The sequence below is a fragment of the Ananas comosus genome, linkage group 19 (genome assembly GCF_001540865.1).
Source record: "Ananas comosus cultivar F153 linkage group 19, ASM154086v1, whole genome shotgun sequence".
NCBI classification, from domain to species: Eukaryota; Viridiplantae; Streptophyta; class Magnoliopsida; order Poales; family Bromeliaceae; genus Ananas; species Ananas comosus.
Genome location: NC_033639.1, coordinates 448,532 through 500,415, shown reverse-complemented (window position 1 = coordinate 500,415; position 51,884 = coordinate 448,532). Strand labels below are relative to the sequence as shown.

The following is a 51,884-nucleotide window of genomic DNA, read 5'->3' as shown; positions in this document are numbered from 1 at the left end:
AACAGTAGTTTAGGAGAAATTTTCAAATGGAAACTTCTGCTTTGATATCTACAAGTTCGTTATTATATATTCACGAAACATCAAGAATCAAATTGTGAAGAGTTATTCTATTTTTCACTTTTATTCTTAGCCTTGCTTGGTTTGTGGAGGAACTATTCCTACCTTCTATGTTCCTTTCATGTCTCAGTGTCCACCACTAATCTTAAAGCGAAACACTTATTATAAACAATTTTACATCACCATTGCATTAAATATCTGAAAATAATCGTTGTTCTATAAAAATTTAAGTTGGTGGAGAACAATATTTTTATATTTTTATATTCAACACTTCCCTTTGCATATGAGTTTGAAAATTTTTGATAAATTCGTGATAAGTAAACTTGAATTAAATAGGAGAAAATCAATTATATGACGAGCCTGACATGACTTGAATTCAGAACCTCTTTCTCCGATTCTATGTTAAATATATGAAAGACATCTGTTGTGTTTCAAAAACTTAATAATTGTTTTTATATATGTAACATATTGGTGAGCACTGTATATCCCTCTCCTTTGTGAGTTGTTAGGAGTGAGGAGCATCGATTCTTTCAGTTCGATTCCATTTAAAGATTTAAAACTAGAAAGAAACGCCAAATTGAATTGTTAAAATCGAAATTAGTTGGTTCGGTTCGACAATTCAAAATTCGACTCAGCCTATTAATACTAATAACAATTTGGATCCAAATCAATAACCCAAAATAATTAAGTGTAATTATTAGTATTAAAATTTTTGGACTGTATATTTCTAATTATAATTCCTTTTTCAGTGATATGGAATTTTTGGGGTGTCACATGTTTAGACTTGTCTCTTTTTTTCTCTCTATATATATAGGGGAAAATTGGACCACATCATTAATTTAGTCCCTTATAGTTTAAAATATTGTATCACTTTAGTATCCTATGATTTCAATTGTTTCTTTCAGTTATTTCTTACATTAATTTTTTTCATTAAATCAATGACAAAGTTAAAAATACAGAGCACTAAAGTAAAAATTCGGTAAACCACAGGGTACTAAAGTAAATATTCGATAAACTATAGATGAGATATCTGAAGTTTTTCGTATATAATTTAATAGAGAGTTAACAGAAGTACTGACGGGAAGAAAAAAAAATGAAATCACTGGATACTAAAATGATACACTTTAAACCACACGGTATTAAAGTGAGAAAGCGCAAAAATACAGGGGTGGTATTTGAAGTTTAACTTATATAATATAGTATATATTTTTAGTTCTTTGTATAGATAAATATATATATTTATCTAAATATATCTAGTTAGTTGGTAATAGTAAATAATATATCAAGCTTTTGGGTCGGACCAGAGCTGGGCTTGGACATGTCCAAATTTAAGTCCGAAATTTTTTTAGGCCTAAATTTTAAACTCGACCCAAACCCGAAGTTATTATTCGAATATCCAAAGTCCAGCACTTACACGACCTATCGGGAGAGGTGTTGTTTAGGCCCGGGCCCAGTTCCGGTCCAAATTTCAAATCACATTTACTAGTTTGAAATTTTAATTTAAGGCCTCTCAGATTCTACGTTTTGAATGGTCGATAGAAGACCGTGGAATTGCAGGGAAACCACTACTCAATACCCCTAATATTGAGTATATTCTTTGAACCAACCGTCCCTAGCGCAAGTGGTAAAGAACTTAGGTTTCGTTTGGGAATGCGGGAAGATTGTGTTACGTGCGGTGAAAAAGTACGTTGAAAAAATATCTTGTCTGTTTCCGTACGTAATATTGCGTTCCACATATCGTGATGAATCGGTTACGATACATTTTCATCAACTCCATTTTATCTAATAGCGTTTAATAGACTTCAATATCAAACTAAGCCTTAGTGGTTAGTACCTGAGATTTCAAATTTGAATTCTAATTGATTCACATTTTTAGATAAGTTTATTTTTAAAAGAAATAAACGAAATGGGTAACATACTATTTTCTCCTCAAAAAAAAAAAAGAAAAGAATGTATATTCTTTGATTATCATGTTGAAGCTGATTGATAAAATTCCGAGAGTCTAATCGCCAAAATTAAACGTTCGGTTATTTGTTAGCAAAAGAGATAAAGTTTAGGGTGTCTTGTGCATTTTTCCAGTTACGTCAACTTCACGCGTCAGTTGTTGTCAACTTCACGCGTCAGTTGTTCTCCACTACTTTTTGATTGTTGACTTCAAGTCAAAGTCGTCCCCGCAGCCCACGGCTAGTCAACGGTCAACAATGGGCTTAGCCTTCTATAATATCTTTCCAACACCCTACTCTCTCCACACCCAAGGAAGAGAAGAACCACCACCACCACCACCACCACCACTAAACATGGTTATGGATGCAACAAACCCTTCTCTTCTATTTCTCCTCCTCCTCCTCCTCCTCCTCCTTGACCGAGGGCTCTCATTAGTCGTGGCAGGATCTTATCAGAACCTGACTGTGGGCTCCAATCTCAGCTCGTCGGGGCCCAACTCCTCCATCTTCTCTCCATCCGGTGACTTTGCGTTCGGCTTCTGGCCCCTCGACACCGACTCCTCCCTTTTCCTTCTCGCCGTGTGGTTTAATAACACCTCACCGCAAGTTGTCGTTTGGTTCGCCACCAACAACACCAATCCGGTGCAGGTGCCAGCAAAGTCGACCCTCCACCTCACCCAGGCCGGCCAACTCTCACTTTTCGACTCGAACGGTCAGGAAGTCTGGAGCCGAGACGCAGCTAACGCGACCGGCGTTAGTCTCCTCGACTCCGGGAATCTCGTTCTCTATGATAGTAGCGGAGCTCTTCCGTGGCAAAGCTTTCAAAATCCAACCGACACGATCCTCCCCGGTCAGTCCTTGGGCGAGAACTCAGAACTTCGATCCAAATTGACCAGCTCCGACTTCTCCACGGGCCGGTTCGAGCTAGCAGTCCAAAGCGATGGCAATTTGGTCTTATACCCAATCGCCATTCCCACCGGCAACGTGTACAGAGCCTATTGGGCCTCCAATACCCAATACGACAAAAAATTACAACTCGTCTTCAACTCATCAGGCTCGCTCTATTACCAGGTCGAGAACAGCAGCCAGACCTCCCTCACCTCGGCTGCCATGTACTCTCCTACCGACTTCTACGAACGTGCCACATTGGATCCAGACGGCGCCTTACGCCTTTATGTCTACCCCAAAAACAACAACAATAATAGCGGGTCAACCAACACGTGGACTGTCGTCGGAATGCTGCCTGCCAACCCTTGCCAAAAGATCCAGGCTGACGGCGACGGCGGCGGTGGCGCCTGCGGGTTCAATGCATACTGCAACTTCGACGACGATCAGTCAATGCAGCTCAATTGTGAGTGCGTGTTAGGGTGCAAGTTCATCGATACAAATCGTACGTACTTAGGCTGCATACCAGATTTCACTGTGCAAAGCTGTGACGAGTACCAGAGCAACCAGTACATGTTCAATGAGATGCCGAACATGGATTGGCCGGGCAATAGCTATGAGCACTACACACCGACTGACGAAGACACCTGTCGTGCATTATGCCTAGCCGACTGCTTGTGCAGTGCGGCGGTCTTTCAGGGGGTGGACTGTTGGAAGATAAAGATGCCGTTAACCAACGGTGGGCAAGGGATGAGTGTAGGGGGGAAGGCTCTTATCAAAGTGCCCAAAACCAATGCTTCCTTTCCTGCCCACGGATCGCTGAATACGATAACTGTGGTGAAGAAGGATCGGAGCGCACTAATCCTCATCATCTCCGTCCTCCTCGGGAGCTCCGGATTTCTCAACATTCTCATCGTGATCGCCGCGGCTATCGTCTCCTTTTCCTTCTGCAACCGCACAAAAGATAAGAAGAATCAAATGGAGCAGACCATGCTGGGGTCGAACCTAAGAGTCTTCACATACAAAGAATTGGAAGAAGCCACCGACAACTTTCGAGAAGAGCTCGGCAGCGGAGGTTTCGGCGTAGTATACAAAGGGGCCTTAGCCGCGGAATTCCGCACGGCCATTGCCGTGAAGAAGCTGGATCGGGCGGCGGCCAAGGAATCCGAGCAGGAGTTCACGAACGAGGTGCGGTCGATCGCACAAACCCATCACAAAAATTTAGTCAAGCTACTCGGATTCTGCAACGAGGGCAACCATCGAATGCTGGTATACGAGCACATGAGCAATGGCTCGCTAACAAGCTTTCTTTTCGGATGCACCCGGCCCGAGTGGAACAAAAGGGCCCAGATAGTATTGGGGATAGCAAGAGGTCTTTTGTACTTGCATGAGGACTGTACTGCCCAGATCATTCATTGCGACATCAAGTCTCAGAACATACTGCTCGACGATAATTTCATCCCCAAGATATCAGACTTCGGGCTCGCGAAGCTCCTTCGCGCCGACCAGACTCGGACCAACACCGCCATCAGAGGAACCAAAGGGTACGTCGCACCCGAGTGGTTCAAGAACTCGGCGGTCACCGCGAAGGTCGATGTGTTCAGCTTCGGCGTCTTGTTGCTGGAGATCGTATGTTGCAGGAAGAATGTTCAGATGGAGGCAGCGACCGAGGAGGCAACGGTGCTTACGTATTGGGCTTACGATTGCTTTAAGGATGGCAGACTGGACCTCCTGGTGGACGGCGACGAGGAGGCGATGTTCGACATAAAGAGAGTGGAGAGATTTGTAATGGTAGCTATCTGGTGCATTCAGGAGGAGCCGTCGCTGAGGCCGTCGATGCGGAAAGTGGCTCAGATGCTCGAGGGCGCGGTCGCCGTCGCCGTTCCGCCTGATCCTTCTTCTTACATCAGTTCAATCGTGTAACTTCTTCGAAATGTACTTAACATGTCTACATTTCTATGCCATAGTTCTTGCAATTGTAACCCATTCATATATAGAGAAATATCAAACAATTCATCCTCCTTTCACATCGAACACCAAAGAACATATAATGAAATTACTTATAATTTCTCCACTATATTTAAAATCAAGTGATGCATAAAAGACTGTAGGGAGGAGAAAATGGGGAAACCCAAAATTGGGGACACCCAAACATTCTAGTATCATACTTAATTATAAAATATTAATTTTTAGGTCAAATTAGATAAATACAAGTTTTTAAATTTTATTTTTATATGACTAATCTGTGCAAATAGAAAATAAAATCAGCTAAGTTTTTTTTTTTTTTTTCCTCCGCTGATATTGTTTTTCCTCGAGGCCCTTGTTGCCTCACCTTTGTAGCCAAATTCATCCATTCAATGAATGAAGCAGGTAGCGTGCTACCTATTCTCAAAAAAAAAAAAAAAAAATTTAAGTTGTTGAGTTTTAAAATGATTTGTTAAAAAAATCATATTAAAATTAGAGAGCAGATTACACTCTTTTACTTTTTCTTTGGAGAAAAAAATCTATGCAGTTGTATATATGCTTAAGTTGTACTTTTCAATAAAAAGAGTAATTAGGCAGGAGAAGAAAATTAAAGAGATGAGAGAAAAAGAAAGAAAACAGAGAGTGAGAAAGGCAAGTGGCAAAGGGCTTGGTGGTTGGTACTCGAGACTCAAGTTCGAATCCTAGTTGATTCACATTTCTAGCTAAGTTTATTTCTAAATGAAATAAACGAAGCGGGGAGCGTGCTACCTATCTCTCAAAAAAAAAAAAACTATTATCCTTACTACAGTACAGATGTCATTATGTGATTACTGTTCCTCTCTTTGATGTTGAAGTGCTTTCTAGAATGCTAAATTATAAAAGAAATAAAACAAGGAAAAATTAAATACATACTTCTTCCTTCTTTTTTTTTTCAAGGAAATCAACTGTCCACATTCATGTACAGATGAAAATTTACCCTTGACAGTTCTATTCCTGGAGGTAGTGCGCATGATTCCATAATCATGATAGCCTGAAGGATGTACGTATGTTGGAATCCGATGAATTATACACTGCATAGGTGTAATGTGTTGTAGTTGCTTGGAAGATTAGGAGTCCAGAGAAAGTTTGTGCATGATCAGATAATTGCACTCTATAATTTGATTCTTTTTGTCCCATTGAGAAGTGTTGCTATCATAGTGTTTGGATTTTGATAATGATTGCTATTTTTTTTTTTTTTTTTTTTTTTGAGAGAGGAAGATAGCTTATTATCGCTTCATTCAATTGGGAGGTGAATTTAGCAATATAATGAGGCAAGAGGCCACAAGAGGGGAAAAAAAAAAAAAAAAAAGGGAAAAAAAAAGAGGAACACAACTANATCAATACAGTGCCCTTCTGTTTTCCCCTTTTTCATGGTTAATATTATTTAATTACATGATATTTCACATGACACCAAAATTATGTGTAACTAAATTTAACAATTATATTTTTTAAAAAAATTAAATTTTAGCAGACAATAATTTCTTGAGACGCAATCCTTTGAATATAACAACGTAAGAGAAAAATGTAGAAACACCCTTTAAACTTTAGCTTTTTATAAACAAGTATCAGAAATTTTAATTCAGCAATTAGACGCCCTACATTTTATCAAATAATCTAATAGGCCCTTCTCCTTAATTAAAGTTACTAATTACGCAACCATTCTAATCAAATGTGTTATATACAATATTATAAAATTTCAAAATACGAAAATAAATATTTTTTTTCTATCCTAATATTATATTAAAAAGAGAACAAAACTCAAAAGTAGACACATATTCCTCTTCTTCAATCCTCACATTTGTTTAATATTAAAATTAAAAGTGAAAAAAAAAAAGATTTTTCTAATTTTTTAAAGCTATATAAAATTATGTATAAGACATATGCGATCAAGACGATTGTAAAATTAATAATTTCAACTGAAGAGAGGAGTCTATTAAACTATTTGATAGAATTTAAAGAGTCTAATTAACTAAGGTTAAAAGACTATTTGGAAAAAAATTTAAAAAAACCTAACGTTTTAGGGCGCTCTTTGTACATTTTTCCAGTTACGTTAACTTCACCCTACAGGTGTTCACCACTACTTTTTAGATAGAGTAAATTGCACGTTTGGTCCTCAAACTATAGTTTATTACAATTTTGCGCTTCACTTTCCAGAATTGCTACAAATAAGTTCTATAATTTAATTTAGTTGACTAAATATTGATATATCGCTGATATAAATGTGATGTAGTAGTGTTGTGATTAATAATGTGCCAATAATTAATATAGCGTATAATTTTTACATTAATAATGTGTTAAAATTTAGTCAATTAAATTAGATTGTGGGATTTGAATATAACAATTCTGAAAATTTAAGCCAGAAACTATAATAAATTAAAATTTGAAGATTAAAGTGGAGTCCAGCTATGGTGCTTGTAAAAGCACCAAGCACTTGGTGTTTGTAAGTTTTTTACCATTAGATTTACTCTACGGATCATTTTCAACCATTAGATTATACTATTCAACCAACCACCCACTCAACCCTAGAAGGCCCACATCATTCTAACCGCATATCTCTTAATCCAATGGCTAAAAATCTACAAGCACCAATGTCTTGATACTTTTAAAAGCATAGGAGCTCAATTCGATTAAAGTGTCATATATCCCATAGTTCGAGGACCAAACGTTCAATTTATTCTTTTTTGAACCTTTCGTTGTAACTTTGATAGCGATCATGTACAAATTTGAGAAAGTTTACTACGTAGCAGCCACATTATATTATTTATATCTAATCAATCGCATCTCTTCCTTTAGAAAAAAAAAAAAAAAAGCAGGCCGGCTTGCATGCATAGGTAATTTAATTTAAAAAAGTTCAAAAGCTAACAACAAAAGAACACAAAAAAAAAAAAAAAAAAAAAAGTATAATAAAAATATATTTTAAAAAAAATTATAATGGGATGGATGAACCGCTGGGATGCAATTTAATTCGCTGGAGACATTACATCGTTAATGTGACTGTAACATTCTAGACTTTTTCTACAAGTTGATGCTCAAGAATTACTCGCAATACATTAAAAATGTGTGTAAATTACAATGATAAAGATAAGTCTTTGTGCTATTTTGGTATAGATTGCAACAAAAAAATAATAAAAAAAAGTCCTTGTGCAATCTTATTGGAGAGATTTGTGGCGAGCAATTCTTGGAGTTGCGATGATTATCCACGGCCGCAAGAGAATGACTCTCGGACGCTCCATTAACAGTTGTTATCTATTTTATCAAGATTTATTTGATTTATTCTACCGAAATAGTGTGATTTCAATTTATTCCGCATTATGTCTATCTGAACGACACACCAATATTAAGGCTTCGTTGGGGATTGCGGGAAGATTGCGTTACGTGTTGTGAGAAAGTACGTTGGAAAAATACCCTATTCGTATGTTGCGTTTCGCATATCGCGATAAATCGGTTATTATATATTTTCTACGGTTCCACCGGACAATGTAGAAGCATATCACTATATGCTTTTTCTCAACTCAATTTTATATAATAACGTTAGATAAGTCTCAATACCAAACTAAGTCTAAATCAATTAAATTGAATTGTAAGATTCGATTATAATAATTTAAAATATTCAAATTAAAAGCTGCCACTTTAAACCAAAGTGTACTTTAGCCGTTGAAATATTAAAGATAGGCAGGCAAGAATCAATACACCGCCGCGTCGTTTTTCTGTTTTATATAGTTAATATTAGGCCAATTTGCATAAAAAATCACAAGTTTTGAACTTTTGTAAATTTGGACCATTTTTTTCAATTTTACAGATTTGGACCGAATTTTCAAAAAATGAATCAAAATATCCTTATTCCTTTCTCTCTCTCTTTTTTTTTTCTCTCGTTCTTTTTTTCCCTCTCCGAAGAAGGAGGCGGAGGCAGGAACGGCGTGCCTCGCCTCTGCCCCTTACGCCCTCGCCCGCGTCCGCACACCACCCGCCCTCCTCGCCTTCGATCCCACCAAGGCTGCACTCACCGTCGCCCTTTGGGACGCCTATCCTCGCCTCTGCCCCATGTGCCCTCGCCCACGCCCGTTCACCCCCCGCTAACCTCCTCCACCGCCTCTGCAGCCCTCCATGACGGTAACAAGAACAACACCACATTCTCTTCCTTCGCCTTCGCCCTCCATCTCCACTGCAACAGATTTTTCACCCATCAAATCCACATATGGGAACCCGTGTCCTCACCACCGCCACCGACGATGAAGAGAAAGCGCTTCTCGGCACTGAGAAGATCGCTGGCGAAGGAGGGGGCACGCGGCCCACCGCTCCCACTGGACCGACGACGAGTGAGGTGGAGACAGAGAAGAGCGCGATGACGAGCGGCTACGAGCGCGGCCTCAGCGGGATCGGAGGCGAGGAGGCGAAGAGGGTGAGGGGTGCACAAGAGCATCTTTGGTCAAGTACTTTTGTTTGCTGCAAATAAAAAAAATTAACTAAAGGCCAAAAATTAGAGAATAAGGAAAAAAAAAAACAAAAGAAAAAGGAAGAAAAAGATGAAATTGCACTATTTTAGAAAAACATTGCACTGTTATAGATGTAATCTACACCCTTTAAGATGAAAGTTAAACTCTTTAAGAGAAAGATGTAAACTACACCCTTTAAGATATAAATTATACTCTTTAAACGAAAAGTTACACTCTATGAGTGCAATTTTCGTTTAAAGAGTGTAACTTTCATCTTAAAGGGTGTAGTTTATATCTCAGAGAGTGCAACTTATGTTTATAATAATGTAACGTTCTTCTAAAACAGTATACCTTTATCTTAACAATGCAACTTCATCTTCTTCTTCCTTTTTCTCTAGTTCTTCTTNAATAAGTCCAAAGAAATTTTAATATTTCAGTTTCGACCCCGTTTGGTCACTGAAAACTGTACCGAACTGCAATCTTTATCAGATAGCTTTCGGATCCTATTTCTCACTCTACGAGTGTCAGAATAATATGAAACTTTAAATTAGTATCTCATACTATTTTTTATTTATTTTCACTTTTATATTTAAAATCCGGTATGTTACATTCCACCGCAACCGCACCGGAACCATTTAAATGTATACCGTGACTTCATGATTTGTGAAGTTCGGTATGTTACAGCCGCACTCGCCGCTGCCCTGCCATCTTCTCCAGCGTCATCACACTCTCCTCTGTCTCTACCTCGCACGTCGCCGGCCTTGGTGGGCGTGGTGGGTCGCGTGCCCCCTCCTCTGCCAGCGAGCTTCTTAGCGCTGAGAAGCGCTTTCTTTTCGTCATCGGCGGTGGCGGTGAGGACGGCGAGTTCTCAGAAATGGGTTTGGTGGGTGAAAAATTTGCTGTAGTGGAGGTGGAGGTGGAGGTGGGTCGCGAAGGGCTACGGAAGGGGTGGAGGAGGTTCGGAGAGAAAAAAAAAAAGAAAAAAAAAAGAAAAAAAAAAAAAAAAGAGGATAGTGGCGCAGCCTCGGCGGGGTCGCAGGCGAGAATGGGGGGGGAGGGTAAGAGGCGGGCAAGGGTGCATAGGGCGGAGGCGAGGAAGGGCGTCCGAAAGAGCGGCAGCGAGCGCAACCTTGGTAGGGTCGGAGTTAAGGAGGGCGGGTGGTGCGCGGACACGTGCGAGGGCGTGGGGGGGCCTTTGCCTCCTCTTCGAAGAGGAAAAAAAAAAAACGAGAGAAAAAAAAGAGAAAGAAAGGAAACTAAGTATTTTGGTCAGTTTTTTAAAAATTCGGTACGAATCTGTAAACATCGAAAAAGGTGGTCCAGTTTTGCAAAAGCTCAAAACTTGTAGAGTTTTTACCCAAATTGGCCTTAATATTATTTAATTATATTATTTTTTTTATTAATGAGGTATTATTTCTTCACATGATAATAATTTGTCCGGATGCCAAAATTATATTTAATTAAATTTAACAATTATATTTTTTTAATTAAATTTTAGCAGACAACAATTTCTCCACGCGAGGCTTTTTTTGCATTTAGCCCTGGCAAATTTTTATTTTAAAATTAGTCCTGTCAAAATTTAATTTACAAAAATGGCTCTGGGCCTGCCACACAGGCGCCACGTCAGCACCACGCGGGCAGGGCTAGGGCCTGTGTGTTAAGTTGAACACGGTGAACCATTCCCCGTGTTCAAACACGGTGAATAGTTCACCGTGTTTAGTACGTATTTTTTGTATATTGAAAAGAGAAATAGGGAGTAGGGAATGTCAATAGGTATGGATATCCGAAATATTATCCGAATCCAAACCCGAATAAATTATATATATATACATAATTTATTTTTATTTATTTATACAATATATAAAATATTTAATAATTTTTATTTCTTAGATTTTCATCCAACGGTATAGATTTTTAAAACCCGCTGGGTTCAGGTTCGGATTTCGAGTTTTTGGTCGGATATAGATATGAGTATGAATTTTTAAAATCCGTCGGATTCGGATCCGAGTTTGGATTTTAATTTAATTTTCGGGTTCGGGTTCAGATTTTTGAAAAAGAGAAGAAATGGAATACAAATTTTCTATTCCTCTTTTTAATATACAACACGGTGAATGGTTCACCGTGTTGTACTTAACTACCGCCCCCAGCTCCGCCCGCGTGGCGCTGACGTAGCGCCTGCGTGGCAGGCTTAAGGCCATTTTTGTAAATTAAATTTTAACAAGGTTATTTTTAAAATAAAAATTTGTCAGAAGGCTAAATGCAAAAAAAAGCCCTCTCCACGCGTGAGCCTTTAACAATTATAAGCCCATGAAACTTTAGCTTTTTATAAAAAAGTATAGAAATTTTAACTTAACAATTATATATACGGCCTAAATTTTATCAAATAATTTAACACATCCTTCTCCTTAATTAAAGTTACTAATTATGCAACTATTCTAATCAAATGCCTTACATATTATCTCATAAAATTTTGAAATACAAAAAAAAAAAAAAAATCTATTCTAATATTATATTAAAAAGAGAACAAAACTCGAAATTAGATACGTATTCCTATGCTTCAATCCTCACATTTAGTCAATAAAATTACAAGTAAAAGATAGATTTTTTTTAATAATTTAAAAGTCATATAAAATTATGAGCAAGACATAAAAAAAAAAAAAAAATGATTATATAATTAGTAATTTTAATTGAGGAAATGAATCTATTAAACTATTTGACCAGTTTTAAAGAGTCTAATTATTAAAATTGAAAGTTTTAGAAAACTAAAGGTTAGGAGCTCTTTGTACATTTTTCCGGTTGCCTTAACTGCGCGTCATAGGTGTTCACCACTCATTTTTTTGTGGTGTTCTTCTCCAAGTCAACCGTCAAGTCAACAATACGTTTAGCCCTCTATAATATCTTTCCACACTCTACTCTCTCCGCAGCCGAGGAAGAGAAGAACCACCACCACCACCACCACCACCACCACCACCACTAAACATGGATACGGATGCAACGAACCCTTCTCTTCTATTCCTCTTCCTCCTCCTCCTCCTCCTCGGCCGAGGGTTATCATTAGTCGCGGCAAAATCTTATCAGAACCTGACCGTGGGCTCCAGTCTCAGCTCGTCGGGGCCCAACTCCTCCATCTTCTCTCCATCCGGTGACTTTGCATTCGGCTTCTGGCCCCTTGACGCCAACTCCTCCCTCTTCCTTCTCGCCGTGTGGTTCAACGCCACCTCACCGCAAGTCGTCGTTTGGTTCGCCACCAACAACACCGATCCGGTGCAGGTGCCCGCAAAATCGACCCTCCAACTCACCCAGGCCAGCCAGCTCTCACTTTTCGACTCGAACGGTCAGGAAGTCTGGAGCCCAGACGCAGCTAATGCGACCGGCGTAAGTCTCCTCGACTCTGGGAACCTCGTTCTCTATGATAGCAGCGGAGCCTTTCCGTGGCAAAGCTTTCAAAATCCAACCGACACGATCCTCCCAGGTCAGTCCTTGGCCGAGAACTCAGAACTCCGATCCAAAATGAGCGACTCGGACTTCTCCCCAGGTCGGTTCGAGCTAGCAGTCCAAGGAGATGGCAATTTGGTCTTTTACCCGGTCGCCGTCCCCACCGGCCACAAATACCATGCATATTGGGCCTCCGGTACTCAATATGCCAAAATGTTACAGCTCGTTTTCAACTCATCCGGCTCGCTCTATTATCAGGTCGAAAACAACAACCAGACCGCACTCACCTCAGCTGCTGTATACTCCCCTACCGACTTCTACCAACATGCCACGCTAGATCCAGACGGTGCATTACGCCTTTATATCTACCCCAAAAACAACAACAATACCAAGTCGACCGACAAGTGGAACGCCGTCGGAATGTTGCCTGCCAACCTCTGCCAAACAATCCAGGCGGACAGCGACGGCGGCGCCGCCGCCTGCGGGTTTAATGCGTACTGCAGCCTCGACGATGATCAATCAAAGCAGCTCAAATGTGAGTGCGCGTTAGGATGCAAGTTCGTCGATACAAATCGTACGTACTTAGGCTGCATACCAGACTTTGCCGTGCAGAGCTGCGAACAGTACCAGAGAAGTCAATACTTGTTCCTTGAGATGCCAAACACGGATTGGCCGGGGGACAGCTATGAGCACTACACACCAACCGATGAAGACATGTGTCGAGCATCATGCCTAGCCGACTGCTTGTGCAGTGTGGCCGTCTTTCGGATGCCGGACTGTTGGAAGATGAAGATGCCTTTAACCAATGGTCAGCAAGGGATGAGTGTAGGGGGGAAGGCTCTTATCAAAATGCCCAAAACCGATGCTTCCTTGCCTAACCAGGGCCCGCAGAATCCGATAACTATAGTGAAGAAGGATCGGAACACACTAATCCTCGTCATCTCCGCCCTCTTGGGTAGCTCCGGATTCCTCAACGTGCTCTTCATAATCGCCGCGGCTATCGTTTCCTTCTCCTTTTGCAATCGCACGAAAAATAAGAAGAATCAAATAGCGCAGACCATGTTGCGGTCGAACCTAAGAGTCTTCACATACAAAGAATTGGAAGAAGCCACCGACAACTTTCGAGAAGAGCTCGGCAGCGGAGGTTTCGGCATAGTATACAAGGGGGCCTTAGCCGCGGAATTCCACATGGCCATTGCCGTGAAGAAGCTGGATCGGGCGGCGGCCAAGGAATCCGAGCAAGAGTTCACGAACGAGGTGCGGTCGATCGCACAAACCCATCACAAAAATTTAGTCAAGCTACTCGGATTCTGCAACGAGGGGAACCATCGAATGCTGGTGTACGAGTACATGAGCAATGGCTCGCTAACAAGCTTTCTTTTCGGATGCACCCGGCCTGAGTGGAACAAAAGGGCCCAGATAGTATTGGGGATAGCAAGAGGTCTTTTGTACTTGCATGAAGAGTGTACTACCCAGATCATTCATTGCGACATCAAGTCTCAGAACATACTGCTCGGGGATAATTTCATCCCCAAGATATCAGACTTCGGGCTCGCGAAGCTCCTTCGCGCCGACCAGACTCGAACCAACACGGCCATCAGAGGAACCAAAGGGTACGTTGCACCCGAGTGGTTCAAGAACTCGGCGGTCACTGCGAAGGTCGATGTCTATAGCTTTGGTATCTTGCTACTAGAGATCGTATGTTGCAGGAAGAATGTTCAGACGGAGGCAGCAACGGAGGAGACAACAGTGCTTGCATATTGGGCTTACGATTGCTTTAAGGATGGCAGACTGGACCTCCTGGTGGACAGCGATGAGGAGGCGATGTTCGACATAAGGAGAGTGGAGAGATTTGTAATGGTAGCTATCTGGTGCATTCAGGAGGAGCCATCGCTGAGGCCGTCGATGCGGAAAGTGGCTCAGATGCTCGAGGGCGCGGTCGCCGTCGCCGTTCCGCCTGATCCTTCTTCTTACATCAGTTCAATCGTGTAACTTCTTCGAAAAAGTACTTAACATGTCTACATTTCTATGCCATAGTTCTTGCAATTGTAACCCATTCATATATAGAGAAATTTCAAACGATTCATCCTCCTTTCACATTGAACACCAAAGAAAATATAATAAAATTACTTCCAAATTCCCCACAATAGTCAAAAACAAGTCATGCATAAAGGACTATAGAGAGGAGAAAATGGGGACACCCGGTAGCGTGGCCCCGGCGTCGACGATGAAGACGTTGCCCGTGACATACTCCGAGGAGTCGTCGATGAGATACCACACGAGAGACGTCACCGCCGGGTTCGATGTTCCGAACGTCCTCAACGGGACGGTCTTCGTCGCGATGTTGCTCAGCCACTGCTTTTGCATGAGACCCTCTGTTATCTCAGATTTAAACAAGCCTGGGCTTATAGAGTTCACTCTTATATTGTGCACCCCCAGCTCCAATGCCATCACCTGCAAATTAAGCCAATAAAACTTAAATTTAAACTTGATGTTTTAATTTACATTTAGTTCCTGCTTTGAACTTAAAACCTGAACTGCGCGCGCAGTAAATGATGGGCTAGAATTGTCGTTTCGATTCGCCATTGTCACACATTTCAAATGGAAATCGAATCACTTTGTTTCGATTCACCGAGTTTAAGTTAAGAACGAATCTCTATCATATCAATCTATGCTTCCGGTGAACTGCGAAAAGAGAATCTCAAGCTAATGCCAGAGTTTCAAGTTCAGATCAATGTTACCTTGGTGACGGAATTAACACCGGCTTTTGAGGCGGAATAGGCGACTCCTCTGGGCAGTTGTCCTCGTTCGAGACCAGCGATCGACGAAATGTTAATCACCGAGCCTTTCTGCTTCGCATCGCGCATCCTTCTGCATACGTATTTCGACACCAGCCACAAGCCGGTTAGATTGGTGGTCATATTTATGTTCCATTCCTCTTCAGACCAATCTAGCGACGAATACACGCCACCTGAGACGAGCATACTAACAAGTTATAGCAGGAATCGAAAGTTTCGCGCACTTACTACAAGAAATTGCGCCGTATGTAGCCTTGCAAATGTGTGAAATTGTTCAAATACCCGTGCAAAGTTGGTGAATAAGTGAAAAAAACAAGTAGGTCAGGAGAGATCACACCAGATTTTGTACTGTTTCAGAAACAACATAAACTAGGAGATACTTACATTCAAATTTAACTTCTAAAACACTGTTGCGTGCTATAAACTCTATTTTTCATGCATACCATCCAGAACTTTAACATGTCAATTCCAAGCTTAAGCTACTGAAGAACGATTGGTTTAAACTTACGTGTACAACATTCCTTATCATGTTTACTTTAAATCAAATAACCGACATGCCCCAAGGGCGTATATAGAGGGATTTGAATTCGCAGCATCGGCGTGGTCTCTAGATACTTTTTTAAGTTAATAGAGAATAGTGCTCTAATAGTATGTAAACAATGTGTAAATATTTTAAGTTAATATATTGTTTGAACTGAGTAAAACATTTAATTTAAAGCGATAATCAGCTGGAAACCAATAATCAAGAAATCATTCAATAAAAAGAGACTGATAAAGACTGATCATCCCTAAGAAATTTATACGGCCCAACGAAGATTTTAGCTTAGAAGGCCCATAAAACCAGGCCCATTGAGACCTAAGTAGGCCCATTATGGCATCATTTTCTTTGCCTTGGAATGCACCGTGTCATATCATGCCAGCAAGTTTCTTATACGATCCCGTGCCACGCACTTAAATCCATGCTAAGGAGCTACTCAAAACACAGTTTCTGCATAAAAGACGGTAATTAAGTTGTTTGGTTGGTATAATTCAAGACATGACACATGAGCTAGACATCAATTTTGAAAAGTTAAATCACCGAGGCTTTGTTTGGTTCAAGTATAAGTAAGAATTGTTTATTTCAGAAACAGATATAAATTCTAGTACAAGAGAGAACTAGATCAATTTTGCGTTTGGATTAAAATTAGGTTGTTCTTGGGAATAAGAAAAATAGCGTTTGAAAAGATAAGATGGAATAAGAGGAATAGTTGGCAGTTATAAATAGAAAATAATAATATTACCTCTTATATTATATTTGAATTTAAGTTTTTAAATTTTTTATTTATATTTTTTAATTTAAATTTTAACTTTTAAATTTTAAAATCCAAAATTGAAATTTCAAATAGCAAATTTTAAATTTCAAATTTAAAATTTAAAATTTAAATTTCAAATTTCAAAATTATAATTTAAAATTTAAATTAAAAAAGTTAGTATTTTAAATTTTAAATTTTAAATTTTAAATAAAATTTAAATTTAAAAATATAAAATTTAAATTTAAAAAAATTAAATTTAAAATTTAAAATTATAAAGTTTAATATTGAGATTTTTAATTTAATTTAATTTAATTATAAAATTTTAAATTTAATTTTTTTAAAATTTTAGATTTTTTTAAAAAAATTTTAGGGTGGGAATATTTTTTTGTTTCCACTCCTATTCCATGCTATGGGTGGGAACAAGCTGTTCCACCCACAGCAATGCCCATACCAAATGGTATCTAACAAGATATCACATATGAAAAGTTGATCCACCGAATGCATTTTGGGAACATTCTAAGGTACCCTAGCATTAATTACTCCATATGCTGAAGTACAGTGGTATTTGAGTTTTCCTTAAGTGTGGTTATTTTTTTATTATTTGTTTTGACGTAACTTGTACAGTCTGAAAGTTAAATTCAATTACTTCTTCTGTTTATTTTGATATAACTTGGTACCGGTGAAATTAATTTTTTAAGTTTCATTATTTATTTTGATATAAGTAAGTGGATCCCGTTATCTCCTGAATATAGTGATAAACTTACCACTATAAAATTTAACTTATTAAATAATTAAAATTTTCATTATTATTTAAAGCTAATCCTAATTTACTGTAAATAAGATAATTCTAACCCATTATAAAAAAAATAGAGTTTAGATTTTACTATTTAATAAATTAGTTAGAGAAGGTTGAGTGTGACAGAAGTCGAGTTCGGCACTTTAGAGGGAGAAGTCGAGAATAGATGAAGTGGAGATCTAACGTAACTTGAGTTACAGTACTATATTTTTGACTTACACTAAAATAAATATCGAAAGTAATAGATTTTAAGTTCCACCCCTCCACTTACACCAAAACAAACGGGACTTGTGAAACAACCGTTGTACTCTAAAAGCTTAAGCTGTTAAACTCCCCCTCACGTCTGGGCTCGAGACTTTTTAATCGGCCCATGACGTGGGCTTGAATTAAATGGGAGGAAATTAATATGCTAGGAGCCTGGCGTGACTCGAACTCAGGACCTCCTGCTCTGATACCATGTGAAACAACCGTTGTACTCTAAAAGCTTAAGCTGTTAAAGAACGGTGTTTAAACATTTTTTATATTTAACAGGACTTAATCAAACCTTGAGACTCTCTCTCCTAATGTTGTCTACTCAGCTGAATTTTTTCCTTTTTTTTGGTTGACTTCGATGCACCTAGAATTGCTATTTGAGAAATCCACATACACATAACATGTTCATGATTATGAAAACATTAATTAATTACCAGCAAAGTGTGTGACAGATCACATCATCCTTAGACAATCCCCACCAGTTTACCATAAAACTTCCATTGCTTCGTATGCTGTATTATTGAACCAACCATGCAACAGTGATCAACAACAGTATAGTAAAAGCCAAATTAATTATTATGGTAGATTACACCACTGGTCTCCAAACTTTTCGCCAATTTTCAATCTCAACATTCGCGTTTGGTTCGAAGTCGGAATCGAAATCGGAATCGGAATCAAAATAAGCTGGAATCGGAATCGGAATGACTCATTACCTAATTTTGTTTGGTTCATCACCTGAATCGGAATCGGAATAAATCATTCCCATTGTCGGTGTTTGGTTCAGGTAAATATAAAAAACATAATCAGATTAATATATTAACTTTATCTTTATAATAAGGGTCTGTTTGGCAATTGTTGTGAAATAAAACAAAATTTTATTTTACAGTGTATTTGATATGCTGAAATACTCCATACTCTATTAAAAAACACCTCTGTTTTAGGTGTTTGGATTGTTTCTGAAAAAAATACTATATTTTCATTCTTATATAAGTATATAAGATGAATTAAGAAATATTATATAAAAACAACAAAAAGCTCATCGCAGGGGACGCCTTCCGCCCGCCGAGCTAGCCCNTTAAAACTATATATTTAATTTTAAAATTTTAACTCATATTTTAATTAAAAAAGTTGAAAAAATAAATTTAATCCGAATAAATATCCATTCCGTCCGGATTCAACTTTCAATCCGGCCTCCTAGGCCGGATTGAAAAAGAGGTGATTGGAGAATTCCCATTCCACTCGGGAATCGGAATCGGAATGGAACTCCCGCGTACCAAACACCCACAAACGGATTTATCCATTCCGTTTCCGATTCCAGGGTAAAAAAGAAGCGAACCAAACACACCCTAAACCATCGAAAAAGTTCCACTTTTGTTCTTATCATTGTTGCCTATAATATGCCTTATAAATTATATAATAGCGCTAGAACTATAACCCATTTTGGATTGTAATCTTAGAATCCTCCTGATCGAAAGGACATGAATACTAAGTATAAAGTATAAAACACATATATGTCTTGTGATCAACACATTAAAGGTTTGCAAAAGGTAGTTGTACCCACTTCACACCCAAGTAAAAGAACAATAAATATAACCCCATACAAACAATAAATGTGTACTGAGAGAGCTAAATCAATTGTCATAAATAATAAATTTTCTATGGTGCTCTTACTCTAGATAAGAAAGCTAAGAATATTTCTGTGGATAAAATGTATGGATACCCCCTATATATACTATATATTCTGTATTGTGACTTAGTTCCTGAACTTTTTAACTTCAACATGTAACTCTTTATAATTTTTTGTATATTTCAATTTAGTCTCTCACCATAAAATTCGCCTAAACTTTTCTATAAAATGACCAACATTTTATCCTATATACGATAAAACTTTTGATCATTTTAATAGTTTAGCCTTTAACAGTCGCAAACTGTATGATAATAATGAAATTAAAGGTGTAGAGACCAAGTTGCAAAATTATACCCCATTTTCCTTCTGTCTCAGAATCCAAATGAAAGTGCAAATTCTTCTGCTTTTTTAGCAACAACAACAAAAATAAAATAAAACAAAAGTATAAAAAGCATGGATAATTCCTGTGCTATCCTATATATAGTTGTGCATATACTTTTTTATCTGAACAAAATTTTAGTTATCATATATATATATTTCTATAAAATAATAGAATTATATATTTATTCCTACAAACCTTAATTAAGTAGCATAACTTGCAAATATATCCCTACTTGTTGGTTCACCCTCTATGCATGGTTATTCTACCCTTGTATAGATATCTCTTTAGTTTATTTAAATTATCATTAGTTTTAATATTTCTATTCTAATTTTTATATCATCCTATATAAACTATAAGTTGTGAGTCCTAAATAAATATAAAATAAATAATTTTTATAAGGGCATAACAGTGCAAACTGTCAAAAATTTAACAGTCAACTGACGGTAGTCAACTGTCAAGTGGTAAAACTATATTTGCATATTTTGAAGCCTCGTACAGATATATTTAATTCATAATTTTAAAATTTTGTAGGGATACATATAAATAATTTTTTTTAAGTGAGAGAAAGGCAACAAGCTATTCGCTTCGTTTATTTTATAAAAATGGCCTCAGCTAGAAATGTAAAATAACTAAGTGTGAAATTTGAAATTTTGAGCGTTAACTGTCAAGCACTTAGCCAACTACATTAGATATATATCGTTGGTACAACACGCATAAATTTATCCCAAACGATAGAGAGGTGGGAGAGATGATCACCTCTGACCTTCGCCGTTGTTCATGAGGGCATCGTTGCGACCGAACGCAGTAAATAAAAATAACACTAAATTACAGAGTAGTAGAGTGTAATTAAGCCTATGAAGTCAGAAAAATGCTTTTTGTACACTTCATAAGTGGATGTATATTTTACACCTGCAATTTTAGGGTTGATAAAAATCGAATTGATTTTTAATAAAATTTAAGAAAAAATTAATGTGACAAAAATAATCTCAGAATTGAGTGAGTATAAAATATACACCTTACTTTAGAGTGTAACCGTAGCATTACTCATGAAGTTATCCAAACATAAGAGAGAGAGAGAGGTGATCACCTCTAACCCCGGCGTTGTTCACCACGGCGTCGATGCGCCCGAACGCGTCCCACGCGCTCGCCACCGCGGCCTCGATCGCGGCGGCGCCGGCGCTCACGTCGAGCTCCACCGCCGCCGCCGCCGCCGCCGGGGGAGTCGCCGGCGATCGCGAGCCGTCGATCTCGCGGCAGAGCGATCTGAGCCGGTCGACGCGGCGCGCGGCGGCGACGACGCGGCACCCGGCGGCGGCGAGGTCGAGGCAGAGCTCGCGCCCGATCCCCGACGACGCCCCCGTCACCATCACCACCTTCCCCTCCGGACGACCCATCCAACCCCGCCCCCGAAGCTTCTAGAACCTTCTTCTAGCGCCTCGTCGAAGCTTCTAGGACCTTCCAATGTTAGAAGCTATCATAGGGTTTTTTCCCTCGCATATATGGATTCATCAGAGGAGGAGGAGAGGCGGAGTATTTATAAGGGAGGGATCGAGACTCGTGTTGACTCAAAGCACTCTTTAATAAATGCATGAATATTTAGAAGGAACATAGTATTAGACCATCACATCATAAAAGTTTAGGTAAACTTTAAGGCCCGTTTGGATCGCGGGATAAGCGGGGATAACTTTCGTTATCCCCGCTATTCCACCAAACGGGGTGAAATTTGACCGGGATATTTTATTCCGGTCAAATCTTGCTATTCTCGATTATTCCGGAATAGCAAAGGATTTGCTATTCCACCATTTTGGTGGAATAGTGCTATTCTAATTCTTAATTTTAAACTTAATTAAACTTATAAATTGAATTAAACTAAATTATATAAATATAATATGTTATATATTATAATACATTATTTTTATTATAAAATTATTAATTGTACTATATTAATACATATTATTTATATTTAAATATTATAATAAAATTTATAATAAATTATATTTAAATATTATAATAAATTCTTTTTATTAAATTTAAATTTAAGTAGAATTTTTAAAAAATTTATAAATTTATTATAATAAATTATTTTTATTAATTGTTCCCACCACTATTCTTATTTTAAAATTTTAAAAATTAAAAATTTAAATTTTTAAAATTTATAATTTATAATCTCAAAATTAAAGTTTAAAATTTTAAATTATAAATTTTAAATTTTAAATTTAAATTTTGATATTTTAAATTTTTGAAATTTAAAATTTGATATTTTATATTTTTTTAAATTTAAATATGATCTTAAATTTAAAGTTTGAAATTTAAAATTTAAAATTTTGAATTTAAAATTTGAGATTTTAAATTTCAAAGTTAAAATTTTAAATTTAGAAATATAAATTTAAAAATTTAAAAATTCAAATTCAAATATAATAAGTGGATAATATCATTATTTTTTATTTACAAAACCCATTATCTTTCTTATTCCATCTTACCTAACCAAACGCTATTTTTTTTATTCCAGGAATAACCGAATTTTCATCCAAACGTAAAATTGATCTAATCCTCGTTTATACCTTAATTTATACCTATCCCTGGAATAGCCACTTTTTTCTTATCCCCTATAATAATTTCACACTTTCGCACACTTTAGTATCTTAAAGAAATGTCAATTTAGTATTTTGTAGTTTCATTTTTTTTCTTTTCGGCAGTTTTTCTCTTGGGACGTGTTTGGTTCGCTTCTTTTTCACCATGGAATCAAAATTGGAATGGGTGAATCCGTTTATGGGTGTTTGGTACGCGGGAGTCCCATTCCGATTTCGATTCCCGAGTGGAATGGGAATTTCCGAATCACCCCTTTTTTCAATCCGGTCTAGGAGGCTGGATTGAAAGTTGAACCCGGACGGAATGGATATTTATTCGGATTAAATTTATTTTTTCAACTTTTTTAATTAAAATATGAGTTAAAATTTAAAAATTAAATATATAATTTTAAATTTTAATTTGAACTTAAATTAAAAATTAAAATGTAATCGAGTATTTCGAATCTAACTTATGAATTTGAATTTAAATTAAATTTTAATTTATATAAAGTTTATTCAAATTTTATTTCAAACTTAAATTAAATTTACGGATTCAAATTAAAATTTAAATTGTAATTTTAAGTTTGAATTTGAATAAATAAAAATTTAGTTTCATATTTTGAATTATCCACTCAACTTCAAAGTTTAATTTTTTTAAAAAAATAGATTTAAAATTTGACATTATTTAAAAATTTTGATGTAAATTTTTAATATTTAATTTTTAATTTGAATTTAAATTAATATATTATAAAGATAATGTTAGTATATTAATTTGATTATGTTTTTTATATCTACATGAACCAAATATCAACAATGGGAATGATTTATTCCGATTCGGATACAAGTGATGAACCAAACGGAATTAGGTAATGAGTCATTCCGATTCCGATTCCAGCTTATTTTGATTCCGATTTCGATTCCGACTCCGACTTCGAATCAAACACGCCCTTAATATTTTATTAAATTATATAAAAAAAATTTTAGATATCTCACCTAGATTTATCAAATATTCACTTTACTACCATTTAGTTTTAACTTTGTCACTGATGTAGCGACCGTCCCTAGCGCAAGTGGCAAAAGGGCTTGATGGTTGGTACCCGAGACCCAAGTTCGAATCCTAGTTGATTCACATTTCTAGCTAAGTTTATTTCTAAATGAAATAAATAAAGCAGGTAGCGTGCTACCTATTTCTCAAAAAACTTTGACACTGATGTACCAAAAAAAAATAGCGGAGGGAATAATAAAAAGAGAAAAATAAAACCACAGGATACGAAAATGATATATTTTAAACCTCAGAGTATTAAAATGAGAAAGTGTGAAATCACAGAAAAATTATTTAAAGTTTTTTTAAAAAAATTTTACACGAAATAAGTTATTATTGAATATTTTATTCTGACATTCTGGTCTAAAAATTTAGTGTTTGTATCTTAGAATTCAACCTGATGTACATGGACGGAGCTATTGAGGGGCCCACAGTGGCCATGGCCCCCTCTAAATTTTTTAAAATTATATAAAAGTCCTTAATAATAAAAATTAAAATATTATAAATTTTAATTTTAGGGGGCCAAATTAATTTTTTTAACAAAATTTGTGTCTTAATTTTTCTTTCGAATTTCTTGGTCCTTTTCCTTCAACTCTTACAGTCTTATTCCTTTTTGGCATATTATCGTTATCTGTGAATCTGACAAATTTTTTTTTCTTACTATCCGAGATCGAATTTTTTTCCTATCAAATCTAAATTTTGGCCCCCCCAAATCTTAATTTCTGGCTTCGTCCCTGCTGATGTACTTAAATTGGTTTGAAGGATTTGTAGTAAGGTGCATGTATACACAATTAAATCATAAAAAAAGGAAAAAAAAAAAAAAAACAAGAGAGAGAGAGAGAAAGAGAACACAATACTTTTCGGCGGGTGTTACTTTCAATGTAAGCGTAAAGCTCTGTTTGGATGCACGAACATTATATTAAATATATTTTTTTAATTTAGGTTAAGGTCCTGTTTGAATATATGAACATTATATTTAGTATATCTTTTTTTATTTATTCTAAAATCTCACAATATTTGCTAAAAATAAGTGTGGTTGAATGTTAAAATGAATATAATATTCGAACTTCAAATTATTTATTTCTAATCATGCAAAAAAAAAATTTACAGAATAAATTATTACTGAATCTTTTACACCGACATTCAAATATGGTTTAAAAATTTACACAATTAAATCATAAAAAAGGAAAAAGAAAAACTAGAGAGAGAGAGAGAGAGAGGATGCATAGGAATTTGATTAGATATATCTTTATTCATTAATTAGCTCATCAAATATTTTCTACAAGAAAACATTTTTCACAAGAGAAAGAAAAAACGTTACATACACTCACGGCTCACCACCTACTTTACGGATCGTGCGGTAAAATGAACGGTGGAGATGGATTCAGGCGGGAAGATCGAACGGCGGAGGCAGCGGTCCGCATAGAAGCTTCCATGATGATGCTTGTTTCGCTGCGTCAGCGGTGACGCGCGCTGTTCCACGTATGCAAGATGACGCATAATAAACTGCATGCGGCTAACGTAACAACCGTTGATGTTATCTTAGTAGTATTTAGACAATTGACTTTGTATAGTGTCCTTCCACATGTGTTTTATCAATTTAAATGCATTAGGACAAATTCCACGCCTGATCCTCAATTTATAAAATGGAGGGCTTAAATTATTTTTATAAATAATTTTATCAAATTTATAATTATAATTTTGATCTCCTTTCCGCCACACAGGCATTATGTAGGCACCACGGGAGCAAAAGTGGAGGTGCTGGAATAAGTTGAATACGGTAATTCATTCATTGTATCTAAACACGGTGAATGATTTACCGTGTCTAAAAAAATATATGTATTATGAAAAAAATATAAGTATTGAATAGGAAGAAATATAAATTGAATTATTCATCGTGTTCAACTTAATGCCCCTCCCCAGCCAGTTTGTGTGACGCTGATGTGGTGCATGCGTGGTCGGGATAAGACCAAAACTGTAATTATAAATTTGATGGAGCTATTTGTGAAAAAAAAAATTAAGGAGGCCAAATGAAAAAAAAGCCCTAAAATGAATAATATTTTTATACTTCAATTTTAATTTATTATAATTTTTTATTATAATTTTTAAAACTATTACAATCAAGTTTCATAACTCAATTTATTAGTTAAATAAATATTATTTATTGCTAATATAAAAGGTGTTTGATTTCTTTAAAAAATATGAAAATTTATTTTTCAAGGGAAAAATCTCTTTTTCAGTTTCCGTTCATCTGCCCGTCTGTCTAGTTTCAAAGAAAACTAATTTTTTAAAAATATTTTTCAAATTTCATGGCAAAATGAAAAAGCTTGTACCCAATAAGATTTGGAAAGAAACTTTCCAAAATAGCTAATTTTTTTAAGGATTAATTTTATACAGATTCTTACAAATATAGTAAATAATAAATATATTCCTACAAACGTCAATTTTTACATATTGTCCCTTTAAAAGTTCTGATATTTTCAAATATGTTCCTCTGAATTATTATCGTTAGAGAACCGTTAGATAACTGTTTATTTTTTCAATTTTGCCATTACAAATATATTCCTCCAAAGACCATAACAGTATAATATAAGATGGGTAAAAATATTAAAAACTAACTAGGGTTAAGTATTTAACCTATGGTTAACTAAATTTTTTTCTAACGAATTCTAACGGTAAGGATATATTTGAAAACATCAAAACTTTTACAGTGATAATATATAAAAGTTGAACTTTGTAGGAATATATTTATCATTAACTATATTTGTAGGGATCTGTACAAAATTAACCCTTATTTTAAAAAACCAAACAGGTGAAAAAGATTAAAAATGAAATTTTTCATAAAAAAAAAATTTTTGAAATTTTTTTTCTATATTTCTTGGAGGAACCAAACAACCCCTTAATAAGAAAGTATGATGGAAAAAAAAATTCTATTTGGTTCAGCACGTAACAATCCGTCCATATATTTTTCTATTTTTCACAAAATATATAAAAATATATTTCTATACATTTTCTCACCAACTATATTTAATCTACTAGTGTTAAATGGGCCTAAATATTAAAAGTGGTTTTTTTGGGTTTATAGACCGGACCCAATCCGGCCTATTACCGGCCCAATGTAGACCCGGTCTACTGGAAGGGCCGGAACTCAAACGAAGTCTTAATTGTGGAAAAATCTAGGGGGGCGATGCGTTTCGAGTCCGCCTTTTCCACTCCCTTCCTTGCTCCGTCGAAAGTCGAAACCCTCACTCTCTCCCTCTCCCTTCCCCCCCTTCGCTCTTCATCGATCTCTCCGAAGCTACGGCTCGCGCTCGAATTCGCCCTAGGAGCTGGGCGTAAGATCGAGCTCTCGCGATGACGCGGAGGAATCGGCGTCGATGAGGCGGAGTCTCGCGGTTTTTCGATCCAAATTGGGGCCGATTCGGGAGGAATCGCTGTTTCTGCTGCTTCTCCGTGGCGATCGCGGCGTTTTCTAGGGTTTTGGAGCTCGATCTTGAGGTAACGCGGCAATGGAGTATGGGCCTTCGGATAGTAGCGGTGAGTTGCGCAGATCCTGCTCACCTTTTTAGGTTTCAATTGATGGCACAAATTAATCTTTTTATGTTGCTAGGGAGATTGCTGGGTAAGGCCGTTTAAGGGATCAGCGAATTAGGGTTTAGGGCGGAGATGTAGAGAATTAGCTCTAGGTTCTGCTACATGTACTTAAAATTCACATAATTTCACTTGCCAGCGATTGTTGATTATCTTGTTTGCGAAACATTAGGTTTTTTACAAAATAACTTTGTCGAATTTTGTGGAATTTTGTTGTGCCAAACTCATTTTCATCTGTATCCGAAAGAATCGAGTACTATACGAAATGTGTGCATGATAAGTACTAACTTTTTTTGTCAATGTTAATTACAGTTTTTGATTTCGTCACTTGTAAAACTGGAACATTTCTTTGTGTTGAAGTTTCATGGATTTAATCTGCAATAGGAAGTGTGTTTCTGTACTGTTTTTTGTTTCATACTTCACAGTCGTAATCCTCAGATGCAATGTACTTCTCTCTTCATATGGAAGTGATGTTTCAGCATGATTTATGGGAATGACTTTCTCAAAAATCCTTACCATCTATTTCATGCAACTAAGTGTCGAGCGTATATTGTAGTGGATGTTGAAATGTGATTTTGCAACCCAAAGGCAGAAGCTCTAATTTTGTTCTTCTGCTGCGCAGAGAAGCTTCTTGAAAGGAGTTTTATCGGAAAAACTATTAGTGCTTTTCCTAACAGCATTACTTATCGAACCGCAGTACACCCTTGGCTGGGCCAAACATGCCCTTAACCAATTGCCAATTCAATTTTGTTATATTTTGTACTCTAAGTTCCATATTTTGCATAAAAGCTTTCTTTGTATAGATAAACACTTTTTTTGCCTGCTAATTTGCAATTGTAATCTTGTGATTTGAATCTCTGAATTGATTAAGCTTCTTTAAACTACTGCAGGAACTGATGATGATCTTCCACCTTCACACCAGAACAGGGGGCCAAGAGTGGGCCGTGTCACTGGAAATGGAAGAGCTATAGTCGGTGCTGTTCCATACCCGAGAGTACAGAACGATATGGAGATTCAAATACACCAGATTGAGCAGGAAGCATATAGTGCAATTCTTCGAGCATTTAAGGCTCAGTCAGATGCCATTACATGGGTATTTGCCCTTTCATTATCTGCCATCAGTAGTTTTTCTTTGGCATCCATAATTTTTCTTTTATTTTATTTCCTTTTTAGTTTGCATTCCGACGTTAATTTTAGTTTGGCATCCACCTCATTTCTTCAGGAAAAGGAAAGTCTCATCAGCGAACTTAGAAAGGAGCTGAGAGTATCCAATGACGAGCACAGAGAGTTGTTAAACAGGGTCAATGCTGATGACATAATTCGGAGAATAAGGTTCTCTTTTGAATAACTTGTTATACATAAAGTTGGCAAAACAGAACAGGATATTCCCCTCGACGTCTTATCGTTATTTTGAATCATTTCTTTAACATAAATAGGGAATGGAGACAGGCTGGTGGACTCCAAACCGGTCTAGTTAGTAACGCTCAACCAGTAAATGATCCCTTACCAAGTCCGACTGTATCAGCTTCTCGCAAGAGGCAAAAACCATCTCAATCTATACCCTCTCTTGCACCTTCTCCTTCCCTTCACTTGCAACCAGCTGCTGCTTTGATGCAGCCATTGTCGTTAGCTGCAAAAGAGGGAGCTCCACCCGGAGGAAGAGGGAAGAAATCTAAATCTGTGACAGTAAGTTAATTTCTTTTGATTGTCTTTTGGATATATGCCCAGGCAGATGTGCAAAATTGTGCAAACTGGATATGCTTTGTGCTTGCCTGTAAAGAGTGAATTTTTTCTTTGCATGCATGCCTCTCCATTGGTTCATATGTCAAAAACATTTTCTGTAGATAGACTCTACAAGGACCTGCATAGATAAGCCGGGTATTCGAAATACCAGAATGCATATACCAAGCTTGTGGGGGGGGGGATGTGTATGTATTGCTTGTGTTTCTAGTTTTTTTTTTAAAAAAATATTTATTTTGTAATGCGGGTTGAGTTGTCTGTCATTCCTATTGCTTTCTAGGGCCAGACAGCTCCAAGTGCGTCTGCAATGAAATCCATGCAGTATACTTCTACAGGTCCTAATGGAAGGGGCCAAGCTGTAAAACCACCAAGTTCTCTTATTGGGCGTAAAGTCCTGACAAGGTGGCCTGAAGATAATAACTTTTATGAGGCTGTAATAACAGATTATAATCCTGTTGAGGTTGGTGTTATTGATCTTTTGCTCATATTCTCTCTGTGGCAGAGAGTGCTAGCCAACCTTACCATTTTTTAATTATTTGCAGGGTCTGCATGCTCTGGTATATGATATGAACACAAACAATGAGACGTGGGAGTGGGTCAATCTCGAAGAGGTTATTTTTCTTTGCGACCCTTTCTTTTATTTAGCTTACAGCAAGGGCAAAGTTACGAAATATGTGTTCGCTAAAGAATATCTGGGTAGCTGGATATATACGCATAGTAAGATTAGGGCAAACATGTGCCATTGTCAGAAGACAGGCCCAGAAATATGGGTAGTGCCTGCTGACTAAGTTCAATATGCAAGGAGATGTTATTGCTTGTGAAACTAAAGCAGCTAAATGTTTCTAATAGAACGTGCTATTTTTATTGGAAACTTTTCTATTGTAATGTGGAAGTTTGATTCTTCTAGGTAATAATGAGGAGTATAATAAATGTCACTTTTCTGATGGTTATAACAGGAAAAATGTTCTTGCTTGAGTCAGTGTAATATCTTATCCTTTTCTTCTTTAATGTTTTGTAGACTGAATTGTTTGCAAGTGATTAGCTATAATATATATAGAATATTTACTTGCCACATGGTTCTAAGTGAACAGATTGGTAAAGTTTGGTCACCCTGTAGGCTGTCGACCTGGCATCATCCATTTATAATTTATGTGAAGTTCTATTCTTAGGCAAGATCTAGCTTTGTCACCGAATAGTATTTTGAAATAGCAAAGCTCGAGAAATAACCGTCGTTTGGGGGAGGTGCAAAATGTTTGGCAATGGTGTTAGAGTTTTTCTTTTCCTATATTTTCTTTATTAACTGATAGTTTCTTGACTTATAGGTTTCAAGTAGTTTGTAAAAGAAATTCTACCTTACGGCAGAACCCAAACTGTACCCTAGATTTTTCTTTTCTTTTAAATGTGTTTGTGTACTCTTTATTCGAAAACGTCCTCGTTGGATTAACTGTTTTCTTCTGTTCATTCCGTTTTATTTTTCAGCTTGCGACCAAATATTGGACGTTATAGCTAGTTGTCTGTAATTTGACAGAACTACTTTGCTGCAGATTTCTCCGGAGGACATCAGGTGGGAGGGCGAGGACCCAGGCATCCATCACCGAGGTCGGGGTGCACCAAGTGGCGGGGTTAAGAAGTCGACGGCCCGTGGTGGCGCCCTTCCAGGAGCGGGGAGCGGAAGAGGAGGGCCCCATAAAAATCAGCCCATGAAAAGTTTCCCTTCGCAAAATGGTGTTGGGAAGAAGAGATCCGGCGACATTCAAATCCGTCATACGGAAACACTCATCAAGGAGGTGTGTTAGCAAATCTTTGGGCTTATTTAGCCACGACAAATGGCGTAATGATATTTGAGTCGTACTATTAGGAGAAGCACTAGAAGCCTTTTCGTGTATGCTCCTTTTAGAAGCTTCTCTATGCAGCAAAATAAAAAGGCTCCAAATCGGAGTTGGGCATTAGAATCTCATTTCTGCTTCCCACCAGAATAGAAGCCCCACATCATTACTTTCGAGTCTGCTCAACGCTCAGGTAGAGTTAACTGTAGTTGAGAGCAAAAGCAGGAATTCTTGAAGAGTCAAACTGTTTGGAGGCAAAATGTTGGGGAGTACTTGCTCTCTCAGGAAAGCTGAAATGAGCTTTTGAGGCGTTAAAGGGAGAAGATTCACTTCCCTATGTTTTGACAAGGAGCTATATTGATTGTATTTTAATGAAAGAGCTGTTAGTGCTTCTTCAACTAGTTCTTCTCAAATATTGTAGAAGCTCCAACCAGGCCAAACAAGGCTGCTAGTGGGCGTGTTCAATTGCGAAGTTCTGTTGCGCTTTTACATAACTATTGTATTTCTTCCATTTTGTCATTTGATGCCAAGCAGGTGGAGAGGGTTTTTGCGGTGAGTCACCCTGATCCCCTGGAGATTGAGAAGGCAAAGAAAATGCTGAAGGTAAATTGAAATTACGTCAGTTAAGGCAATTAATCAATCAATAACCTTAAAAGGCGACTTGTTCTTCTGTGCAGGACCACGAGCAATCTTTGATCGACGCAATTGCAAGGCTTGCCGAGGCATCTGATGGTGAAAGCGGTAAATATTGATTCGCCATTTCTCTGTTCTATTTTGTCCAATGTATTCTAGGCATCAAGAAAGTGCTTCTATACAGTTGTCCTTGTTCTCAGATATCTATGTGGTGTGTAAAACTTTATTTGTAGGTTGGTAATGTAAATTATAGCAAACATCTTATTGATGCATGTAAACTTACATTGGAAAGGAAACAAAAAAGGAAAAAGATTTTCATTTTTTTTTCATTTACTGCTACAACTCTTTGAAAAGGATAAATGGTAAACAATTTCCTCATCATGTCATACACTTTTACATTCCTCTTACTATTTAATGAATGTGCTGAAAAGTAAATGCATTTAAATGCAACTCTGTGATAAGTGTAGTCTCTCAAAATCTATCCCACTCTTTAGGATATACCATTCTTCTGGTGCTAGATTCTAATGAAACCCATTTATATTTTCATGGCTCAGAAGATGGTTGAGCAAGATTTCAGGACCCACATTACCATACGGGCGGCGAAGCTCAAGAAGCCTTCGACAGTGATCGGTTTCTGCTCAGGGATGGCGCCGCGTCAATTCACATGCGATTCGCCTCACCCGACGAGGCCCTGTTTCGGAAAATTTTCCATCACACTTATGTATGTGCTTGTGACATCAAAATTTCGCAGCAAAATCATCGCTTCAGAGTTGTACCTTTTCGGCGGAGAAAATGAACTCTGATCGGGCTCTGTACAAAAAACAAATCGTCTTCATTGAATAAGCTTGTTTGAGGATGTGAGCTGTTTCATTTTGTTTGAGATGCATCATCCCAGTTAGAATCATCAATCTCTAGCAGATTTTGGGGTGTTACCTGTTCCAAGATAAGTGAGCAGATGTGGGAACTCAGCTTCTAAGTAGACAAGCTCTAGGAATTGTTGAAATGGAAAAGCACTTTTTGAGGCACTTTATAAGCTTTGGTTGTGCATGATTTCTCATAAAGCTTCTCAACGCGAAGCAGCAACTAAGTTTCTCATTCGAAATTTTGAAGCTAAGGTGGTTTTCGAGCTCCAGAAGCATAATAAGTCTCAGCTTCATGTTTCTAGACTAGATTCTTTTTCTTTTTCTTTTTTTTTTCCTCCCTCCAATTAAGTGGAAAAGAATTAGAGAAAGCTATGAATGATATTCAAGCCTCAGAAAACAAAAATCAGATAAAACAATTAATGCTACAGCCTATTAATTTTTCTCACATGTACATTAGTTGTTGATAATACTTCCACATGCACTATCGCTTTTCTCCAAAACAGATATTATTCTGCAATGATATACCAAAACAGAGTCTATATATAGAGTCCAGCTACTATACTATCAATAACATCAAGCATTTGGTGTTATCGAGTTTTTTGCCATTAGATTTATTTCTTTGACCATTTTTATCCGTTAGATCATACTATTCAACCAACCACCCACTCAACTCTAGAGAATCACTATCATCTTAACCGCACATTTCCTAATTCAAAAGCCGAAAACCTAATAGCACCAATGACTTAAGTGCTATTAATTAGTATTCTAACCTAGATCCTTTATATATATATATATATAGTGCTCAATTGCGCGACGAACAACCACTCCTTTATTCCATTGCCTAATTAAACAAATTTCCCCTAAATAGTACTTTGGTTTCTACATTCTGAAAATGTAACTATGAAAGCGAGGAAACTCCAATAACCAAGGATGTAAATCAATTCTGAAGTACAAAAAGCAGTGCAATACAATAAGAGTATCTAATTGGGCAAAATTTACTAATAGAGTCAACTAGTATCCATAGCATGATTCTTACATTTCAACTATTAGTTGAGCTTTCTCAAAATATGTTCCAAACAGAACAGCAATACTATGTCGAAGAAAAAAAAACACAAAAAGGAAAGAGGAAAAAGATAGGAATTTGCTTAACAGAAACAAGTATCAGTTTCCAATGTCAATCAAGGCAAGGAAAGGAGAAAACAGCATATAACATAAGAGGTTCATTTCTGCGATGGATTCGACCAAATGCATGCCGTAGAATGGAATGTGAAAATGATAACAAAGGAATAAAATAAAACAAATACCGGAAGAAAAAAAAAGATTCTTCTACACAAAGGCATGAATCTGAATTTAATGATGCGACCGTGCTGTTGACCTTCCCTATCTTTGGATAAATGAAAATCTCAACACTATAACCGTAAACGGAAGGAGCAAAAACAGCAAAACTGGTACCTCTAAATACCATGATCCAGGCAACAGATTAAAGAGATTTTTCAGTACAATATTCTCAAGAATGAAGCAAAATTCTTTGTGGCGATTAAAGCAATAAAGGTTTGGTGAAAACAGTAGATAGAAAAGAAACTCGACTATTTTCTTTGTGGAAACGAAATGCAACATTTTCACCAAGTTATACTACCTGAAACCTAATTACAAAGATCCTAAATTATTCAATAATCAAGGGATTATTTTATGGCAAGGGACTGAATTCGGAGAGAGAGAGAGAGAGAGAGAGAGAGAGAGAGAGAGAGAGAGAGAGAGAGGACAATCTGAGCTCTAGAATACACTAAGAAATGTTGTTACAACTATAAAGAAACATATCAGAGTTGTTACACTAGATCGGCCTAAATCCTCTGTAAGTAGCATAATTTCAGATTGATTCCGTATATGTATTGCTAGTATAAACCTATCACCAGAAAAAAAAAGAAAAAAAAGAAAGGAAAACAAAATCTCACTAAGATGAAGATTTGGCAGGTGCACAATAACAATCTTATCTTTAACCTGCCTCTTTTCCCATGAAGAAGGTATAACAGAGCATCCATTAGTTAGTTGAGACATTTTATCTTCGATTGCAGAAATAGAACATCATTGCCATATACTAAATTAACTAGAAAAATAATGATACACACGAGAAATAAAAGAATTATTCAAACTTAGAAACTGAGATTCTAAACCAGTGCAAAAGCCCGTTTCTACAAATGATTTCAACTTCCTAAGCCACAGCAACCGAATCATATAGCAATACAAGAAGACCGAACGATGCTTAATACATGCGAAGCAAGGATTGTCATGCTAATCAGCACGGTCTGGCATGGTCACGACATGCCGCCTGTGCCAATGTATGAAATGAGTTTTAAGGGCTAAGGCAATCCTATATCGTTTCCTATCAGATTGATTTAATAGGTAACATGGTATCAGAACTGATCTTCACGATCCCTTTAGCCCCATGCAATTACGGATTCAATTCCACATATGTCTACTAGGCTATCACAATGTGGAATTACTCACATGATCTCCACTATCCACGGGAGCCGCCTGTGCCGACATACAAAATGAGGTATGTTTAAGAGCTAACACGATCTCATATCGTTTCCTATCAGATTGATTTGACGGGTACTATGGTACCAGGTCTGATCTTTAATGTCTCTTCAATACCTTGCGATTACATGTTCATATTCAATTCCACATATGTCTACTAGACTATCACAACATGGAATTACTCACATGATCTCCACCGTCAACGGGAGCCGCCCGTCCCGACATACAAAATGAGGTACGTTTAAGAGCTAACACGATCTTATATCGTTTTCTATCAGATTGATTTGACGGGTACTATGGTACCAGGTCTGATCTTTAATGTCTCTTCAATACCTTGCGATTACATGTTCAATTTCCAATATATATTTTAGACCGTCATCATTTTCATTATCTTTTCCGTCAGCGCACATGATATGACTCACATATTTCCACTAAAACTATTTCTGTGTCGTTTCCTATCAGATCTCTTTTTGGTATCTATACCAAGACACCAAAATCCTCACTATTCTATTACATAAATCACTTATAATTCTCCAAATAATTCTCCAAATTTTACAGCATAATGTCATAAATATTACCAAAAATTTAATCTAATTAACGAATCATCTACCGAGTATAATAAAAAATTGTGCAATCCCAATCTATGAATCAATCGAGAGATCTCTCTTATCAAAACAACAAATCGAGATACCCATCAAATTAAACTCCAAAATCTAGCAAAAAAAAGGAAAAAAAAAACAAAATACCTGCAGATGAATCCACCTGAGAAAGAAAATATGTGAAGAGAAATTATTACCAATTAATTAATCTCCAAAACCCATCGGATCGGATCGGATCGTAGAGAACAGAGAGAGTTTTTTTTTTTTTTTTTTTTTTTTTTTTTTTTTTTTTTTTTTGAGCGCTCGTTCTTTGCTGTGGAGGCTTTAACGGGAATACCAATGGAGATTGGAAACGCTGTTGCATGGAACTGGTCTATAGACCCGGTGTTTAGGCTTAATTACAAAAACACCCCTGTACTTTATCCTATATATATATATTAATTATTTCTCAAATAGACCCGCCTTTATAATTTTCGTCCCTATGTTGATATAAATGCATTGCTTACCCATCTAAGTTTTAAAATATTAAATAAGCACAAAACCATTAAAATAAATATAAAAATCATAACGCATAGGCCTATTTTATTTGATAATACATTAATTACAGTGCAAAATTGGCATTGTTAAAAATTTTTATGTAAAACAATTTTTGAGGTGTGGGCAAAATGTCGGGGGCCATTCCGTAATTGAGCCGTAATTCTAGGGATCTCACTGGGTACAGATATACCTAACCGATCATTGTTGAGTGTGGGCTCTTCCAAAGCGGTTCAAGTCTTACACATGTTTCTCTCTTTGCTCGAACCGAATCTGATTTTTCTCTTTCTTTGCTTGAACCGAATCAGGTCAACCTGTTGCATTGGGCCAAACTTGCCCAAATACTTCATATGTTTCCATGATTCCATTTTTGAACCGGATTTTTTTTTTTCTTTACTTGCTTAAACCAAACCGATCAATGTCGAGTGTGAACTCCACCCGGAACTGGTTAAAGTTTTCCTTTTTTTTTTTGCTTGAATTGAACCGGATTTTTCTTTTTTTGCTTGAACAGAACCAAATCACATCTTTGCAGTGAGCGTGGCTGTTTCTCTTCCTCTTCCTTCTACTGTTATCTTCCTTCATCGATAAGATGAATCCCACCATTCATCGTCATTTTTTTCATTGTCGTTTTCTCTTCCTTTGTCACTATTTTTTTTTTATTCAATTATCTGCGCATCACACGAGTTATTATACTAGTATATCGTATTTTAGAAGCATGATTCCAAGTGAACCACCGACGCCACATGACGCAATTTCATAGAAGGTTTCAATGTACCTTGAAAATAGTATTACTTACTGTGTTCCAATATATATATATATATATATATATAGAGAGAGAGAGAGAGAGAGAGAGAGAGAGAGAGAGAGAGAGAGTGAGGCTACTATGTTTCTGGAAGCATGAAGCCTTCCGTGCTTCCAGGCCGTTTCGATGTTGCAACTTTCGAATCGTCGATCGGCTCCGTTAAACTTGATCTAGAGTATTTGAAGTACCTAGAATATATATATATATATATATAGAGAGAGAGAGAGAGAGAGAGAGAGAGAGAGTTGAGCTAGAATACTATCGGTAGTAAACGAGTCGTTTTACTACCAATTTGTTTTCGATGATAAAACTTCCAAATTGACGTTCGGCTCCGTTGAACATGATCTATACCACTTGAAGTATTTAGAAATCAAATTTCAAATCTTTTCGACATCATTTGCCTAATGATCNAAAATCCTGAATTTGAATTTTGCCAGACTTTTATTATTATTAATTTCCTCCTATTTAATTTAATTTCGTATCTTGAGGGGAAGAATCAATTTAATATGGTTAAATGGTTGAATCAAAATACTAGGAGGGAAAGAGGAAGAACGAAGCAGTGATGCATGAATGCACAGATGTACTAGATTTTAACTATGAATTTGTATCGACCGTTTCTAGAGCAAGTGGCAAATGGCTTGGTGATTGGTACTCGAGACCCAAGTTCGAATCCTAGTTGATTCATATTTCCAGCTAAGTTTATTTCTGAATGAAATAAACGAAGCGGGTAACGTATTACTTATCTCTCTCAAAAAAAAAAAAAAAAAAAAAAAACTATGAATTTGTGATGCATGAATGTACAGATGTACTAGATTTTTTTAACTGGTAACTTATTGCTGTGCCAAATTATATCTTGCACACAATGTATCAGCTCAATTAAGCACTAAACATTTATTTGATGTCCATCATATCTCATATGCTAACACATATTGTCGGTTGTTAAATAACACGAAATAATCGTTATTTTCTGAAAGTTTAAGTTACTAAAGAACAATGCTTTTCATATTTATATTCAATATTTTTCTATACGTCTAGACCCAAAATATGAATTTAAATTAAATAATAAAAATTAATAATATTAGAAGTATGATGGAACTTGAACTTATAACTTATTATGCTGATACCATGTTAAATATACAAAATAATCGTTGTTTTCTAACAGTTTCAGGGTGAAGTCGGGATTTAAGTTCTCATGAGACCAAAAATTATGGAACTAATTATCATAAAAGTTCGATATATACATATATATATATATATATATATATATATATATATATATATATATATATAGAGAGAGAGAGAGAGAGAGAGAGAGAGTTGAGCTAGAATACTCTTAATAGTAAACGGGACGTTTTACTATCGAGTTGTTTTCGATGATAGAGCTTCCAAATTGACGATCGGCTCCGTTGAACATGATCTATACCACTTGAAGTGTTTAGAAATCAAATTTCAAATTTTTTTCGACATCATTTGCCTAATGATCAAAGGGTTTCAAAATTTATAATTTTAATGGTAGATAAGAGGCGTTTTCTCGTTTAACGGTGTAAAGATATCCAAATCAATTGAATTTTTGTTAGAAAATTCTTTAAACTATTTAAAACAAGATCTATACTCTTGATCTTGATTACAAGACTCCTATCATCATTTTTTAAAGAATATTCATTTTCAGCCATTCATTTTTCTGTTCACTTGATGGATAAGAGAACAATATCGAAAGTGCGTGAAATTTGATTTCTAAGTAGTTTAAATAGTTTAGATCATATTTAACGGAGCCGATTGTCAATTTGGAAGCTCTATCATCGAAAACAAATCGGTAGTAAAATGTCTCGTTTACTACCGATAGTATTCTAGCTCAACTCTCTCTCTCTCTCTCTCTCTCTCTCTCTCTCTCTATATATATATATATATATTGAGAGATAGGTAGCATGCTACCGGCTTTGTTTATTTTATTTAGAAATAAACTTAGCTGGAAATGTGAATCAGCTAAGATTCAAACTTGGGACCTCGGGTACCAACCACCAAGCCCTTTGTCACTTGCTCTAGGGGCAGTCGGTAAAAATTAACTTTATATTATGCAAGGTTGTGCCCTTTAAAATCAAATTATTAACTTTATGACTTTATAATTATAAATTATTTACTTACATTCTATTAGCATATCATGATAGTATTATTTTAATTTGATTTCAATAATTTTACTAATAAAAACTTAATTTGTATAAATTAATGTATATTATATAAAAGTTATAACAAAAAGATTAAATTAAAATCCGTGCATTGCACGGATCAATTGCTAGTAGCGGTGTCAACGAGCCGAACACGAGCAAGCTAGGGTTGGCTCATGTTCGGCTCGTTTTATAAACAAGCAGAACATGAGCTGACTCGTTGAAGCATCGAGCAGAAAAATTCGGCTCATGTTCGACTCGTTTATAAACGAGCTGAACACGAGCCGAATACGAGCTGGCTTATGAATAAGAATTTAAAAGGATTAAAAAATATATATATAGAAAATAAATTTATAAAATTTTACGCATTAAACTTAGACTTAATGGTTGAAATTTTTTACATAAATGTTTTTTTTATAATTATGTTGGACTTTATATTTAGATTGGATTAAAAATTAAATAATAANTATAAAATTTTACCCGTTATCCTTTGATGTAATGATTGAAATTTTACATATAAATGAATCATTTTATAATTGAGTTGAACTTTATATTTAGGTTGGGCTAAGAATCAAATAGTAAAAATTTATATTATATACATATATAATTATTAATTTATATATATAAATATAAAATATGTATTCGATCTGTTATAGAGCCGAAAACGAGCGAGCTAATCCTAACTCGCGTTCGACTCGTTTATTAAATGAATAATTTGATTTCGAGCTAATTTCGAACCAAACACGAGCTGGCTCGCAGACGGCGAGCTGGATTACCCCCCCTACTTGCTAAAATCTAATAAAATTGCAGTAGTCCTTAAACTTTAACTCAAATTTCAATTTTAGTACTCAAAATTTAAATTGATAAAAATATACAAAATTAAACTTAAATAATTTCAAATTTACTATCTTTCAAAATTTTAATTTTATTATCTAATGTTTTAATTTATTTGATTTAATAATCTTGTAATATTATTCGGGGTTTCAACAGAGAGCGGGAGGCTACGAAAGTCAAATCGCCCTCGCACGAAATCGCCGAAGCTTTTCGGATAAAATGCATGGAGACCCCTCATCTACATGCCATACTGAAATAGGCCCTCATTTTTATTTTTTTTGATTAAAGAACTCACTCACGTCTACTCAAAAAAAAAAAAGAAATTTATCAAATTCATAGTTGATTTTTTTTTTTAATAAATTTAGTTCATTTTTCAGTGAACAAGATGAGATCAATTAAAAAGGCTAAATACTAACTCTGTTAGTTAATTCGCGAATTATTTCTGAATTATTAAAAATTTCAATTAAACAGTCAGTTCGTTTGCAATTTTTTTCTAAAATACAGAATAGAACGCAATTTTTTTGGATTAGCCGAATTATTTATGAATTAGTCATGGATTATTAAAATTTGAATAAAAAATCTTATATTTTATATATATAAGTGTGGACTGTGGACTATTTTATTAAGAATTATAACTATTTATGCTAACATCATAAATCTATAAAACAAATTTAATTTAATAGTGGAATTTTTTATCTCAAATTTTTAATTAATAAACGTATAATTTTCGTATAAATCACGTATCCGAATAATTGGCGAACCATTCTTTTTTAAGCCGTATTTTTCAATAAATTTAAAAATTTGAATACAAATAAATTTCGTATTATATCCGTACCGAATTTTTGTCGAATCCGAATTAACTAACTACGATAACTAATAAAAAAATTATCTTGATAAAATTTTTAACCTAAGTATGTAAAAATGTGATGAATCTTTTTCAGCGTATGCTATAGATGAGGGGTCTCTACGCATATTTACCACCTCGCTTTTTCAAATTCCGCTTCGAGTTCGTTCCTAAAAAACCCTATTTTCGCATTTTCGTTTTCCCTCTCCCTCGCAATAAATTTGATCACATCCCAATTCCCCTTTTCAATTCAAATCGACTCCTCTCCTCTCCTCTCCTCTCTCTCGATTCCCCTCGAGAGCCCTCTTCGAGCTCCATCCATGGCGACTGCGGCGGCGAAGAGGGCGGCGGCGAGCGGCGGCGGCGGCAGCGGCGGCGGCGGCGGCGGAGGGGAGACGAGTCGCCAGGGCGTGGCGGAGCGCCGCGTTCTCCGGTCTCGCTACCTCGCTGTAAAGAGCCAAATCTGTGGTAGTGATCTCTTTCTCTCTTTCTCTCTCTTGCTCGCTTGCTCGCTCGCTTGTTAGCTAGGGTTAATCGGATTAGGGTTTTGGTGCAGATGAGAGGGACGATGTGGCGAGAGCGGATTCGGATAAGTTCCAGACCATCATCAGCCAAGTGGAGAGCTTGCACCAGCTGGGTAGGGTTTCTTGTCGATGTGCTTCTTATGTAGTTCCCAAAGTTGTAATTAGTTCCTTAGTTCTTGGTTTTACTTCACATTGTGCAAATTCTACTGTACGGATCTCTTAATTCGGTGTCCTTATGATCAAAATTTCAATTTTTTTTTAACAATTGCAACATCTACCACAAATCTTTCTTAAATTAGTGCTTTTTATTGAATGAACTGGCTTACAATCTATTTTTAACAGTTAAATTTACTTTATATATGAACAAATTTACTGGGTTTGAGTGTAAGATAGTGTATCTTGATTGTTTGATCCAATCATGCTATTGATCTAACTGGTCTCGAGGGCTGAAGAATATGCAGAGTCCCCTTTTGGGTGGATAAATAGATTTTGGGAATTGTCATATTTTTTGCCATTTCAAATTAGGGTTCCTCAACAGTTTAGGTTTTTTAAAATGGTATTTTCTTTATTGATGACTAAAAGTTGTTTCCCAGGCATCGGATTCGTGCTTCTTTCAACTATTGTTGCAGCAATATTTAGTAGAAGATGGTTATCTACGCTGCTTATGACATTTGTTTTTTGAAATTCTATACGATTCTCCTTGTGCTGTTAAGAAATTCAAATTTGTTGGTAGGTCCGCACTGTTTCTGAAAATGAAGTGACTGTATTTCTGGCTTCTCAAACACATTTGCACCAAAAATCGACAGTTGTTTCTTTTGGAAACATAGAATATGAGGCTTTTGTTGCGGTGGAAAGCAATAATATGCTTCTGATAGCTGAAAGCGGAAAAAGTTCAATTTTTTGATGCGTCTGCTTCTGTTTGTGCTGCAATGAAAAGCAATTAGGGGAGCTAAATAGTAAACCTAGTAGTGCTTCTTCCAACAGCTCTTCCGAAAAGCATGCTTCCCTCATGTTTCAATTCCAGCTGTTCTAATCCTGGAAAGCAGGAATACTAATCTTCTTGTGTTCAATTAACTTACAGTTCAGAAACCCAGGGAACAAGTGGCAGATGCAGAGGCTCTATTGGACCTCGCCAACACATTGGTGACATCAGTTAGGTCTCAATCGGGTGAAGGAATCACACCTTCTGATTTTGTGGCTGCATTGCTTAAGAACTTCAGTAGATCGGATGTAGAGAACAATCCAAACCTGTTCAAGTGGGCAGATGTTGGCCTTGGTGTCTCTCATGTTTTCATGGAGGCCTCTGGGTGCTCCACCATGTAAGAATTGATCTTATCTTCCTCACTAAACATTGATTGTGGAAACGTACAGAACTTTTACCTAAACTATAATCCCTCTTGAAATGGGCACCAGACTTTTTAAAAATCTTAATTTTATTAACTATACTAATTTTATTTTAGATAATTATTTAGCAGCTGAATGCGAATGTTGTGTTTGATTTATGTTATTCTTGCCAGGGTTGGTCCCATGAATATGGAGGTGAAGCAGCGTAAGGTGGCTGTAGTTCATAGAAACCGTAGGACGAGGCCAAATGAAAGCACTCGACCAGAAGAGGTTAATATTTTTCTTTTTGATCTGATGCCATTGGATTCCTATGCTGACAATGTGTATTGCTATGTTTAGTCTTAATTGCCAATATTTTGTTTCTTTAGATGTAAAATGTTGTTTGATACTATGTTTTTATGACTAAATTTTATGCAAACTGTATTTGGAACTGCAAAAGGTGCAACTTATTTTGGAGTCTTATAACTTAAATCTTTGTTTTCTATTATTTGGTTCTTTGGAAATACTATAGTCTAAATGCTAAGCTTTTGTTTTTTTCCTTTTCTTTATTATTATTGTTATTACTGGAGGTAATTAACAACAAATTGGCTCGTTCTATCAGCATATTTTGTTCATTCAATTGGTTGATTTTGCCATTTCGTTATGTTGAAATATGTCTACAGCTTTTCCGAAGGATGACTTTGTATGCCATTTTACTTGGTCTATGGTTCCTAGATAGCATTGTCTAGATTTTGTTTGGTTTTATTAGGATTTATATTTAAATGAGTAATAGATTTCATGTCATGCATACGCTTGACGTCTGTGTATTAACACTGAGTTCTAACATTCTTCATCTCTGTTTTTTTTGGCGTACAGCTTGGTGAGTCAGAGGAAGTGAAAAGTGACACTGATAAGAATATGTCTGTAATGTTTGATATACTGCGGCGAAAAAAAAGTGTGAGACTCGAAAATCTGGTTTTGAACAGAAAATCCTTTGCACAAACAGTAGAGAACATCTTTGCTCTATCATTCCTGGTGAAAGATGGGAGGGTTCAAATTGATGTGCATGATAGCGGGCATCATTTAGTTTGTAAGTTTGTTTGTTTGTTTGTTTCTTTCTTCTTTTTTTCATTTCTCCAGTTTATTTGATTTTGTGCTCATTCTTCATAAACATAACTGATTTTATTGATCCATTGTTACCTAGCTCCAAGGAATGCTCCTGCTGCTAGTTCAGTGACATCTGGTGAAGTCTCCTACAGCCATTTTGTCTTCAGATTTGATTTTAAGGACTGGAAGGTATTGAAATATAATTACTTTCGTCATCATCTTTATTCATTCAAGGTGTTTCTTCCTCTTTGCATTTTTTTAATAGTAGCAAAATAGATGAATCCTTAATGATAATTTCTAGCATCAGTATGAAGCTACCCCAACTAATTTTAAGACCTGATTGTCACTCAAAAGTCCTTATTCAGCACCCATGGAATATGTCTTGTATGGTTTCATGTTCAAGTTGCCATTTGAGCCATTTGAATTTCTATTCATGATTGTCATTGTTTTAATTGCCTTCGCATTAGTCTTTTTTTATTAAAGTTCATACTCACCTTGATTTTGAGCCGTATTCAGCATCCGCCGTAACTTCTGTTACATTTCAAACCTCTAACGAGATATATTATTGTTTCACAGTTCTCTTTTTGCCTCGCAGAAGAATAAGCCCTTCCAGATGCACATTATAAACAAAAGATTGTTATTAAATGGATGAAATGTTACTGTAAATAACAAACTGAAATTTTTTATGGCAACAAATTATAGATTAGTGACTTAATTTGGTTCACTAAGTGGCCATAAAATTTTCGCGTGATCTCTCGAGTTATTTCACTGAATTATTACCTAAAAGAGTTTTGCTTGCCAAATTCTAGTTTTGCACTTAATCGTAATCTGTTTTTACTGCAGCTGATGATGGAAAATGTTGTAGCTGGTGAGGAAGTGATGCCGCACAGGAATCCTCGAGGTGCAAATGGCGGCGGCGGCGGCGGCGGAGGCGGAGGCGAAGCTGCGAGGGCCGGGCCGAGAACACCGATAAGGAAGCTCTCCCGCAACCGGGGCCTAGTCATGCACGATGAGATGGTGGTCGAGGATTCGCCCCAGAACGCCAACTCCGGCGACCATCGCAAGCGTAGGCGCCTCTTCGACGGTTAGCCTTGCGACTAGGTTCATGTTTGTGGTTTGATATATTTTTGGTGTATCATTTTAAGTTATTTGGCCCTTCTTGACCATGTGTATATTCTAACACCAATTTCACTGGCTTGAATATTATCTACTCCGCTAATCCGAAATTTGGGAGAATTTTTGTAGTGAAAGTACAAGTCAATGCATATAAATGTAGTGCTATATTTTGTTCTAACTCTGTTATCTTGTCAAGCCAAAAGATGTGCTACCATTTTATTTTATTTTTTTCATTTTAGATAAATGCTGTATCATAAATTTTGCGATAAAAACGTATAAAATTTTATTTAAACTTTGGTCCATTATTGTTCAATTATTTAACCCTTTTTAAATTTCAATTTCGGTACCCAAATTTTTAATTCATTTAAGCTGTTTGATGATTCTTCTATACAAACTTCATGTCCCTTAATTAAAGGGGAAATTTACACTTTTGGTCCTCAAACTATGAGGTGCGTGACAATTCAATGTTTCAAATTTTAATTTATTGTAATTTTTTATTTAAACTTTTTAAATTATTATAATTAAGCTCCATAAACTACTTTGCTTGGCTAAATATTAACAAAATTGTTTTCAATCTTTTTTAATTATTGTCGTATCATCAATTATTGTACTTTCACATGATATTTATTAATATTTAGGCAACTAAATTGAACTGTAAAATTTGATTGCACCAATTAAAAAAGTTTTTGAACCAAAACTTTTTAACAAACTAAAAATTCGAAGATCAAAATATCACGGGCCTTATGGTTTGAGAACCAAAAAAAAATTTTACCCTTAATTAAATTATAGTTAAACAAGAAAATTGTAAAAATAAGTCAATGCATTCAAATATTGAAATATAAAAATTATTAAATAACTCAAATCAATGAATAGCGAATAACAAAAGCGTATTTTTTTGCCATTGAGATACATGCATGCAGAGTGTATAGCAGTAGAGTGGTGCTTCAGCAGTTGAAAGATCTGTTTAGTGGTTGGAGAAAAGAATGCAAAACTTCATGAGAGTTCACATCAAGAATTTAAGTTCCGTGACACAAAATCGTGCCGAAAATTTACTGACATAGTACGACACGGTGCATGTCGAACTGTGCTGATCACAAAAAAAATCATGTATGCCAACATATAATAGTATAAAATATTTATTTTCCTTAAAAACATAATATTTTAATTATTTATTATGTTTTTTTATCAAATTTTTTAAACTTTATTAAGCAAATTACTTACTAATTTAGAAAATATAAAGTTTTGAGAGATGTCATCGGCACGAAACCTGCACCATACCGATAACTTATTGGCACGATACGATACGATAAATACGGCCTGTGCCGCTAGGCACTTAAATCCTTGGTTCACATTTTGAGGGGTTTGCAGCTTCGCACGCTGCAACTAAACAAAAGAATGATTCGTAATCCGATGTGTTAGACCGAAAAGCGCACAGGCAAATTTCTCCGTTACAAAGATGAGCCCCACAATCAACACCCATATGATAAAAGCAGAATAAAGTTGTTCATGTAGACAACAACAAGAAAACCCAATGGCATTAATGAAACCACCTCCAACTACAACAGATCACTCACTCTATAGCCTCCGAAGGGCCTGTTTCCTAGGGTTCTTGAAACGAAAAGGCGAAACACAAGCTCATTATTAGAGGATGCAAATGCCACTGCCGAACAGGGGGGGGAAACAGAAGAAGAGAAGAATGAAAACATTTCTGCTGAGGTGCTCATCCTTGTTTTTTCTTTTTTTTACAACAAATGGTTACACCGCGATGGTCGGGCTATCGACCGCAAGTCCCATAGTGTTCAAGCCGTTGTCGACATAAACAACCGAACCGGTAACCGCCGATGCGAGCGGGGACGCTAGGAAAGCCGCCACGCTCCCAACCTCATCTGTAAAACATATTATTATTTTAACACAAAAGGAAGTTAGGGAAAGAATTATGCATGAAAGAAAAAGAAGAAGAGAATCCAGTGAAGTGTATTCGCTCAAGATCGAACCTGCGAGTAGTTCTTTCTGGAGGGGTGCATTGGAATATGAGTAGTCTATCATCTTCTCGATGAATCCGATGGCTTTTGCAGCTCGGCTACCCAGAGGGCCTGGGAGATGTTACATGTTTTTGGAGGTTCAATTAAACAGTTTTCACGCTACTATAAAGAGATCAATGCTACACAGTATGTATAGTTCTGGCAGTAGTAGTTCAAGCAATCTACGAAGGTAAAAGTAGATCTATGACATGTATTCTTTGCCGATATAACTCTATTATCTACACAGGATTGCATGCTCTTCTTTAAGATTGTGTGACAAAACTCTGTAGTGCAGTAGCAGGATTTCATAGGAGAAAGATACCTGCAGAAATTGTGTTAACCCTGATTTTGCCTTTTCTTCCGGCTTCGAAAGCTAGCACCTGCATATCCAATCAATACAGCAGAATTAAGATGAGTCATTAAATAAGGGCCAGCGCAGCATGGCCTGGCTGCAAAAGTGCTGTTTGAATAAAGTTGTCTGAAGATGCTCAAAAGGCTGTCTTATTCAGATTTCATTTATGCTTTTGGATAGAAGTAGAAGCTTTAGTTTAGAGCTTCTGTTTTTGGAGTTCAAAGTTTATTCTAGTCATTCACTCCATGACTAGAAGAGCTCGTTTTAAGCAACATCAAAGAAGAAGAGCATGACGGTCTATAGAAGAGCTTACCATAGTATCACTCTCCAAAGCAGCTTTTGCCGAACTCATGCCACCACCGTAGCTGCAAAGTGTTTTAGAAAATTAAGTATCAAAAAGGCAAAAATAATCAGATATTATTAAACATTTCTGAAAATCATCAACCATGTAAGAGTGTTTACCCAGGAATTGTCCTTTCAGAAGCTATGTATGTTAAAGATACTGTAGCACCACCTGCAATTATACACACACGGCGCAAAATTTTGAACTGCAAATTTCGTATCAGAGAACCAACTAAAGGCTATAATAAGAGGTTCAAAATTCTACTTTGTGATTACTAATTAGAGGTGAGGGGCCTCAAACAGGCAATTTTTTCAGGGTTTAGTTGAGTACATTGAAATTATTCAGCACTAACAGGAGAAAGAAATGAAGCTTTGATTTCTGTAATAGAGCAATATACCTGGATTCATAATAGGAAGGAAATGCTGGAGTAGAGAAACAAATGAATAGCTTGAAGCTGATATTGCAGCAAGGTATCCTCTTCTTGATGTCTCCAACAAAGGCTTGGTCACCTGTTCATCCGATTATTAGAAAATTCAAAAGAAAATTTAAATTAATAAACTAACTAAAAAGCCAGAATTGCAGAATGCCTTGCCTCTGGGCCGTTGGCAAGAGAGTGCACAAGAATGTCAATGCTTCCAAAATCATTCTTGACAGACTCGGCTACTTCCTGTGGAAAAGGAGGAAATATTTATCCCACAAAATGTCACAGCCGAATAATGTGAAAAGGTTCACATATTTATGGTTAATAAAGCACCCTCTAAATCAACAGATTCCAGTTCTCGAGAATGTCGATAAAACGACCGCCTACCTTGACTGTCCAATTTGAGGCTCCAGCATAGCGCTTGTTAGCTTTGACCTGAACAAGATAATATGTCGCGCTTCAAATCTACAAAATAAGGTAAAGGCAAAGCCCATCAAAAGTAATGCATAATTATGCTGGACTTACATCTTCAGGAACATCCTCAGGAGTATCATAAACTGCATCTAATGGGTACACTTTGGTTATCTCCATCAGAGAACCATTAGGTAACCTGTATACAGGAATGAGTATACCAAACCATAAGCAGGTATTAATAATTTGAAAAAGACAAAGAACCGTGCAGAAAACAATATTACACACTTGCGTGACTCGTCGAACTTCCCTCGTCTTAAGCTTGTCTCGAAAATATTAAGTGCCTGAAAGGAAAAATATAAATCAATATTATCTACGCATTGCCTTTCCCATTCAATTTATCAAAGAAATTTACAAGGAAAGATAGTCCACATACAGGCACCCATGTACCAAGTAGAATTTCGGCACCAGCAGAAGCAAGAGCTTTTGCAATTGCCCAACCATAACCATTATCATCGGCTACCCCGGCAATGAACGCCCTTTTACCTGAGTGATGAAAAGTGAGGGGGAAAAAAAAATCAGTACAGAGTTAAGTAAAGGACAGCTAAGGTTATTCTTCTACCAAGATCAGTGTGAAAAGCACTAGGCATCAGGAATAACAAGATAGGAATTAGGATTAACCAAGTTATTGTCAAACACATGTGAATAATAACTTTCATACTATACATGAATAACAAGTTCCATACTAAAATCAAGCATCTAAAATAGGATTACAAGCTAAATGATGCACCACAAACCATTACTTACTGTACCGAAGTCAAGTAGCACACCATATAACTGCTGTTGTTTGAATTTAGTCAAGTAGCATAGTTGGGCTGAATGTCAGTTTTTTTTCTTGTTCTCATTAGCACTCCTACTTTATGTTTTTTTTTTACTTCCATCGGTACATGATTAATCGGTTGCGAACCTGATACCAATTATTCAAAAAAGAAAGAGAATATATGCTGTTTAATGCCATGACATCTACAAGTTTTCCATGGCAACACTGCAATCCAACTAACTGGCAAGTCGTAATAAGATTATTTGGTATTTACTTCGACACAAGGTAGAACTAGATTTCTTAACCTATAGCCAGGAAACAAAAGAAGTTTATAAAAAAGTCCCGAAAAAGAGGCCCATATACAGAACTTATCATGGAATTTAAATCAATGCCACCGACTTGTAAGTTCATTTTGTAAGTTACATGAGAAATAGGTTCCAAAAAAATTATGACTTTTAACATTTGGCACATGTAGCTTTGTAGATCATATTCAATGGTTTAAATTTTTTTACTTTTTGGACCTCTAAGATTTTGCTCCAAGAGAATGATCCATAGTGGAGCAGGTCCATACCCAACCAGAGAAAATAAAGGTGGTATAAATAAAAAAAATTATAAAGCATAAATTTATATATACTACTTCACATATCAGAAGAATAATCTACTTGTTTTTGTTAATAAGCAAAACAAACCATTGTTTTTAAATTTCCTACAATCAAGCAACAAGAGATGCAAATTTTACCAGGAATGGTCACTAAATTACCAAATTATCGGAATTTTAGCAGAGAATTTAGTTAAATCCTATTCAATTCAATTGAAATTTACCTCTCAGATCGATGGGCAATCCAAAACCCTCACTCTTCTCGCTCGCCTCCGACATCGCCCTCGTAACGACCTTACTACTGCACCTCAAAGGAGCCCCCAAACCACTCTTCATCCGAAGAGATCCAACGGAGGAGACATGGCGAGAGCTCCCGAAGCGAGGTTCCCCGCACATTCCCCGATCAAACCCTAAAACCGAAGCCCTAGACGCGAGAATCCTCTGCGACGACAAGACGCACGGCCTCGCTGCTACCATTTGCATCCCCGCGGTCGCCGACGCCCCCATTTCCCTCCTTTCGATCACCAAAAGCTGAAGAAAACACGAAATGCGACGGATTTAGAAGCAAAAAGGCATCTCTGGACCGAGATCAGAAGAAATCTTGCCGAAATTTTTGCAGAAATGCAGTAGAATCGTCGGGAATTTGGAGAAAGGTGAGGTTTTTTTACCTTGCGGAGCAGGAGTGGAGCGGGAGAGGAGAGCCGTGTTGAGATCCTCCTCGGTGTCGTCGTCTTCGTCGAGCTTTTATGGAAGAGGAGGGGGAGAGAGAGAGAGAGTAGGGTTTTGGTTGTTCGATGACACCGAGGCGGGAGAGGAAGAGAGAGAGAGAGCGGAGCTTTCGATGCGGCTCGGGTTCGGGTTAGGGTAAGGGTTAGGGTTAGGGTTAGGGTTTTTGGGGTTTTGGGCACGGTGAGTACGAATGAAACTTTACCCGAATCCGAATCCGAATCGGAATCCGAATTCGAACCAAACATATTTATTCACCGTATTATAGAAATTTTTTTCGTAAATACTTTTTTTCAAAATTTTTTTATTCTGATTTTCAAAATTTATATTTTTTCCTTTTAAAATTTTAGAAATATTTTTAGAAGGTTACGGTGTTAATAGATAGATAGAATAAAATGACCAAATTAGTCTTACTTCTTTTATTAAATTTTTTTTAATATCTATTATCTATTAACCTAAATGAAACCACAATGTTTATTGCCACGTGGCAAGAAACACTTCATCCTCATAATAATAATAATAATATATAATATAATATAATAATTTATTAACTCCTCTTCTATATGATTCATTAATGTTTCATCAATTAATTTTATATTAACGTTTCATCTATTAATTCTATTTTTTTTGTAATAACTCTCTCTCCCCCACCCCCTTCCCTCTCCTTTCCTCCCTAACTATACGTTCTTGGCCGTATAGTATATGATTCATTAATATTTCATCAATTATTTGTATATTAACATTTCATCAATTAAGGATAATTATAATCATAATTGATTACTAGACCAATTATTCATATTCACTGTTTCATTCTTTCATTTTGTTAATTTTTTTATAAAATTTTAAAATATATTTACCTAATATGTAAAATAATTAGATTTTAAATTTAGACTCTCAGTATCAATCATTACAAGATTAATTCTATTTGAATATTCTCGCGCCGATCCTCCTCTATACATATCACCTTTGCAATCTCCATGCCACCGATCCCATCCGTGAGTATTTTTTTTCAAATATAATATTTTTTTTATATAGATTTGAGTGATTTGGCGAGAATTAGTAATATTTTGAGGTTAATTAGAATTTTTTTTGTTCAATTTGAGCGATTTGGTATGAATAGATGACATTTTGAAATGCTATATGTTATAGAAATGCTATATGTTACTTGCACAATTATTGTTCGTACTACATTACACATTCCAGACTAAATGAATGAATAATCTATATTGTATATATTAGTATATTTCTATATACTCTAATTAGGATTTATTTAAAATAATTTTTTTTCCTGTTGCATCGATTGCTATATAATTGACTATATTGTACCCTTTTGACATAGTAATATTTTATTTAGTTATATTAATATTTTATTATTTAAAATTTTTTTACTTTAGCAGTAATTATCCACCGCATCGCGCGGGTGCGTACACTAGTATTTATATTATTTTGAATAGTATTTTTTGTATAGATTATAAGAAATGGACAGGATAGTGATGGAACCCTGACGTAGGGAGAATAAATGGAATAACTTGAAATGTTGAGGGAGTGAAATGTAGATTTTTGAAAGTTAGAAAAAGTGAAAAAATAGATATTTATAAAGAAGAGTTTTCTGTAATTTAGTCAAAACTTTTACTTATTTATATTAC

At 36.2% G+C, this 51,884-nt stretch overlaps 6 protein-coding genes and 1 long non-coding RNA gene across 9 annotated transcripts; 4 read left to right on the top strand and 3 right to left on the bottom strand.

Moving 5' to 3' along the window:
• LOC109724681 (G-type lectin S-receptor-like serine/threonine-protein kinase LECRK3) lies at nucleotides 2,333-4,895 on the top strand. The gene has a single exon (XM_020253582.1). It carries the CDS (start codon nucleotides 2,355-2,357, stop codon nucleotides 4,806-4,808), a length of 2,454 nt encoding a protein of 817 aa, XP_020109171.1. The 5' UTR covers nucleotides 2,333-2,354; the 3' UTR covers nucleotides 4,809-4,895.
• On the top strand, nucleotides 12,261-14,854 carry LOC109724606 (G-type lectin S-receptor-like serine/threonine-protein kinase LECRK3). Its single transcript, XM_020253484.1, has one exon. The coding sequence runs from the start codon at nucleotides 12,302-12,304 to the stop codon at nucleotides 14,747-14,749; it is 2,448 nt and encodes an 815-aa protein (XP_020109073.1). The 5' UTR covers nucleotides 12,261-12,301; the 3' UTR covers nucleotides 14,750-14,854.
• Nucleotides 14,933-21,417, bottom strand: LOC109724607 (3-oxoacyl-[acyl-carrier-protein] reductase FabG-like). Its single transcript, XM_020253485.1, has 3 exons — nucleotides 20,992-21,417; nucleotides 15,499-15,728; nucleotides 14,933-15,211 (listed from the first exon to the last, which is right to left on the bottom strand). Exons 1-3 carry the CDS (start codon nucleotides 21,296-21,298, stop codon nucleotides 14,933-14,935), a joined length of 816 nt encoding a protein of 271 aa, XP_020109074.1. The 5' UTR covers nucleotides 21,299-21,417.
• Nucleotides 26,709-32,328, top strand: LOC109724736 (protein EMSY-LIKE 3-like). Of its 2 annotated transcripts, none has more exons than XM_020253662.1 (10): nucleotides 26,709-27,050; nucleotides 27,995-28,197; nucleotides 28,327-28,436; nucleotides 28,541-28,790; nucleotides 29,125-29,304; nucleotides 29,387-29,455; nucleotides 30,389-30,631; nucleotides 31,205-31,273; nucleotides 31,348-31,411; nucleotides 31,861-32,328. In XM_020253662.1, the coding sequence occupies exons 1-10, from the start codon at nucleotides 27,023-27,025 to the stop codon at nucleotides 31,866-31,868; spliced, it is 1,224 nt and encodes a 407-aa protein (XP_020109251.1). In that variant the 5' UTR covers nucleotides 26,709-27,022; the 3' UTR covers nucleotides 31,869-32,328. The 2 variants fall into 2 exon arrangements, with proteins under 2 accessions (XP_020109251.1, XP_020109250.1); XM_020253661.1 differs by having other exon boundaries at nucleotides 31,858-32,328.
• Nucleotides 31,649-35,591, bottom strand: LOC109724738. Its single transcript, XR_002220058.1, has 2 exons — nucleotides 35,498-35,591; nucleotides 31,649-32,236 (listed from the first exon to the last, which is right to left on the bottom strand). It is a non-coding gene; the product is annotated as an uncharacterized LOC109724738 (long non-coding RNA).
• On the top strand, nucleotides 40,649-44,790 carry LOC109724955 (non-structural maintenance of chromosomes element 4 homolog A). 2 transcript variants are annotated; one of them, XM_020253955.1, is made up of 7 exons: nucleotides 40,649-40,944; nucleotides 41,033-41,113; nucleotides 42,082-42,319; nucleotides 42,509-42,614; nucleotides 43,200-43,413; nucleotides 43,528-43,619; nucleotides 44,274-44,790. In XM_020253955.1, the coding sequence occupies exons 1-7, from the start codon at nucleotides 40,797-40,799 to the stop codon at nucleotides 44,517-44,519; spliced, it is 1,125 nt and encodes a 374-aa protein (XP_020109544.1). In that variant the 5' UTR covers nucleotides 40,649-40,796; the 3' UTR covers nucleotides 44,520-44,790. The 2 variants fall into 2 exon arrangements, with proteins under 2 accessions (XP_020109544.1, XP_020109545.1); XM_020253956.1 differs by having other exon boundaries at nucleotides 42,518-42,614; nucleotides 44,274-44,768.
• LOC109724954 (enoyl-[acyl-carrier-protein] reductase [NADH] 1, chloroplastic-like) lies at nucleotides 46,004-50,349 on the bottom strand. Its single transcript, XM_020253953.1, has 13 exons — nucleotides 50,181-50,349; nucleotides 49,737-50,043; nucleotides 48,531-48,640; nucleotides 48,383-48,438; nucleotides 48,209-48,293; nucleotides 48,071-48,118; nucleotides 47,855-47,929; nucleotides 47,660-47,771; nucleotides 47,382-47,433; nucleotides 47,233-47,284; nucleotides 46,890-46,947; nucleotides 46,541-46,639; nucleotides 46,004-46,432 (listed from the first exon to the last, which is right to left on the bottom strand). The coding sequence occupies exons 2-13, from the start codon at nucleotides 50,017-50,019 to the stop codon at nucleotides 46,302-46,304; spliced, it is 1,161 nt and encodes a 386-aa protein (XP_020109542.1). The 5' UTR covers nucleotides 50,020-50,043; nucleotides 50,181-50,349; the 3' UTR covers nucleotides 46,004-46,301.

Excerpts from the sequence above, each read along its gene's own strand:
- LOC109724681 (XM_020253582.1), top strand. The coding sequence starts at position 2,355 with ATGGTTATGGATGCAACAAACCCTTCTCTTCTATTTCTCCTCCTCCTC.
- LOC109724606 (XM_020253484.1), top strand. The coding sequence starts at position 12,302 with ATGGATACGGATGCAACGAACCCTTCTCTTCTATTCCTCTTCCTCCTC.
- LOC109724607 (XM_020253485.1), bottom strand. The coding sequence starts at position 21,298 with ATGGGTCGTCCGGAGGGGAAGGTGGTGATGGTGACGGGGGCGTCGTCG. Across the intron at positions 15,729-20,991 it reads GAACAACGCCGGGGTTAGAG|GTGGCGTGTATTCGTCGCTA; the intron begins GTGATCACCTCT and ends TGCTCGTCTCAG. Across the intron at positions 15,212-15,498 it reads GTGTTAATTCCGTCACCAAG|GTGATGGCATTGGAGCTGGG; the intron begins GTAACATTGATC and ends CTTAATTTGCAG.
- LOC109724736 (XM_020253661.1), top strand. The coding sequence starts at position 27,023 with ATGGAGTATGGGCCTTCGGATAGTAGCG. Across the intron at positions 28,791-29,124 it reads AGAAATCTAAATCTGTGACA|GGCCAGACAGCTCCAAGTGC; the intron begins GTAAGTTAATTT and ends ATTGCTTTCTAG. Across the intron at positions 31,274-31,347 it reads AGGCAAAGAAAATGCTGAAG|GACCACGAGCAATCTTTGAT; the intron begins GTAAATTGAAAT and ends TCTTCTGTGCAG.
- LOC109724955 (XM_020253955.1), top strand. The coding sequence starts at position 40,797 with ATGGCGACTGCGGCGGCGAAGAGGGCGGCGGCGAGCGGCGGCGGCGGC. Across the intron at positions 40,945-41,032 it reads TGTAAAGAGCCAAATCTGTG|ATGAGAGGGACGATGTGGCG; the intron begins GTAGTGATCTCT and ends GTTTTGGTGCAG. Across the intron at positions 43,414-43,527 it reads TAGCGGGCATCATTTAGTTT|CTCCAAGGAATGCTCCTGCT; the intron begins GTAAGTTTGTTT and ends ATTGTTACCTAG.
- LOC109724954 (XM_020253953.1), bottom strand. The coding sequence starts at position 50,019 with ATGGGGGCGTCGGCGACCGCGGGGATGCAAATGGTAGCAGCGAGGCCG. Across the intron at positions 48,439-48,530 it reads TACTTGGTACATGGGTGCCT|GCACTTAATATTTTCGAGAC; the intron begins GTATGTGGACTA and ends TTTTCCTTTCAG. Across the intron at positions 47,434-47,659 it reads CCTTCCTATTATGAATCCAG|GTGGTGCTACAGTATCTTTA; the intron begins GTATATTGCTCT and ends GTATAATTGCAG.